This window comes from Euleptes europaea, chromosome 2 (assembly GCF_029931775.1).
Source record: "Euleptes europaea isolate rEulEur1 chromosome 2, rEulEur1.hap1, whole genome shotgun sequence".
Lineage (NCBI taxonomy): Eukaryota > Metazoa > Chordata > Lepidosauria > Squamata > Sphaerodactylidae > Euleptes > Euleptes europaea.
In genome coordinates this window covers 26,219,974-26,290,757 of record NC_079313.1, presented here as the reverse complement: position 1 = coordinate 26,290,757, position 70,784 = coordinate 26,219,974, and the positions used below count along the sequence as shown (strand labels likewise).

Here is a 70,784-nt window from a genome sequence, read left to right as displayed (position 1 = left end):
CTAGAAACATTCCTGGAGGATAAACCCATCAATGGTTATTAACAATGTTGGCTTAAATGTAACATCAATGTTAGTTCACCTCTGAATGCCTGTTACTCCACAGCAGCACCAGGGGAAGGCTTCAGAAACTCGGTGCCTTGCTTTGTGGGGGCTTCTACGTAGCCATTATGGAAAGCATGATGGAGGATTAGATGAACTGTTAAGTCAGACTCAGGAGGACTCTTCTTGCATTCGCATGCATTTCAAACATTAGAAAAGTGCTGTTCGAATTCTAAGTAGTATTATTTCACTCTAAGCGAGGGGAAAGTGGACCAAGGATATTGCTAAGGCCAAATTTAAGAGTTCAATTTCCGGGATAATTTGGGACCCAGTCCTGCAAGTGCCTCACGCAACTGACATGAACACAGGCCCATAATGTTGACGCTGTAATAGCCCAGGTTTCACACGTCTGGGTCCACCCCCCAGTGAATGGGAGCTGTTCTGGAATACGAAACACAAACTCAGCATGCTGTGGTGGTTTGTGACACCCTAGGGATCTGGGAGACCCAGATTTGAATCTCCACTCTGCCATGGAAGCCCAGTAACTCTCTCTCAAGCAAAAGATACCTCACAGGGTAGTTGTTGTGAGGATAAAATGGAAGAGGGGAGAACAGTGTTGTAAGGTCCCCATTGGGGAGAACAGTGGGGAATAAATTTCTCAATAAAGTGCCTCTCTCCTAAGCATTTCTGACTGCTGGGTATTTCCCCGACAAATCACACCCATCCCAAAGCTGAAGAGCAGGGAGAGTATTAGCGTGCCCCCTGTAACAAAGGATGATCAGGTATCACCCTCCTCTATACATTGTAACCCCAGGCCCTTCCAGTAGCTCCCTAACCAAACATATACTACGCACGTAATTGCCTAGATAATACTCTCCATATGTAGTAAACGTGAACTACACTTTGAACAGAAGTTTTCAGAGCTATCCACAAGAATTCCAAATACTCATCAATAATTTATTGACAGACCAGCAAGCCTCACTTCCCCAAGGTACTTCCAGGATTTGGTTGCCAGGAACAATGAAGCTGTGAGTGTCCACGTCCGCACCCACCCACAGCTTGCTACGTGCATTCTTGTATATCTTTCAGCCTTCGACTTGATATCAGACTTTTTTACTACCAATTTTTTTGGTAATTGCTCTTTCATAAATAAGACTCAGTGTGTATAAAAATGACTGTCCACGTGTATATCTTCCTCTTATCCCCACCCCAAAAGAAGAGAGGTTACTTCAACTGCATCCCTATCAGTTCTTGCCGCAAAGGTATAACTTACCAGACATCACCTACCAAAGGGAAGCGAGGGGCAAGGCCATGGGAGAAAAGTCTCAGTGGTAGAGTTCATGCTTACTGAATGCTGTCAGTCCCAGGATAGGTAGATTGGTTCATGTAGGCGGCAGCCCATCTTAAAGGAGACACCATTCAAGGGGAAATACTGCAGCTGATTTTATTCGCCTCAGACAGGATCACGATGAATCAAGCTCTACATCCAGAGTAAAAACTAGTGGAGTGGAAAGTGCAGTCAAGTTGCAGTGGCCCCATAGGGTTTTGAAGGTTTGCCATTGCTGGCCTCTGCATAGCAACTCTGGACTTCCTCAATCCCATCCAAGTACTAACCAGGGCTGACCCTGTTTAGCGTCCAAAATCCATGAGATTAGGCTAGCCTGGGCCATCCAGGTCAGGGCAAAAGCTATCCATCCCCCCAAATTAGAACCATCTCGAGATATTGCCAAAGGTTCTTCTAGAACCCAGCGGTCATGACCTTCAAGGGGCTAATCTGCTTCGTTGCACACTCCCAACACAGCTGTTATTTTTGTTGCTTTTTGGAAGGCCCTCTGTGCATACACAGAGAGCAAAGGTGTCATATCTCCAGCTTCTCTCTGCATCCATGCTGAGAAGTGAAGCAGGATAGCAAGATATGGTCACTCAGCAGTGGAGGGGATTCCTTTTTAGCACAGGCAGGTTCAGAGACTTTGGCTCCTCTGATTCTCATCACATTACAATTATGTCATGTGGCTTCCTTACCACATGCTTGCAGTTACCACCTGGGAGAGGCTGAAGAACGCTGCTCTAAACGCGATGCAAAAGGAAAGAACTCTTCAAGTTTATTGCCTTGCAAAATATGAGGACAAACCCCCTCATCCTCTGGGCTTGTGTGCATGCGCAGAGAAGATTACCGAAGAGATTTCAGACATTGACAGTTTTCAGAGAGGGAAACTCCCACAGGCTGACGCTTGAACTAGTACCCAACTTATGTAGCTTTTCATAATTTTTCACATTTGCTCAAAGGAACGGGCACTTTTTGGCTGTATCAGCCATTGCTTGTTTCCTAAGGATTATCTATCATTTTTTAAAAAATCACAACATTCCATTCATGGTTATTGTTTCCCGTTTAGAGAATCCTTAAGAGGCCCTTAAGGAAATTATTAACTTACTCTCCTTCAGAATTCACTTTTATTTAAAAAAAAAATCAGAAAGGGGTCCTGAAGTACCCAGATTACCAAAAGAAAAGCTACTTGGAAGTAAATACCACTTTAAAAAGATTTTGTTCTGAGTAAACAGAAAATTGGTCACACAGTGTTGACCCCGATGCCATGCTCTTTGTCCTCATTTACTTGGGGCAGTTCCGGTTTTATAGTCTTCATTCTTGCTAAAATCCTGTCCTGATTCTGTCCCTGTTTGGGTTTTATCTTGTAAAAATGTTGATGGGAGTTGTTAGAAGCATATTTCTCCAGAATACAGCTCCCTCCCTACAATTTTTAAGAATTCGATTTCTGAGTGAGAATGGGAGCAACCTTGCTTCTAGCACACATGTATGTAAATGCTTGCACATCAACACCAATGTACCATGCAGCGCACAGCCTGTTATTTATACACTGCAGCTTCTGAACTACATTGAGAAGCTGTGCATCTCCATCACATTGCAATGGTCAGCCTGAGACCTGTTGAACTGGCTGGAGTGTCTTCTGACATGATGACCACTTGCCAGCAGGTAACTACAGCTGGCTTGCGAGCAGTGGCTTTTACAGAAGGAGAAGGGCTACTGGGTCAATTTACTGTGGGGGAGACAAAGAAACCAGAATTAATCTGTTCCTTGCACATGGAGTTCCAGAGGGAAGCTGGGAGGAATGGGAGAAAGAGGCAGTAGATACAGAGCACTAAAAAAGATGCAGAACGGACAATGCAAATGATCAAGATATCAGAGCACTTTCCCTACAATTAAAAAGGATTTGGGGCTTTACGGAAACTATGACCAAGAGAGATTTATAATAAGTATGGCATGGTGGCGTTTCTTAGAATTATTTACAGTATGGAGGAAGCAGACACATTTTTCTCCCTTTCCAATAATACCCAATTAAGAAGATAGGCAGTAGATTCAGTACAGATAAAATACAAGATATGGAATTTACTACAACAAGATGCAATTATGCCTAGAGAGATGCCTTTAAAAGGGAATCAAATAAATGCACAGAGGATGCCAAACTAGCTACCGGTACATTAGCTCGGTTTAAAAGGCTCCCCATTCATCTACAAAGGCACACAGAGAGCGTCATGGTTAAGAGCAAGTCCCACAGCAACTCCAATATTCACTCCCTACCCCATCTGAAGTGGTATCATTTAGCCACTGCCTAACATGGGTGGCTGTTAATCATCTGTCTTTGCCTCTGAGGTTTCCTTAACGTATCAAGATCAAGGAACCTGGATGATACCACTCTTAGTTGATCAAAGAGACATCTAGAGCCTTTTATGCATGGCTGTTTTTTTCGCTGTCACCCCTACAGCAACTTTGGATCTTTGTTTTGATTATGCATGCTGTTTCTGACTGTTAGAGGTTACCTCCCTCTCCCTCTGAATTTTCAGGGACCTGCTTTATCTTAAATTTGAAAACACGGACAGAACGCAGGGAGACGCAGGGGGAGAGTGAGGTGACCTCTGATGGTCAGAAATGGCATGCATAATAATAATTAAAAACAAAAACCAAAGTCGTTGGAAGAGTGACCATGCCATCTACTATGATTTGGAGAAATAGTATCATTTTACAGTAATGGCGAAGAAGTGACAGGATTGACACATGGATACAGAGGCTGAAGGAAGAAACTTGAAATCACCGACCGCCCGACAAAAAGAGGGCAAGCTGCTCAGAGATAGGAGAACATTCTCTCCAGCAGGAGCCAAGATCCTTCTACAAGTGAAACAAGAGAAGTAAATGCTGACAGAGAGGCATGGGGTGGCAAGAGGACAGGGGTGGAAAAATAGATTAAGTCATCATCAGCATAAGGGTAGTAGTAACTAGCAAGGGCCAAGATGAGACAGATCATATAGAGGCAAAGAGCAGAATGTTCAATCGAGGCCTACAAGGAGCAAAAGAGACCAAAAGTCCCAAAGGTGTCAAATAAATTAGAGTTAGAAGCTGAGATGCCATGTTTGATGGCATCCAAAGCAGAAGACGGTAAAGTAGGATGTGCACTCTCACATAGTTCACCCTCCCACATTGCCTTCTCAACAAAAACAAATATATTGTATATTGTAAACATATTGTTCAAGGTCATGAAGAACAAGGAAAATACGCAGAATGTAGTATTTCTTCATGAGACTCAGCGTGGTGTAGTGGTTAAGAGCTGCAGACTGTAATCTGGAGTACTCAAAGAACTTGCAGATGTAATTTCTGAGCCTCTGTCCATTATTTTTGGAAGGTCTTAGAGAAAGGTGAGGTGCCAGAAGACTGGAGGTGAACAAATATTGTCCCCATCTTCAACAAGAAGAAAAAGGAGGATCCGGGTTACTACGGACCCATCAGCTTGACTTCTATACTAGGAAAAGTTTTTGAACAAATCATCAGTCAGTCCTTGAGCATTTAGAAAGGATGGATCTGATCACTAAGAGCAAGCCTAGGGTTTCTCAAGAGCAAGACATGACTAATCTTATCTCCTTTTTTGAGAAAGTTACTACCTTGCTGGATCAGGGGAATGCTGTAGACATAGTTTATCTTGATTTCAGTAAGGTTTTTGATAAGGTTCCACATAGTATTCTAGTTGACAAATTGGGAAAATGGGGTTTAGATCCTATTACTGTTAGGTGGATCTGTAACTGGTTGACAGATCACACCTAAAGAGTGCTTGTTAATGGTTCCTCATCCACTTGGAGAAAAGTGACTAGTGGAGTGCCTCAGGGATCTATCCTGGGCCCTGTGTTGTTCAACATCTTTATAAATGATTTGCAGATGATACTAAATTGGGAGGGGTAGTAAATACGGTAGAAGACAGAGCCAAGATACAGGATGATCTTGACAAGCTGGAGAATTGGGCTAAAACTTATAAAATGCACTTCAACAAAGACAAATGTAAAGTTGTGCATTTAGGTAAGAAAAATCAAATGTGTAATTATAGGATGGGGGAGATTTGTCTGAGCAGTAGTGTGTGCGAAAAGGATCTTGGGGTCTTAGTAGACCAAACACTGAACATGAGTCAGCAGTGTGATGCAGTAGCTAAAAAGGCAAATGCGATCTTGGGCTGCATCAACCCAAGCATAATGTCCAGATCACGCGAAGTAATGGTATCGCTTTACTCTGCTCTGGTTAGACCTCACCTAGAGTACTGTGTTCAGTTTTGGGCACCACAATTTAAGGATGTAGACAAGCTGGAACGTGTCCAGAGGAGGGCAACAAAGATGGTGAGGGGTCTGGAGACCAAGTCCTATGAGGAAAGGTTGAAGGAGCTGGGTATGTTTAGTCTGAAGAGGAGAAGACTGAGAGGGGATATGATAACTATCTTCAAGTACTTGAAGGGCTGTCATATAGAAGATGATGCCGAGTTGTTTTCTGTTGCCCCAAAAAGTTGGACCAGAACCAACGGGTTGAAATTAAATCAAAAGTGTTTCTGTCTAGACTAGAGGTGGGGAACGTCAGGCCCGGGGGCCGCTTAAGGCCCGCAAAATCATTTGGTCTGGCCCTTCGTGGGTCCTGGCAGATCTCTAGCTCAGAAGGATCTAAGACTGGTGATCTGCCCCCTCCCGCGGACAGGAATAGCCTCTATTCAAGGCAGATGTGAGTTTGTTTTGCTGAGAAAAAGAACCTTCCCCCCCCTTGCAGAAGAGTTGTTAGCTATGGAGCTGCTAGGACCACCCAAGAAACTGTGTTAACTCTTTCCCACCCAGGCCATGGAGAAACGTATTCCCTCTGTAGTACAACAAGGCTGGGGACGGAAGTGGCGACAATGGAGGGATTAAAGGGGCAGGACCAGAATACGCGGGAGGGGGAGTTCTTAGCCAGTGTGTCCTCATTTCATCCCTGCAGGTGGAGGTAGCAGGAGCCGGCTGTAGAATCCGGCCCCAACCGTGCAGAGCAGGAGCAACTCCGGCGTGCGGCTGGACGGCTATGCCTGGCTGATGCAACAGACCATTCTGTGCCACCAGGTGGGCGAGTGAGCCACCGGTTGGATGCCTGCCTCCTTGCCGAGCAGCGGGGGGGGGGGGGAGAGATCATCTGGGGCAGCTGCCTGCTTGGGGTTGGTTGGCTAATTTTTAAGTTGATAATTTTGTATGGCCCGCAAATAATGTTATAAATATCCAAATTGCCCTTAGCAGAAAAAAGGTTCCCCACCCCTGCCCTACAGGGTTGCCGTAAGTCAGCTATGACTTGACGGCACACACACACAGTATTACTTCAACAGTAGCAAGCCAACTGTTCTTATCACACAGCCTTAGTAAGATCAAGGTATTATCCTGGTATCTTGTTCCTGCTACCTTTTTTTTTTTAAATTATTTTTATTATTTTCTACAATTCAACTAAAATAAACATATCTCAACAATATATTCAGTTGTAACTGCTTGTAACAAAAAAAGTTCATTGCTATTACTGAGAATATGTTATCTATAATATTCTATGCTATCTACTATATGTGACTTCCCCGCATCTTCTTCAGTCACTAATTCTACTGGTTAACACTTTTGCATTTCAAATTAATTTCTAATCCTTATTTTCTCTCATACAGACTTGCTTTAAGCTATCTATACTACTTCTATAAGCAATTTCAAGTCCTACCTAGTTATAATATTATCATCATTGTCTCTATATAACATTCTATTATTCTAAATTAAAGGGATTAGATCAATACATAAACAAATTTTCCCATTAAAAATTCATCAAAGTAAATCCACCGTGGCTCCCTTACACCCCAAAAATAAGCATCATTTTAGCCATTATCTTGTTTTGGGAGGGGATCTGCCAGTCCTTCTTTATTTCCCAATCCCCACCCCCCGTTTTTCAATATAGTAGATGCAATTCTGGCCTCTGAAGATGTAAAAGAAGATCCCGGTGATTGTATCCATTGGCTTCTTGTTAAAATTTCCAGCATCTTCTTGGTAAAATCCTTCATCATGTCTCCCTCCATCGCTGGCTGCCAGGAAGTGTTTTCTTGGGATAATAATGCTCCTCCTGTCAGCAGTGACTCAGACAAGTAAATTGTAGAGGTATTGAGTTCTTTCATGTTGCTCTCTCTCCTTGCCAGCTGGTCACTTGCAGCTACCTCTTTAAAATCTTGGGTCTTCATATTGTGGATCTCCTCAATAATTGTGTCCAGTTTTCCATTAATTGATTTAAATAGGATATTCATCACCTCAGCTAGTTGAAATGCTTGATGTGAGAGCGCTTGTTGTTTTTCGAAGACTAAATCTTGTTGCACTGCAAACATGTCCATTTGTTTGAGTAACATCTCTTCCAACCTCTTGTTTGACATATCTGCTTGTATTCTCATATAGAAGCAGGCTTTGTAATTTTCAAGATATCCTCAATTATGCTTCAAAGCAGCACAGATAAAGAAAAGAAAGTAGACAGGAAACTGCAGTATCATAGACCCTGCGTCGTCTCCTCTCGGTGGTTAAGTAGTAGGAACGATTTGATGGTTACACCGGGGAGATTCACTTCAAGTCTTCCAATCTGCCCTGTCTTTTCGATGGTAACAAAGCCCTTCTTGTTATCTTCCGGTCTTAAGAGGCGACGTGGCTGGACATTGAATCAAAGAAGCCGGAAGTGGGGGGGGAAGGTTCTCGTCTCCCTCCCTCCCCTCAAAGCATTTAATTGGTAGTTGTAAAGTCATTCAGAAGTCCCTTTTATTGCGTCTACTCACTGATCAAGTTGATAAGGTCTTAGTCAGTTCATTTAATGGCATTTGTTTGTTTTAAAAGTCTCGTTACGCTGGGCAGGGAGTCGCCGGTTTTCGTAGGTGTTTTTATCGTCATTCAGGTCTTCTCAATCAAGATAAAGGCAAAAAGTGTCTTTTTACTCACTCTGACTTCCAAAGGTGAGGCTTCTTGTTCTTTTCATAGATTATTTGATGTTAATGTATAGAGGAGGTCAAAGCCTATAATCCAAAGAGTCGTCCGTGGCAATGGTAGCCCCTATGCCGGCGGGGACAACTTCCAACTCAACGGGAGGCGTAAAAAAGCTCTCTCGGAGAATATGGGAGTCCAAACCGCTCTTGAAGGCTGCAGGGGAATTTCCTGCTTCCCGATCCACTATTTAGGACCGAGTTGGAGTGCTTTTTGCACTCCAAATCTAAACGACTCTTGGTGTTTCCTGGGAGCCCCCAGGAAACAATGGCGCTCGGACCAAACGCTCTACAGGAAGTCTTGTTCCTGCTACCTTGAACACAGTTCAGGAGTGCTAGTTGGTGCCATCTTGGTTCCACAAAATAAGTAACAAGGGCTTGTACAAACTCCCCAGATGCTAGTGTAGGTGGATGCAATCTTTAGAGTTACACAAAGTTCTCTAGGTTCCAATCTCTGCCCTGTTTTGTACAAACAAAACCATGTCCAGATAGTAAAAGTATTTTCCATTGTTGCTCCATTGCTATCAAACTCTCTCCTTCCAGAAAGGTCCTCCAAAGTATGAAGGCTTGGCACTGCTTTTGCTAGACAGATGTTAAGATATCAGACTTGGAACTGCCTAGCCAGAGCAAAAACTGATAGTGGGGTTTAAGTACTTTTGATGCTTCAATCTAATTTTTAGCTTACACCCCCCCCAAAGTTTTTCCGTGGATTTGTACACATGGAATGCAACTTTCTTGTCTTCCCCCTCCCACAGCAGCCTGAAATGTCTCCCAAGATCCACCACACCCAGGAACAAGTTTTTTTTTGGGGGGGGGGAGGGTAGGAGGGGCATTTCAGAATGCTGCAGGAGAGAGAGAAAATTATCCTCTGCAAGCACAAATCCCTTCACCCTCAAAAAATCTGAGGGATTTAATATATGAATGTTTTAGTATTAGGCCAGGCATTCGTGATCAGGTGTAGGTTTTGCAGCCAAGACGTGGACCTCCCTATACTGTCTTCTGAATACACAATCAGACTAATGACAGCACAGCTAGAACAGTAATCTTCAGTCAAAGATGAGGGCCCTTTGGTGTACGGCTTTCAGGAAACACTTGTGACTAGTGTGCAAGTTCAGAGAGCAAGGGTGCAACATGGTTCATGTGCATGCACCAAGGAGGAGGAGCAGGACAGTAAGGCAAAACCATTCAGCAGGATTCCTTTTTAAATACAGGTGGGTCCAGCAACTCTGGCTCCTCCTCTTCCTGTCAAAAAACTGATAAGTGATTTTCTGCCAGATGGTTTAATCTCAGTGGGTCCCTCAATTGCTTAGAGTTAAAGGTGTGTGGGGGGGTTAATTGTGGAAAGGGCTGATCTGCTATTTTAATAATGGGAGGCTTGCATGCTCCACACCCATGTCCAGTATAAATATGCACCACCTTTGCACATGTTTTTAAATTCCAACAGTGCATTCACTTTCTGCCTCTTCGTGATTTGGCAACAAAACACCCCTAATACTGTTCTGGATTCAGCTGTGCTGGCCAAAAGCTGTTGCTTCAGATGCTCCAATCATCGATCAGGAATAATACACTTACAGTCAAAAATAGGTTTTTACTGGAATGCTTTTCAGGTCACATTCATAAGCAGTAATACCAAGAACATGTAGCTTTTGGATCCCTTATAACAAGTACAGAAAATCTGCTTGCAAAATCAAGTTGGTTTTAAAACGGACATGTGAGGGGAAAGTGACATCCTTGCAGTCATTCTCTGAACAGTTAGGTTTTCTTAGAACAGCGGCATCGACATTATATTTTTCATCCCACCCCGTACTCCTCCACCCCTGAACTCTGCCAGCAGTGGTCAGAAATTGTTTTAAATTATAAATAACATTATTAGCAGGTAGCAATATATACAATGTAAAAAAAAAAGAGAGAGAGAGTGAAATACACCAGCAAGTTTCTGGTTCCAAACGGGGCTCCCTTCAGCAGACGGATGGCGAGGTGTTGGATTCAAAGTTGACACTAACGTGAAATTTTGGCTGGAGAAAGAGGATGATTTGTCAGGTCCTCCAAACGCCCTCATCAGAATGGGTCACTTGCCTCCGAGGAAAGAAACACTTCAAAGCTATATACATGTTATGTTCCACTGAAAGCACGCAGCCGCTTGCTTTGCTGTCATCCCAAAGCCACGTCCACAGCAAACTCCATCAGCAAGTCAGGTGTGGTACTTGAGGATGATGGGAACTGCACAAGACAGAGAAGGAAGCATCCTGAAACATACATGAGCTGCCAACTGACCAATTTCACCCTCTGTTTTTAAGACTCTTCTTCTCTATCTCTGCAGAGCTCTCTCCAAGGTCGACCCAGAGCACATTCTTAAGCATACTGTTTGATCACCATGGTTAAAGCAGTAGAGCAGCATACACTATAGCTGTTCTGGGCTTTTTGAGGTTTGGCACAGCCAGAGCATTCTCTCAAATGTTTCTTCGACTTGGCCAAACATTAACAGAGCAATTTCACGCAGAGCTACACTCCTTGAAGTCCACTGAAGCAGATGGGCTTGGTTGTCCCCCTCCCCAATGGAGCTGGCTACTGGGATACCAACAAAGGGGAGATCTTCTCACGTGATTGACCCCCCCCACACACACAAACCCTAATTGTGGCCAGTCTCTCCAGGACCATCTACCTGAAAGCCAGGCTACAGATGCAACCCTGTCCAGAGAACTTCTAAAAAATTATGCAGTCTATTTACTGCACCTGACAGAGCATCCATCAGTCACATCTGAGCTGTGGGCTCATTCTACCCTGGTACAGTAAACAGACCTAGTTATGATCCCCAAAATAAATCTGCACTCTAAATGGAGAACCAAGAGAAAAGATTATAGACTCAGCTCATGAATGCCTGAGTTCTGTGGGGATACCCACTCCCTCCTTTACAACATTCACTGGCATTCCTTTCTTACACACCTCTACCTTGCCCCTCATTTAGCCTGTCCATCTGCCACATATAATATATAATTATATATTTGAGTGCTAAATAGAGTGGAATTTGACACCCAGTAAGAAACACCTCAAGTAAAATGTCTCAGACACAGCTGATATCTATTTCTAGACTTGTGCCTTCTCTGCATTTTAACACAAACCAGTCCTGCACCAACGGAACCCAAATTCTGTTCCAGACATGACTACATTCCGCAACCTATATAAATTATGCAAATTAAGGCTGAAATCCAATATTTAAGAAGTACATCACACTGAGCTCATTGGGCCTCATTTGCACAAATGTACATGGGATTGTGGGACGGAAGGAAGCGTGGTATAGGCTGATCTTGTCAGATCTCGGAAGCTAAGCAGGGTCAGCCCTGGTTAGTATTTGGTTGGGAGACCACCAAGGAATGCCAGGGTTGCTATGCAGGGGAAGGCACTGGCAAACCACTTCTGTTGCTCTTTTGCCTTGAAAACCCCATAAGGGGTTGCCATAAATCAGCGCTTTATACACACACACAGGATTGTAATGTAAGAAGAACTGCATATTTGGCCAGTTTTGTATAATTTGGCTTTTGCTGATCATAGCAAAAATTACGTCACCGCTGAAAAATTACAGTGGGCCTTAAAAGTAATTCTAGTTAGCTCATGTACGTTGAACTGAAATAGGTCTCAATTCAAATCCACAACCCTTTAAGACTACAAGGATACCACAGGCTAAAGGAGACCCCTTTGGCAGACCTAAACTAGCAAACATGCAAAAGATGGGGGAAGGCATATGATGCAGCAACTTCACTGAAGCTAAGGGAGGTTTGGGTGAGAGATCTCTTGGCAAGCTGCCTATTCTTGCATTGAGCAGGAAGGGGGTTTGACTAGATTGCCTCTGATGTCGCCCATGACTCTATGGACTCTCGACTGCCCAGTGGTAAAGCAACCAATGGTGCCAAAGAGCAAGAATGAAAGGACTTTACAGGATTTCTTCAAGGTAGCAAAATCAAGGAAGTCAACTTGAGCAGGCTGAGGCTGTTCGAGATCTGGCCTCTTCAAAGAAGCAATCCAACACCACAGAGAGCACAGCACCCTCTGTATGTACTCACCAATAATCACTAGGAGAACGGCAACAGCAACCAGTGCCACAATGGCCTTCATCTGCAGAAAGAAGCACAGAGCAATAATAGTAACACCATTCATACGGTGCTCTCAGCATTTACTGAGCAAAATAACCCTTATAGAGCTCTGTGAGGCCAATATTATTTCCCTATTAATGCAGACAGGGAATGAGATTTTAAATGACCATCTCCTACATGGCTCTTTTTGGGCCACACTAGATTATACGTGCAACACAACCTACTTGCAGACACACATGACATCAGCAAACGAACGTTTCCAAGCATGCCCAGGCCCAAGTCGCCTCATGAGCACAGACCAGGGGAAGGTTTCAGCCTTCCCTCCTGTGCTGTTTACCGGAGCGGAAAGGACCACGGAGCGGAAAGGACCACGGAGCTGTATGTGTACTCGCTGCTGAATGTACAGCCCCACAGCAGAGCAAACAAGCCCCCTCCCCAGCCATTTCTGCTTTGGAAAAACGCACAGGAGGGAACCTCCCCCCCATCAGGCTCTGGCCCACTTGGGAATGTTACTTTCTCAATGCCCCGTGTGTCTGCAAGTCAGATCAGGGCACCAACCTGACTTGTGCCACGAGTATCATCTAGTTTAGTCCTTAATCACTCTGCAAGACCAGTAGCCAGGCTACTGCTTCCCGATTACAAGTAGAGATACACTGTTACACTTGGAAAAATGAAACCTAACTCCTTGCATCACAATTGTAACGGTAAAAGCTCACAGAACCAGCCAAATAACTCCAAACAGATGATGTGTAGTTGCAAAGTAAGAGTACATTGGTGTGCAGTGCAGTAGGATGAGTTCAAATCCGCAGTCAGCTATGATGCTCCAAACATACGCCAGCTATGAAGGTGGTGGAGCACGTCTTTAAGGCAATGACCAAATGAGCACGTAAAAGAGCCTGCTTGGATTCAACTGCGTTGCAAAGAGCAGAGCCTGGTCTCCAGGGGAAAAATTCGGCCCATTCTAAGTGCAGGGCACGCAGAGGGGCACAACAGTTTAACTCCTGAATGAGCAGTAGTATGCTCCAAGTTCACCCATGGTAACGCTGCCTTCAGCGACACAGAAAGAACTCCTCTCTCCGCGCCTCACCTTGCAGCCACGCCACCACATCTGTCTTCGGAGCTGTTTAGATCGGTTGCTGAAAGCTGTTGCGTTGTCCGATAAGCTCTCTGAATCAGAAAAAGCACAAATCAGAGAGAGACAGACAGTTAACATTCTGCAAATCCAGAAGCTTTCTGCGACTCTTCTTTTGAATTTTTGTTAAAAGCAAAAGCGAATCATAATTGTTCTTGTAGGTTATCCGGGCTGTGTAACCGTGGTCTTGGTATTTTCTTTCCTGACGTTTCGCCAGCAGCTGTGGCAGGCATCTTCAGAGGAGTAACACTGAAGGACAGTGTTACTCCTCTGAAGGACACTGAGAGACACTGTCCTTCAGTGTTACTCCTCTGAAGATGCCTGCCACAGCTGCTGGCGAAACATCAAGAAAGAAAATACCAAGACCACGGTTACACAGCCCGGATAACCTACAAGAACCAATGAACTCTGACTGTGAAAGCCTTCGACAATATTGCGAATCATAATGTTTACTTATAGAACTGTGGTGAATTTCAGATGATCTACTTCCCTAAGGAGGAACACAGCCAGATCCTGCGGTTACCTAAATGATCAAGAGATGACATCTCAAGAATGTCCTAGCGCAATTAAACTTCTAGTGTACTGCTGCACCAGTGTAACCTTGGCACTGGCATACACTGGCAGAGGGGCCAAAACAGGATGGCACCAGGGGCATGCTGGAATGAGCAGAACTTAGTTGCTACTCTTTTGAAACGCTGTTCTTCATACTCCTTTTCCCTATACCTTCCCTCGTTTAATGAAACTCTAAAATCTGATGGAGCACTGTATGACAAATCACTGCCAACCTCCCACAACAGTGGGCAGCTTCGGCCTTACACTACTAGAATAGAAATGGAAGAGAAGTAGGAGGCAGCTTGTCTCAAAAGGTGTGCTAAGATCCCCCTTGGGGGAAGCACTCTTACATATACTTCAACCTCTGGTAGTGGTAGGGATTAGAGGTGGAAGTAGCCTCCTACCGCAGGTCCAAATCCATCTGATTTGTTACCTGTTGGCAAACAGCTACATGGCCTATAAACATTGAAAACCACATATCATAAATAAAGAGGTACCATCAGGGAGTGTACTCTAACTGGCAACCAAAATTCAATGCTAGAAATACAATTAAATGGACCACGTAAAATTGATCTATTTCCTCATTTTGTGCAACACATACCTTGCCTAGGATGAAAGCCTTTGAAATGTTTTTGGCAAGGATACATTGCACCATCAAAGCTGGAAAAACATTAAAATTCCTGGACTTTAGTAGGAAATGTTAAGCATCAGCATCAGGTTTAAGCTCCATCCCAATGCATGCTTTGGGGGGGATAAGAAGATACCACAGAGGGCTCATTCCATGCTGATGCCATGTTCCTCGGAATCCTGTCCCAAGACCAGAAGAGAGAAGCCCAAGAGTATCAACCGGTGAACGCTAAACATCCCTACCTGATTTATCCTGCAAGTCGTCCAGCCGCTCTCCCCTTTCTATCACCTTCGTAATGTTTTCTTGCATGACATCAATGACCTCGTCAACTTGGTTTTGGACACTGGTTGAAACAAAAAACATCACAAGTTACCTGTCCCAAAAATGTATCATCAATGGTAGCAAGCACTACAAGCAATTAAAACCAGTTCAAAACATTTCAGAAGCAGGGTGGGACACAGACGTTCTACAGTACAATGGCCTCCAACCCAAAGGTTAAGAACTTCAATTGAGATCACAGAGCCCCATCTCCTGGGTTACAAACCCTTTAAAGCCCCTATTTTTGCTGTCTATTGGAAGGCCTTGCTTCTAGTGCCCATGTGTAGAGAACAAGGGTGTCATGTCTCCTCCTTCTCTTTGGATGGATGCCGAGAAGAGTGGCAGGACAGCAAGGTAAGGTCACTACGTGGAGGAAAGGATTCCTCCATGACTCCAATCCTTGGTTCGTTCTCTACTACGGTACACCTGTTCATTTTGTGTTTCCTGTCCCTGGATCTCTTGGTCTGCTTGTCATGGTCCCGGCCTTGAAGCCAGTGAGGCCATAATTCTATCTTGCTCTCTTCGTGTCAGGTGGCTCTGATGTCCTTCTGGCTGGTCTTGGTGGATCTCATGGCCAGGGAATCTTGAAAGGTTGAAGATTCGGTTCCAGTGAGACATTCCCATGACCAAAGTGTTGCATGGCAATAATACATACAACTGGCAGACCCACCTCGGCAATCTCACAAAACATATCCAACTCCAAGGAGTAATCGTTCCTTTGGGATGCTCGCAGACATGAGAGTAACATTCCTCTGGTTTGAAATTGCAACACAAGAAAAGCCCGAATTTAAGTACACTGGCTACTTTTACCTTGACAATATTACAGGTGATTTCTTTAACTTTTATAAATCGGGACAGGAATTACTCTCCCAAAGTCACACAGGAACTCTACTTCTAAGAGGGGGAATATAAAACTGTTGCTCTACACATATTGCACCCGCATTACAAAATAGTGCAAATTCTATGCACAGCCTAAGCCAAGGCCCAACAACTGGACTCAGAATGGAGCAATTATGCATAAGATTGCATTGTAAGGCTACAAAAGTCATCCACAGAGATGTATTAACAGGCCAAAAATCAGGGCAGCCAGGAGGTCAGCCCTAATGGGAATCTCACTCTTCCATATCACACCCCTTTACACAGCATATAATGATCAGAGAGAAGGCATATTATACTTTTCTTACACGGTTATTTTCCTGGGTTCAGGCTTCATTTGGATGCACAAAATAATCAGTTCTCTTTTTTCTTTAGAATTTGCTCACGGAGGAGAACTGAGAATGTGATACAGAAATGGCAATGGAAACACAAGGAAAGAAAATGTGATTCCTGAGTACATGTATTTTACCTTCTGATCTCTAGAAGTCACTGGCAAGCCCCCTTCCTAGCTTCTGACCTATGGGGGAGCGAGATAAAAACTTAAAGCCTAGTATGATGCCAATAACTGGAGATGAGAACACTAAAGACTTACAGGGAGTGGCACGAATGCAAGGAAACATTAGCTCACAAGTAAGCCCAGAAACAAAACCCTCCGTGCACATAAACCATGGATTCCAAAGACTCTACACTAATGTGGAGAGTATGGGAAACAAGCAGGAGGAATCTGAAGTCCTAATATAGGAAGGGGACTAAGATCCCTTTTTACTGAAACTTGGTGGGATAAGAGTCACAATTGGAATATTAAGATTGAGAGGTACGACTTGTTTAAAAGGGATAGACAAATAAGGAAGGGGGGAGGAGTAGCATTATATGACAAGGATGAGTATACTTGTGAGGAAATACATGAATCTGAGCATGGAAGTTCAGTCGAGAGTCTCTGGATAAAAATAAAAGAAGAAATAATAGTGATGTTATGGTGTGTGTCTCCTATAGACCACCAAACCAGGCAGAGGATTTGGATGAGACACTCATAGACTAGATTACAAAGTTCTCAAAGAGACAGGACACAGTGGTCAAGGGAGATTCCAATTACTCAGATATCTGTTGGAAGTCTGCTAAAAGTGAAAGGTCAAATAAATTCCTGACTTGTCTTGCGGATAACTTCATTGTCCAGAAAGTGGAGAGGGAAACAAGGGGGTCTGCTATCTTGAACTTGGTTCTTACCAACAGGGAAGAACTGGTTAGCAAGGTGAGAGTAGTGGGCACCCTGGATAGTAGTGACCATGTAACTTTGGAATATACAATCTTGGGTGAGGGAAAAGCTGTACGTAGTCAGGCATACAGATTGGACTTTAGGGGAAAAAATTTTAACGAACATAATGTTATGCTGGATATAATCCCATGGTCAGAAATCCTTAAGAGAAGGGATTCAAGATGGATGGGAGTTTCTTAAAAGTGAAATATTGAAGGCACAATCACAAAAGATTCCTATGAGAAGGGGAAATGGGAGGATCAGGGGAATGCTATGGACATAGTTTATCTTGATTTCAGTACGGCTTTTGATAAGGTTCCACATAATATTCTTGTTGACAAATTGGTAAAATTTGGTTTAGATCCTGTTACTGTTAGGTGGATCTGTAACTGGTTGAAAGATCGCATTCAAAAGTGCTTGTTAATGGTTCCTCATCCACTTGGAGAGATGTGACAAGTGGAGCGCCTCAGGGATCTGAACTGGGCCCTGTGTTGTTCAACATCTTTATAAATACCTTGGGCCTCAAGGATGGGAATTTACAGTAAGAAAAGGTAAAGGTAGTCCCCTGTGCAAGCACCAGGTCATTCCTGACCTATTCCTGATCCCGATGTTTACTAGGCAGACTTTGTTTCTGGGGTGGTTTGCCGTTGCCTTCCCCAGTCATCTACGCTTTACCCCCAGTAAGCTGGGTACTCATTTTACTGACCTCGGAAGGATGGAAAGCTGAGTCAACCTTGAGCTGGCTACCTGAACCCAACTTCCGTTGGGATCGAACTCAGGTCATGAGCAGAGCATTTGACTGCAGTACTGCAGCTTACCACTCTGTGACATGGGGCTCTGAATCTACAGTAGCGGGCGATAATAACCATGACCTACCCTACATGGATGTTGTGTGGATTACTGAGATGTAGTGGCACATGAAATGCTCTGAAGTTTTTAGCATGTGGCGCCGAGTGTAAGCTGCAGTACTGCAGTCAAAGATCTGTTCACTACCTGAGTTTAATCCCGATGGAAGTCGGTTTCAGGTAGCCGACTCAAGGTTGACTCAGCCTTCCATGCTGATAAAATGAGGACCCAGCTTGCTGAGGATAAAGTGTAGACGACTGGGGAAGGCAATGGCAAACCACCCCGTAAACGTCGGGATGTGACGTCACCCCATGGGTCAGTAATGACCTGGTGCTTGCAGGGTCTCATCCCAACCTTTACCTTTAGTTCCCACTATTGTGGTAAACCTGAATTTGGGCTGCAGACTGCAGATGGGGCTGATAGAACTAAAACAAGAAAATGCATGCACATAGGAACAGATTCTAGCTAGCCTTCTCTGAGATGGTGGACGTTTATGTGCAGGGAACATTTTTGCAGAATTGGTACAGTGCAGACACCGATTTCCCCACCTCAGTGAGAATTAGGTTGAAACAACATGTCTATTGAGGCCTTCCCCTCCCAGCATCAAGTTTATTCCACTACTTTTGGTGGAACTGAGAGCAGACAAGAGAGATGGCAACTTATTCCCAACTTGCACAGATACTTCAAAATCTCTAAAACCCAACTCAATATTCATTATTCTGAAAGTTTAAAGGGTTGAGTAAATCAACTTCCTCCCATTTTAAAAGAAATCCCAGTTACAATATTTAAAGCAGGAATCAAATCAGTGGTAAGAGGGTTTAACAAAGGGTAGGAGTCTAACAAAGAAAAAGGTGACAACACACCATACCCATTAGCCACACAATTAGGACTGAAATTAATTCTCAGTGCCCAAATGACAGGAAGCTCTTCTGGTATTTAGGGTGCCTTCTTCCTGTTACTGTTCATCTTGGAATGCCCTCTCTCCCTACTGAGGACAATTCAGTTCAAAGAAGGATGTGGGGAGGAGGGATAAGCAAATCAGAAAGGAAAGTTCTGGCCCTCAAAGCACATCCACCCCCACACTCCAAGTAACCTTCCAGGAGCTTTATATGCAGAAAAGCTGTCAAGGCTGGGTCCATCCAATGCTCACTTACTCCCATTAAAACGGATTCCAAAGGTGCATTTTTGGCTGCATCCAAGCTCTCTTATATAAGCCAGTAGGGATATGCAGGAGGAACATAAATATTCACCCTTCTAGAGCATGAAAGTGAATGCAGAGGCAGCCAGCACTGGCGCATTACCCATGATTAGCATTACTGATTTTTTCCCCTCAAGTGAAAATGCGCCAGCCGAAATAAACTTGCATTTGACAGCTGAAGTAATAGATCAGAACACAGTTATGAGCTTTTGGGTAAGAATCGCTCCATATGGAGCCATCAATGTCTGTACAAATACCTAACAAAATATTAAGGTACAACCACAATGAAGAATGTGCAAGCAAGTCCTATCCCCCCTTCAAATACATGACAAATGGCTCAACAGTTTCCCCCACTACTGCATTTGCACACAATGTCACAATTTGTGTCACTACTATCTGCTTCAGCCTGAGCACATCTCATCATTAAAAACATGCACATTAAAATTTTGTTTTCCAAAACAAGAGTCTTTACTGGGAGTCACCAAAAGGCTGTTGCACTGTTTTACTTCTGGCTCTCAGCTGTCAGATTTCCAAGTTAATTTCACGCAGGAATGCAAGTAAATATAAGCCAAGAATCTTTCATCTGCCACTCTGCTCGCTCCCTTTGAGATCCTTGTCTCTCAACTTGTTTTGATGAGGATGGACAAGAAGACACTGGCAATGAAGTCAGTGACACTTAATTAGGTGCATTCCCTTGGGTGTTGCCCTTTGTTTGGATGAAACACAACCAGGTAAATATCTTCCTGCCAGGCTGAGCACTGCACTGCCAATTTCAAAAGGCCATCTCTGACCTATGCAAACTGCACCCTCTTTGCATCAGCGTAAGGATACCCAATTCTTCATAAGCTACTTCACTTCCATCTCCCTCCACAATCCGTCCCAATTCAGCCTTTGGAAACTTAGCACTCCAGAGACTGCACAATCCAGATGACCACCAGGGATCCTCTCATCCCAGCACAGCAGAAAGGAGGGAGAGGGAAGGACATCTCTCTCTATTACAGGCACGAGATACCAGGCTTCTTCCCTGTCATCTGCTGCAAACAAAAGTCTCAGCTCAGATACCTATTTTACATGGGGAAAGGCAAAGATAACCAACTACTAGTAAGCAACTTCTCAACACCCATGTGAAAAACATGCTGTTATGTAGATACTCAACAAAGTAATGAACGCATGGACACATGAAGCTGCCTTATACTGAATCAGACCCTTGGTCCATCAAGGTCAGTATTGTCTACTCAGACTGGCAGCAGCTTTCCAGAGTCTCAGGCAGAGGTCTTTCACATCACCTACTCGCCTAGTCCCTTTAACTGGAGATGCCAGGGACTGAACCTGGGACCTTCTGCATGCCAAGCAGATGCTCTACAAAACGAGCCACAGCCCCTCCCCATGTAATGCTGTACAGCAGCAGAAATAAGTTACATCACACAGTCACATAATTACACACACTAAGAAAAGGGTTGCCCTGACCTGGATGGCCCAGGCTAGCCTGATCTCATCAGATCTCAGAAGCTAAGCAGGGTAAGCCCTGGTTAGTATTTGGATGGGAGACCACCAAGGAATACCAGGGATGCTGTGCAGAGGAAGGCATCGGCAAACCACCTCTGTTAGTCTCTTGCCTTGAAAACCCCATAAGGGGTCGCCATAAGTTGGCTGCAACTTGACGGCACTTCTCTCTCTCACACACACAAGAAAAGGGTTGAAGACCACTAGCTGAGAAGAATTTAGAACAGGATTAGACAGAAATTCACACAGGATGGTCCTTATCAACAGTATTAGCAGAGGCATTATATACACCCAAGCATCAGTGGTACTCCACCACAGCCGGTTTTCAGGCTTCCATAGGCATCTGCTGTTGGAAACAGAATCTGACCCAATAAGGTAGAGCTCTTACAAGGAGAATCTGACATGCTCTCGGGTGTCGAAAACTTTTGAAACCCTAAAAGCATCTCCAGCATGAGCAGCAGAACAACCATGCTCTTTGTATCCCAGTACGTTTCAAGCAAGAGATTAGCAGGAAAAGATAAACGCACTCACTTTGGTATGAACCATGTTGTTCACCTGTGTGTGTGTCAGAGAAAGGGGAATGCCATGCATGGATCACAGAGCTATCCCCCCTCCAAAATCACTCCTACAGCCTCCCGCAGCCAGAGCTGATAGAGCCTAAGGAAGACTCCATTTTGTTCATCCACTGCCTTGGCGTAACAGACAATTACAAGAACTTGCCCTCTGTGGCATACCTAAAGCAAAACTCCATTCATGGCTTCAACAATCCCAAATATTCTGATGTACCATGGAATGAGAGCTTGAATCTAATTTTCAGATACTGCTTTATTGGTAGCTTCTTTCTCACTTGCTTTTCATCTTTCATCCAACCACACATTAAAGGTAGACTATCCCCAACCAACAGATGATATCTACTAATCGGTTCTAAAGGGTGCAAAACTAGAAAGTAAGTCATTTCTTTTTGCTACCAAAAAAGCAGTAGGAAGCACTACTCACAGCCACCACTAAGTCTGAGCTCTTTTAAAGGACAGTTTGTAATGAAAATGTGGAGCTGTTATTTGTGGTGTGGGATTCCCCAAACAAATGCTTCAGTGTGTGTGCGGGGATACTACATTGTCCCAATGCTCAAGCTACAATATAATTGGGAAAAATATTCTTTCTAAGCTTGTGGAGCCATCACAGCACAGCCTTGAGCAGGTGTCAGTAGGTTGTCAGCACCCATTGAGAAGTGAAGTCAACACTACTTGCAACAAGGAATACAAACCCTAACTCCACAGATAAAATGTCTACATTAGGCTTTATACCGCAGGTACTAACCCACATGGGCTATGATCTGGCTAAGGCAACAATTAAACAATGTATAATCGACACAGAGCGTCAAACAGATCTTGCCATACCACCAAACTTCATTATTAGTGAACCCTGCAGATACCTTACTACTCCCATGGAGTATCTAAGCAGACTTGAAATTCCAAAACATCGAAGAGCTTTCACCCTGGCCAGATGCCAAGCCCTCCCGTCAGCCATCCAGGAAGGCCACTACAGAAAGATGCCATATGAGGAGAGAAAATGCCCCTGTGGTTCTGGATATATAGAAACCCTTGAACATGTTCTTTTTCATTGTCAATATTATACAGCTATCAGAGAAAGGTTCATCTCACCACTAATTCATAAATCTTCCAGCCAGTATGGACAGTTCAATACGTCATCCCTGCTACAAGATGTCAACTCAAATATAACGTATTCAGTTGCTAGATTCTGTGCCGCTGCAATTGATATATGACGGAGAGGCTGTGCTAACCAGCAGTTTTGAAAATGAAGGCAAACAGTTATATTATATGTGCTCTCCTTTTCTTACCAAGTGGTTCATTCATTATACTAACTAATGAACCAGCATGTTTTATTCAGATGTTTTTTTAGACGACTGTAAACTGGTAACTTACCTGTTTTACTTGTGCTGGTCATTGACTGTAATAAAATTTCTATTCTATTCTAAAAAAACCTAACTCCGGTTTGTGGCCTTAACATTAGTCCTTAGCCCGAAGAGGGGAGAAACCCCCACCCACGACTTGCATGAAATAACTGAAGCTAACTTTTAACAAAAGGTTAGCGAAACATCTGTCCATTTTGCACAACGCATAGCACACAACGCATCATAGTCAAGACTTTACCGTGAGATTTTAGTTGGTTATGCCATTGAGATGAAACTGAATGGAGCATCTCCCAGCTTATATTCCAGTTCTCTTCCTACCCAAGTTCCTTCATTGCAGGCTGAGTGTCTCACTTTTTCTGTGCAAGAGCAACTCTCATCCAAGACCCAAGAAACAAAGGGGGGGGGGAGAGCTAGGCCAACTACTTGCCCATTTCTCCTGTAGGAAGAACACCCCCCATCTATCCAATTCTTGCTTTTGAGTAGGAGTGTGAGGCCCCTTTTCCACTCACACAGAGAACCTACCACCCTCCACAACCTCTTTCTCAAGTTCAGGGTTACAAGTACACCCCTGTAACACTCCTGGTACACCCCCCGAAGAGCATTACGCTCTATTGATAAAAATCTGTTGGTGGTCCCCAGCCCGAGAAATGTGCGGCTGTCCTCGACCAGGGCCTTTTCGGTCCTGGCCCCGGCTTGGTGGAATGCTCTGCTGGATAACATCAGGGCCCTGCGGGGCCTGAAGGAGTTCCGCAGGGCCTGTAAGACAGAGCTATTCTGCCTATGGTTGAGGACGGCCGCAGGTGAGATTAAGTAAGATCTGTGTTGGCCTCCCTACTCACCACCCTCTGTTTTTGATCTACTTGAGGGTGGACAGCCGAACCGATGATATACTATGGTTGGCCTTACCTGCTGCCGTATGCACTTAAATACGGCGGCCATCTTTTTAATTAGTCGGGTTGTTTTGTGGTTTTATAGTTATATATTTTATTCTTACTGTTATATTGGAATTTTTATTGTTGTTTGCCGGGGGAGGGCGGGCTAGAAATGTGAAAAATAAAATAAAATAAAGTAGGTCAGGCCATCACATGTCGCTACCCTTCTTTAAAATCACCATTGAGCCATGACCATTTCACATCTCAAGTCCTCTCTCTCAGAGACATCAGCAGACAGGGTAGCCCAGCCCCCTTTAATAATCAAACACTTTACTGGGGTTGGGGGCTCATACACTGTTCCATCCACACACTGCGGCCATTGTTCATATCCTAAAACATATACAGACAGAGATCTTTGCTTGTGTGTGTGTGCTTCTTTCCCGGAGACACACAGCTCCCAGGGTTAAACAAACAAGGAGTTGACTTTTATTTATGGTTTGAACATGACACTGAAGAAAGTAAGATAAAGGTTACAAACTTTCTTTTCCATTGAACTTTTAAACTGCGTCCTTATTGCAGTATTTGGGAACTTTTGTAACAAATTGACTTTTCGGTCCAGTTAACTTCAAGCTGTTCTTCACCTCAGCTTCACTCAGTCAGACATACCCTTGAATTCCCCAGCTGCCAACAAACCAACGGCTGGTTTTCAACTGTCTCTCACTAACATCCCATCAGCTCTTAAGGAGAGGCAGAATCTAACCTGTCCATCCCAAGGGGATATACCACAAAGACTGAAACGTAATAGAGGCATGCTTTGACCTAATTCCCCAAGCATTGCAGCATACAAACCACAAACAACTGGGTTAAGTACTGACAATAATTTATAAACTTTATTTATACCCTGCCTTTCTCCACAACAGGGACCCAAAGCAGCTTACATCCTCATCCTCTCCTCCATTTTACCCTCACAACCCGGTAAGATAGGTTAGGCTGAAAGTGTGTGACTGGCCCAAGGTCACCCACTGAGCTTCCGTGGAAGGGCGGAGATTTGAACCTGGCCTCCCAGACCCTAGTCCGACACTCGTAACAGCTACACCAAACTCACTCTCTGTTTCCAATAATGAAAACTGCAGGCCTCCAGTTTGCCCCTCTTGATATTCCTGAGGGTCTCTGTTTCACTGAGAGATGCATTTTATGGAGATGAGTGTGTTGCAGCAGGAGAGGGGAGGCAGGGTAGTATCTTCCATTAGCAGGTATTATGTCGGGATCCAACCTAGTAGTTTCAGGGCACTGACACTTCAAGTTCCACAACAGATTCACAAATGTGAGGAAGAACACATGACTTATTTTGGTGAGAGACAGAGAGGAAAGAAAAAGTATACATGGGATGTGGGTGAGGATTATGGCCACTGACAATAAGTTTACTGTGGTACTGACCCCTCAGAGGTACATCACAAGAACCCACCTCCAAAGTTCTAGCCCAAAAAAGGTTGCACATGGGAGAAGCACCACCCAAGAAAGGTGATCTATTTCTTCAGGACCTATAGCCCTGTATTGTGAGAGAGAGCCATCAAATCACCATTGGTTTTAAGCAACCAAACTGAACTGGTCTGTGACAGTGGGGGGGAGGTGTCTTTCCCTCCTTTTTGAAGGAACTTGTTGCTGAGGATTTCACCAAGTACTCGACCTTAAGCCTGTTAGCAGCAATTATTCCTAGAGTTGTTTTGACTTCTTCCCTACTGTTTTTGGTACAGCTGCTAACTACTAGCTACATTTTAATTGCTTCCAATTTGTCAGCTGCCTTGAACCTATTATGGGTATTCAGAAGGGTCCCAAGAACCTGTGTCAGATGGGTGAAAGGGGCATCTAGCACCCAATAACAATAGGCCTTTTTATACCTTTTATTCTGTATATGTGATGGATATTTTACTGGTCATGGACTGTTCCCATAAACTGTATACTGTAATAGGCCTTTTGAATACTGGCATGGATACAGCACAAGGCCCCAGCAAGGTCCACACAAGGACTGCTGAACTTTCTAGCTTTCCTCTCCATCATAGCCCTTCATTGCCCTCAAGACAGTTTACTTCCAAGGTCACAGGACCCATGTGGGGTAATAGTCACATGAGTCTGGCGGTTGCCATGGGGAAGGGGAAAAATGGCTTCCTCTTATTTTTTCCATCATGCAAGAGGAACAGTTGGTCCTGCGACTGGAAAAGGCTGATGGGGCGAGGGTACAGCCACAGACATCAGCAACTGTCAAAGCCTTGACACATCACAGGATCCAAGCTATTAAGAATACATACTTGGCCCTTCTATGGTATACAGAGCCAGCCAGCATGATGTAGTGGTTAAGAGTGGTAGACTCTCATCTGGAAAACTGGGTTTGATTCCCCACTCCTCCATATGAAGCCAGCTGGGTGAACTTGGGCCAGTCACAGTTCTCTCAGAACTCTCAGCCTCACCTACCTCACAAGGTGTCTGTTGTGGGGAGAAGGAAAGGCGATTGCAAGCTGGTTTGATTCTCCTTAAAAGGTAGAGAAAATCGGCATATAAAAACCAACTCTTCTTCTTCTACAGTGCTCACTTTTTTGAAAATAGGATCAGATCTCTCAAGTCTTGGAAACTGTGCATTTTTAGATTTCCCACCAATGCTGTGTGAAACTAGAAGTCTGCGGTGGTTTCATACAAACTGGAAATATGACAAGAGACCCAGTTCAAAATGCAATAAGATACTTACTGCCTGATCTTGTCATTCTTGGGTCCAAACCTTGGACCCGATGGACCTCTCCTGCAAAGAGATGACACAGGATATAGGACTCATCATCAGATTAAACTCAGGAGCATTTCTTATCTATTTTAATGGAAACTGTGTGGCTGATTCAGAGATGAAACCTGAACTTTGAAAATTCTGTACAAAGTAAGAATAGCACAAAGTGAGCCGGTGGGAACAGCATTTATTCCATCTGTCTGCTGCCTCAGGTTCCTTAATTTTGAATTGAAAGGTTCACAGTTCCTGCTGCTGGCAGTGAATTATGCACAAACTCCACTGAATGTTGGAAACAAGCGCCTGATGCTGTTTAGTGGGCAAGGTCAATAAGAGATCTGCAAAAGATTTGGTACCAGGGACTGAAGGATAGATCTGTAGTGATCCATCCCACTGAATGACTTAGTTTTTGCTCCAGTCTCGGATATACTTACAAGAAAAAGTCCTCCTCTTCATCTGAATCTTCCTCCAGGAGGTTTCTCTGCAAATACAAAAAATCCATATATCTCAAACAACAAAACACCTCATGACATTTCCCTGTCACCGCTGCTTGCATAAATCTACCCCAAGACAAGAAGAAGAGTTGAGTTTTATATTCCTATTTTCTCTACCTTTTAAGGAGAATCAAACCGGCTTAAACTCTTCCCTTCCTCTCCCCACAACAGACACCTTGTGAGGTAAGTGAGGCTGAGAGAATTCGAAGAGAACTGTGACTAGCCCAAGGTCACCCAGCTGACTTCATGTGGAGGAGTGGAGAATCGAACCCGGTTCTCCAGATTAGAGTCCACCGCTCCTAACCACTACATCATGAAAGTGTTTTACCTGGGTCACAATCACCCTTGGGTCACATTATATGAAAAAGGAAGGTAACATGCTCCATGAGAAAGGATGACACACACACAAGCACTTACATTACACAAACTGGGAGAGAGAAATACTAAAGATTGTGCTGGAGGTAGGGTCAGATAAAAGCTGAGATTTCTTGGAGATGATCCTCCTCGCACTCAGAAAAGTACATCCTTAGAACTGCACTACTGAAACAGGGCAGGGGAAGAAGCATAATTGTGGAACCTCAGTTTGCACTTCATAGGCATGTGGCTCAAAAGCATGGAGAATGAAGAAATATATGGACATATCCTAGGGCTGGTTTCAGTACTTCGTAATCCACTACTTCAAATTGTCTTATCGTTCCTTCCACATCAGCCATTTAGTCAAGAATTGCCATTACTTGTTCAGGCACCTTTAATGGAGCATCCAGATTAGGTTGCTAGTAACCGCTTGCATTCCAGTGTTTCCTCCATCTTTCTTCAGACCTGATATATGGATTTTTAAAAAAAACTTAAAATGCAAGTGCAGTATCAAGTTGTCCAGTATGGAGAACATGACTGCTACTGAAGTTTCTCAGGGATACTACCCCTTTAAATTTTCTTCCTTCTATTCCAGTTTAAGTAATTACCTCCTTTTTCTTTTTGCACGCAGACCTGAGAGAAGTTCCAGTTTCTCATGTTGAATAAAGAACATAAGAAAAGCCCTGCTGGATCAGACCAAGGTCCCTCAAGTCCAGAGGTCCATTCACACAGTGGCCAACCAGGTGCCTCTAGGAAGCCCCCAAACAAGACGACTGCGGCAGCACCATCCTGCCTGTGTTCCACAGCACCTAAGATAATAGGCATGCTCCTCTGATCCAGGAGAGAATAGGTATGCATCATGACTGGTATCCATTTTAACTAGTAGCCATGAATACCCCTTTCCTCTATGAATATGTCCACTCCCCTCTTAAAGCCTTCCAAGTTGGCAGCCATCACCACATTTTGGGGCAGGGAGTTCCACAATTTAACCATGCGTTGTGTGAAAAAATACTTCCTTTTATCTGTTTTGAATCTCTCACCCTCCAGCTTTAGCAGATGATCCCGCGTTCTAGTATCATGGGAGAGGGAGAAAAGCTTCTCCCTGTACACTCTCTCCAAACCATGCATAATTTTATAGACCTCTATCATGTCTCCCCTCAGCCGCCTTCTTTCCAAGCTAAACAGCCCTAATCGTTTTAACTGCTCCTCATAGGGCAGTTAAAGCATGGGTCTCAACCTAATACTAACACAGGATAACATACTCAGTTAAACCTATTTTTCTTTTTCTGGTTCGGAACAACAGTGTCCTGTAGACAAGTGCTGGACTTAGGAGACATATAACTAATTACACTTTAGTCACAAGCTCACTTCTGTGGGCAAAACTCCTCTCAATTCCCCATTTGTAAAACTAATGTGACATTGATCAAAGGCTTCTTATGATGGTGAATAGAGTGTTTCCCCACTCTAAGCGCTAAGGATAGGATAAAAATATTAAGAAAATTAAAAGTGCCAATCTCAGGCACTCTTATTTTGAGGATTAAGGAAGTTTCTTACTAGCATATCCACAATTAAGGCTGTTTCTTAAAGGGAATTTAGGTGAGACACAAAATCCTGGCATTATCCCCTACCCTGTGATCCTTCATGTGCAAGATCCAGCTAAAAACTAGTTATAATTTTTAGTCTCCCTGAAGCATGTTGTGGCTCAGTGGTACAGCATCTACTTGGCATGCAGAAGGTCTCAGGTTCAATCCCTGGAATTTCCAGTTAAAAGATTCAAGCACTGAGTGAGGGGAAAACCTACATGACACCCTGGAGAGCTGCTGTCAGATACAGTACTGATCGAGAAAGACCAATGGACTCAGTATGAAGGCAGCTTTATGTGCATATTCTAATAAGTATTGAAAGGATTATCTCTCAGTTCCCCACTAGTTTTAGCAGTTCAGACCATGTGTAGAAAGAACCTTTCCCTTTAACAATCCAGGCCACACAATGCTAACCACCCCTTCAGTGTAGTTATACAGAATGTATTGGCGAGGAAATTTCCATTAATTATACTTGGTTTGATTTTTGATAAACAAAGACCACAAATTGCCTTTGGGTGATTTCAGATTTAAAGCAGAAGTGAGGCTGTGTAATGATTTCTAGACCAACTCTGAAAGCAGAAGCGCACTCAGCCACTTGCCTGGGCCAAAAGAACGGCCATTTCAGACAACTAACCAAACGACACCACCCCCTCCTTCCCTCTTAGTCCTTTCGGTGCTCTTCCCTAGGGAAGAGTGCATGTTACCCAACTACTGTGCTGGTTTCTCTGGCCAGGCCAAGGAGCGGGGCATCAAGAGCTGGAAAATACAGCCCTGGCAGTTCTGTGGCATTCCTTCCCACATGGGGAAAAGCTTTATTGGTGTATTGCGACTGCACTGTTCTTCCACCCCTCTTCCTGCAGCAGTCTCATACTTGTATATTATCTAAAAGCAGAAGGGAAAGCATGTCTCTTGTTAAACCACCTTGCTTCATGCCTGCTCGATAATACTGAATTCTAGCCTGCCTTCCAAAGTTGTTAGGAAACAACAAGCAGGAAGTACTTTGAACACTTATAGAAACAAACACGTTATTGAACAATAGATTCTGGGACGCAAGAATGAACAGTAGTGCCAGAAACACTTAGGTTTTCCCAGGGAATACATACTCCTTTCAGGCTTTCCAAGCACAAAGGCATCCGTCAGTCAAGCTTCACTTACATCCTGCTCATTCCCTAGGAAGTTCAAAGCAACTTACATGGGACTACCATGCAACTTCCCAAGACTTGAGCAGCTTTACCAACATGCTGGTATTGACCTTTAAAACCCTGTATAGCCTGGGACCAACATACCTTAAGGCGGCATAAAAATGTTTTAAATAAATAAAACAAAAACAAAATACATACTCCGAGACCAGCAAAATGTTCTCTGCTGGAGAAGCTGGCATACTTAAACCAGGCAAAGCAAGCTTCTAGCACTCACCCTCTCACTTTTCACTGACCCAGTAACATCATCATCATTGAGGTGGCGCTTGAATTTTGGAGGCATATTTTCACACAGTCGTTGCTTTTGCTGTTTCAGTGAGAAGAGGAAGGCAGAAGTCAATGCCTAGGAGGAGAAAAGGGGAAGAGATGCGGCTTTAAAAAAAGAACACACCCCATTTTGCTGGCTATCAGCCACAGTGTAAAGACTAAATGCCCCAAGACTGGTTGCACTCTAGTTGTGATGTTTTGGTCTGGTTGACATCTAGAGAATATAAATACACAAGACCCTCTGATACTTTTAAACAGCAGCAGTATCTCTCCTTATATTATTCTATAATCAGTTTCTTATCACAAACGACGCCCAAAATAGCATTTTGATTGCACTTTTAAAACATCTCCCCTCTTCTAGCCAGAGTATTAGCATAGGTTTAAACAGGCAAACAAAAAAATATTCCCCAGCTCTTCAAAAGCCCTCAGTGTAGGCAGATAAACCTTTAAAAAGCCAAAATAGCTTTTAAAAATGTCATCTTTGTTATCAGAGAGTATTATATGACTGGGAGGGAGAATCTTAAGTAATCCCACAAGGTAAGGAGCAGCATTTTTATATTTAGATATTTATACCCACTTTTCTCCCCAATGGCGACCCAAAATGTTTTATAACATCATTCTCCTCCATTTTTATCCTCAAAATAACCCTGTGAGTTAGGTTAGGCTGAGAGAAACAGTGACTGTCCCAAGATCACCCAATAAACACTTCCATGGCAGCATGGATTTAAACCTGGGTCTCCAGGTCTTAGCCCAGCACTCTAATCACTACAATACGCTGGTGCTCCTTTCCAAAAGAATAGCAGGGGGGAAATCTGAAATCTGTTTCTATAGCCTGAAAAATCAAGAACTGATTCAGTGCAACCCAAATTCTGTGTCAAGATGAGCACTTTAGGTAAGAACTGCACTTACTGGATTTTGTTAATGACACTTCTGAGACCTTGACATTTCTGAAAATAATTCCAGAAAGATATATAAGTTACAGGTGGTATCTTTTGCTGAACTACCTAAATTGTTTTTTGTTAAAGTCTATTGACCTACATTGGCTTGGCACAGTGACCTGAGATCAAATTCAGAGTTCAGTCTGTAGTGTTACACTCAGCCTCCCATCATCCTCTGGCTTCCATTCCCAATAGAAAACAATGCAATCTTACTGGTTTAATAGGCACATCAGATTTCTTTGGAACAACCCTAGCATTATCTCAGGTAAGAGAGCAAAGACACCATCATATTGCAGAAACAGCTTTTCTAGAGATCTCAGACATTAGACGCATCTCTCTTCTAAGATCACAAGCCCTGGGCCCAAGACCACATACAATTCCCAGAGCTACCAACATACTCCCATCTTCAGTATCTGGAGTCTTTCTAAATGCAACTAAGGAACCAACTTCAGCCGCATGAATCTTTCCTCACACCATATCATGACTTTCCTCCTCATCCCACAACTTCCACAAAGCTTTACCCCCCCTTCACCACACCCCCATCCCAACTCCTCCTGAAGACATCTAGAACATATTTATCCCCCATAACCCCCTCCTCCCCACAGTCCTCCCCACGAACCCAACCCCCTGCTTCCCTTCCCCCAAAGCCTTGCCCTTCCCTTTCTTCTCGCCCCTTCCTTTCGGCAACCCCTCAGCCCCCTCCTGGCATTTCAACGCCTTCTTCCTTGACCCCATCATTCGCACATCCGACCCTTAACTGCCTCGAAACGACCCCTTCCCCGCTCCGATCAGGATCGAGGCGCTGTTTAAAGAGGACCTGCGGTGAGAAATCTTTAGTATTAAAACATATCTTTTGTGTTAAGAAAGAACCATTTATAGGCCTTAACATAGTTTAGAAAGCACATTAAGGTCTGACTATGACTGTAGCTTTCAGCTGCTTCTAGTCTGACCCCATCTTCAGATTAGGGTCTGTGATCTTGGAGAAACTTACATTACTAGGAGATAGGTGCTTGCAATTTCTTTCCGGGACATAAAAAGCCTTTGAACCAGCAACAAAATTACCCGCTAGAATGAGGGAATTTACTTAGGCACACAGGCTTCACAGGCAGACAATTGTCAGGGACTCTTTCAACTAAGTCATATATTAAGAACAGAGAGTTTCAAAGCAAGATACAGCTCCAATTCATGAACAGGCCCAGCTCCAGAGAGCTTGCGAAAAGGGCTGTTGTAGATTCTCTTTCTCAGTGGGTTCTAGATCAAATCAGGCCTGAACTGACCCTAGAAGCTAAAATGACTAAACTGAGGCTGTCGTATTTTGGTCACATCATGAGACAACAAGAGTCACTGGAAAAGACAGTCATGCTAGGAAAAGTTGAGGGCAGCAGGAGAAGAGGAAGGCCCAACAAGAGATGGATGGACTCAATAAAGGAAGCCACAGCCTTCAATTTGCAAGATCTGAACAAGGCTGTCAAAGATAGGACATTTTGGAGGACTTTCATTCATAGGGTCGCCATGAGTCGGAAGCGACTTGACGGCACTTAACACACACACAGATTCTCTTTCCCATGGTTTGGCGTATAAAGAGTCTCAGGATCGAGGCCTTGTTTCAAGAGGGCCCACCTGAGCTGTAGGTGGGTTCTGTAGGTGGCGCCAGGCCTCCTGGCCCTGCCTGCCTCGCACAATGGGGTAGGACTGGGCCCAAGGGACCTTCCCATCCCCCACCCTTCCCTCTTACCCAGGGGGCTTTCAGCATCCCCTTTCCCCAATCCCCATCCTCCCCCAAAGCATCCCCCACCCAGGGCCCGGCCTCCTCCCCACAGGGCAGCCTCTCCATCCCCTCTCTCCACGTCCCTTCCACAGCGCACGCCCCCCCCTTCCTAGTCTAGGGCCTCCCGCTTCACAAGGCGCCGACGTTTCTGCCTCGCTGGCTCACTCTTCCCGCGGAAAGCCCTCCTCACCTAATCCCCCGTGCAGACCCGGCACGGAAATGGCCGGTGCACCGAGAAGGAGTCGCCGTCGTCGTCGTCGTCAGCTGCCGCTCCATCGATCGCTCGTCGCTCCTGACGAGGGAGGGAAGCCGAGCGCCCGACACATCGATGACGAGCTCAAGCGCCGCTACGGAAAACACCCTATTGGACCCTTTCGGATTCCGTCACTATCCTCGCTCCCCCCGCCCGCCCCCGAGCCGGTCGGTGTAGCGGCAGTGGGCGGGGCGATGAGCCGAGGATTGACAGGGGAAAGGGGCGGGGCTGACTTCCGCCGGCGAGGCTACGTAGAGCTGCAGGAGGGATGCGGAAGAGAGCTTCCCCCGCCTTTCCCCTCCCTTTGAAAAAAGAGTCTGAGGAAGAGATCTGGACAACTCAAAAGCACGCACATTTATTTAATTTTTTGTTTATTTGTTTTTTTAAAAATTAATGTTGCCTTTCCACCTGATCAGGGTCCCAAAGGTGGCGCGCGTTAAAACATTTGAGCACGTAAGGGTGGAGAGAAAAGTTATGGACGTATATGCGGATGGCCAAAATCACAGATTCCTTACAGGGTAAAGATATGGAGGAATTTAAATCTATATGGTCAAAGGCCACCGCATATTGGGATAAATTGGCAAAAACGGATTTTAAAGGTATAGTTAACGAATTATAGTTCAGTGTGATTTTTAATTAATGATTATAATAATAGATTTTTATATCCTGTCATAACACTTCGCCGGAGGTCCAAGGGTGAAGGGCACAGTGGCGGGTGTGGGATTAGGGCACTATAGGTTTTTATAAAGTGAAAAGAAATAATGTATTAGTAGTGTATTAGTGCTCTGGATATGGTTTTTTGTATTTTATGTTTTTAATTTTTGTTGTATTATGATTTTATTATTGTTATTATTATTATTATTGTATGTCTTATTATAAAAAAGCAATAAATTTTAAAAAAAAAACATTTGAGCACATAAAAACATGCCAAATTATAAAACAATTTAATAAAAACACATGAGCAAGCAATACCAGAACCAGGCAGGAGAGCCAATGACTGTTATTAGGGGTATGCCAAGCAAAACAGCTGGTGAAAGACACTGATAGAGGGAGACAGATAAATCTCCTTGGGGTGAGAGTTCAAAAGTATTTGGTGCCACAGCCAAGAAGGCCCTTTCTCAGGTTGCCACCGGTCTCGCCTCATGGTGGCTACCAAAATAGGGCCTCCAAAGACGACCATAGTGAACAGGTAGGTTCATATGGGAGAAGGCAGTCTTTAAGGTGTGATGGTGTTGTGCCTAAAAAAAGGTATCCCAGATAGGTCAGATCAAAGGATAACGCACTGGAGATCAGGAATTATTTTAACAGCTTTGTCATTTAATGGTACCAATTTAAACAATACAAGCTGGGATCAAATCTCTCCAGCTGAAAAGCAAAAGAAAGCATCACACTGCTGTTCTCCAAGCATCAAGCGTTATAGATTTCTAACAATGGATTTCAAGACGATACAATTCTGCTGTTCCCATGCTTTCATCCTTCACAAGCAATTCTGCATTAAGGCAGTTCTTTTACTGAAACATGAAGTGCTCGTTACCAAGATAATGCACTAGCGAAGCAATGTTGCACACTCAGGAATGTTTATGCTTATGCAGGCTGAGTTGAAAAGCAAGAGAAGATAGAGAGGAAGGGGGGTGATTCTTGACACGCTTTTATCTACACGGGTGTTCTGTCTAAAAGGAGGATTCCTGCACCTGTTTATGCACACAGGCAGTTAATAGTGCCACAGGTAAAATACCTTTATTGTGGGCACTTCAATGGTCCCAAGCGAGGCTGTACAGGGCTTTAAAGGTCCATACCGCCTTGAATTGAGCCTGGAAGTAAATTGGTAGGCAGTGTAGGTGGAACAAGATGGGAGTGATGCGGTGCCTGTGACTCACTCCAGCCAGCACTCTGGCCACAACATTCTCTACCAACTGCATCTTCCGGACATTGTGTTGTTTTGGTTGATCTTAAAGATATTACACAGGTTTTGTGCAAGTGCTTTGGAACTGAAAATTGCACTGTTTTGGTTAGTCTTAATAAAAAGTATTGTATGGCTCTCTCCCCGCCCCCAGAGTCCTAGGCTGCAATTCTGAACCTTCAGATCCAGCCTTGGGACCCATATATGTGTTGGTCTTCCCATTTCACTCAGCGGGAAGCTTCACAACTGACATGTGCTTTCTGCATTTGGAAAAATTATTTTCTGTGCTTGTTAGTGTTTGCTTTCTTGACCCCAGAGGTCCTGGTGCTTATGTCTTCCCTGGTCTTTATTGTTTCAAATAATTAAATATGCATTTTCCATTTAGTTGGAGTTGAGTTTTCTTTTGTGTTTACTTAGCTTCATCTGGTACTTTCCCAGGCTTTTAATTACCATTCACCTGTCAGTGGAAACCTGCTTGCTTGCCAGTGTTTTGCAAAAGCTAGTGATGTCACAATAATTGGATTAAAATTACTTCATTATTACTTTTTCCAGTACATAGTCTGATGTATTTAGCAAAAAAAGTATTTGTTTTTGTGGTTTATCTATGTTAGAAGTATAGGTCCACACATCCTGAGCCTTTGAGATAATATTGGAGATTTTGGTCTTTTATGCATGGCTGTTTCACTCGCCGTCACCCCTCTGCCAACCTCAGGTCTTTGTGTTGATGATGTATGCCGTTTCCAACTATCAGAGGTTGCCTCACTCTCCCCCTGCCTTTCCCTGCATTTTGTCCATGTTTTCAAGTGCAAGGTAAAACATGTCTCTGAAAACGCGGGCAAAACATGGGAAACCACAGGGGGAGAACGAGGCGGCCTCTGACAGTCGGAAACGGCATGTATAATCATCACAAAGACCCAAAGTCTTCGGAGGGATGACGGCAAGTGAAACAGCCATGCATAAAAGACCTATATATGAAACCCCAAGCTGGACATCGTATTTAAGATGTGGTTTTGCTAGTTCCTAAGCAGAATGTTAGCCATCCTGATATTGTTTCTGTTAATACAACTTGTTTTTTCCTATTATTAACAATTCTGTTACAATAATAATACATTTCTAATGGCCAGATTATCATATTTTAATGTGTGGCATAGATTATTTATAGCTTCTTGCTTATACGGTCAGCAACATCACAGTTCAGTGTGCGCATACCTAGCAAATTGCATGCCGTTTGTAACAGGCTCCCCAGATATTTATAACCATTTATAACAAGTGCATATTTATAACCATTTATAACAAGTGCAAATGCCCAACAGGATTGCACTGTGAGTGTACTAGAGCACTTTCCTGGGAGCAAGCCCCATTGTATAGACTTGAGTAGGAATTGAAGTAAACCTGTTGAAGATAGGATGGCTCTTTTGGTTGCCCTGCATGGCCTTAATTACTTTTTAGCGAGTATTAAATAACCAATTTGTAACTCATCTGGGACTCAGAGGATTTATATTTTGTAGCTGGAAAATGCATTAAGATCTAAACTGGTTGATAGTATCTGATCCATTTATTCTGTGTGCATCTATTTATAGCAGAATAATTTACACGCCTTTACCCAGCAAACTGCAACAGAGCCTTTGTTTTTCTCCAAACGAATGCACAAATGGGATCAGATTGTATTTTGACATACCTCACTGCTAACTCTATGGATTTGAGTAATAACACCCCAGTTTAACCAACTGCTAGAAGCTGTTAGGATCCTTCTCAGGGCAGGGACCCCTCTCATTTATTCATCTCAGATAATATATATACTGCTTTCATGGTCAAAGACCTTCTCAAAGTGGCAAACAAATGATTTAAAAGTTGCAATAAATATTACCAGTGCCATTCTAAACAGAGTTACACCCTTCTAAGTCCATTGAAATCAATGGGTTTAGGAGGGTTTAACTCTGTTTAGGATGGCACTGTATATTGTGCATTCAGCGATTCCTTTTCTTTCTGAGGAGAGGCAGATTGGCAAGAGCGTGGGCTGCAGCTGGATCTTACTCACCCCTTGACAGCAGCTGATCTTTTCTTCCTCTTGTTTCTAACTGTGCTGCTATAATTTGAAATGATAATAATCTGCATTGCTGTTCTTTCACGGAGAGGTTTCACACAGAAGTATTTATTTTCTCACAAATTCCAGTCCTCTTTGAGAAATCAGTTTGCTCTAACTTGTGGAAATCCCAAGAGAATATCGTATGCAGTTGTGGTTGCTGTATCTCAAAAGGATATTGCAGAGCTAGAAAAAGCACAGAAGGGGGCAGCAAACAAGATGAGTAAGGGGTTGGAGCACCTTGCCTATGAGAAAAGGCTAAAGAGTCAGACTTCAGTTTTGAAAAAGGACCACTAAAGGGGACATGATAGAGGTTTATAAAACTATGCATGAGGCAGAGAAAGGGGATATAGGACACTTGTTGTCTCTCTCCTATAATACAAGAACTTGGAGACACCCAGTAAAGTTGATGGGAAATGGACTCAGGATGAACTTCTGTATTTATGGAGTAAAATTGTGAAATTCACTGCCAGTAAATGGCCATAAAAGGGGATGAGACAGATGCATGTAGGAGGAGAGGCCTATCAGCGGCTACTAACCATGAGAACAAAAGGGAACCTCCACATCCAAAGTCAGTAAATCTGAATACCAGTTCTAGGAGGTAACTTACTCCCTGTTTGTTGGCCCTCCAGGGCAACTGGGTGGGCCATTGTGTGAAACAGGATGCTGGACCAGATGGATCTAGCAGGGCCTTCTTATGTTAAGTACTACATCGGAGGAAGCTGTGCAGTATATGAGCATTGTTAGTTATGTACATAAAAGTGATGATCAAGTAGTGGTTTCTTCGTATCTGAAAGACCAGTTGAGTTGAACACAAGAAGGTAACAGCTTCCTATCAGTTAAACCTCTACTTCTTTGCTGTCTGTAACATCAAACACTGAATGGCCCCAAATCCTAATGAAGCACAAAGATTCTGCTCCAGGCCTGTCAGCTAATGTGTGTTAATGGGCTCCTGCTGCTCTGGGTGGTTTCTTTTAGAGCAGAGAGTGCGCCTATGAAAGAGCAAGGCAGGAGAGGGCTGAATTCCTGATTGTTTTGAACTAACCAACCAACTCTTTTGCTGCAAATCTCTGTTTAGATTTTCTTGAGGCTTTTAAGGTGTTTCCATTCCCATAGAGTTAGTGACCTACTACTTAACCTTTGGAAAATTCCTGGAGATTTGGCAGCAGTGCATAGGAAGGAGCTCAGTGGGGAAGTGCTGCCAAAGAGCACACACTCCAAAGTTGCCGTTTTCTCCAGGGGGGCTGATCTCTGTGGTCTGGAGGTCAGTTGTAATTCTGGGAGAACTCCAAGCCCCACCTGGAAGCTGGCAAGCCTACTCAGTGGCTATTCCCTGGAATAAAATAATTATGCTCACATGGTGCCAAACAACAGATGAAGATTACAAAGCAGGCAGTAGGGTAAAGAATTCAGTAATCACTATATACTTAAAATGAGAATTGACTTGTGAAGTGCCTTATTGTCTATAGAGTCCAATAATCAGACAATGAGGAGGAGGTTAGAATTAAAGCAGTCAGTTCTTTATTTAGCTAAATACAGAGCCGGGTGGGCTAACTGCCAATACAAGAGTGGAGAGTCACCACGAGAGAACAATGTAGGGGAAGGATCCTTTATGCCTTAGGATCGGGGCAGGTACATCGTTTTACAAGGAAACAGTTCATATAACAAAAAGACAAGACAGCCAATACACAATTAGATACCTGAATACATTAATTAGCATAGCTTATAATGTAGCCCGAAGGCGTTCTTAGAAAGCGCTTGCGTTTGTAAGCGGGAAACAGAAACTACATTCCTAACTTCAGATAAGAGAATTTATTCGCTAATCCAAGGCCGGCTATGCTTAATAGGTGAGGGGCCCTACCAGACAGGATAGGTGTTGTGGCTTATAGTCTCTTGATGCCAACTTCCCCAAACATCCATGGCGTATGTGTGTGCGTGCTGTATTAGCCCTTACGTGTGGGCACAACATGCTCATACTGAAAGAGTGGTATGAAGGTCCAGAGATAGACCCTCTACAGGGTCCGTCTCCTTCTAAAGAGAGCACTGCAGATTTATGATAGCCCGGGTAATATGTTTATTTAACCAAACTGGTCAATGCAACACAAATAAAGCCTATTTTGGCTTTACTGCTGCTTTATATTTTAGTCAACGGGCACTAGATTTCCTCCCTAGGGGCTGCAGAAGTTAAATCAATTTTACTTTTTACTTCATTTATGTCTCACCTTTCCACCTAACGGGGACCCAAAATGGCTTACAGTGGTCTAATCTTTTCCATTTTATCCTTACAACAACCCTGTGAGGTAGCTTAGGCTTTGTGTTACTGGCCAAGGTCACTCAGCAAGTTTCCATGGCAGAGTGAGGATTTGAACCTGGATCTCCCAGATCCTAGTCCAACACTAACCACTACACCACAGTGGTAATAGAACAGTCTTGTTCTATCTAGACCAGAGGTGTCAACTGACTATTTGAAGCCCACTCAGAATGTTTAATTTCTAAGTTCTGATTGGGAAAATCTTTCTCCTTTAGTTGTGTGATGGTGGCTGGTTGTAGCAGCTAGTTGCATAATGTTCCTTGAAGAGCTAGAGAGCATGTGGTTGCATACTTCAGAACCCAGATTCAAAGGGGAATGGGGGAGAATCCAGGGTAGCACACTGGGAAAAATCACAACAGACAACCCTTGGCTAATGGACCAATGGCCCCACATTATAAGGTAGCTTCATATGTTCAGTGTAAGGTATAAGAAAGGCTATTTTTGTGCGTGTTCCAAAAGTGCACCCCAACATTGAAAATATCTTCTAAACCTTGAACAGATAGTTTCAGAGAACAGTTTGAAAACAATGAAGGCTAGAAACCTGCTATTTAAAAAAAAATGCTCAGGCTTTCAGGGCACTTAACCTATTAAAAGTAGCAGATGTTTGTGCTTGCAAGTGAAAACAAAGATATGTTATATATGTTAAAATTGAGAATTGGTGTTTGGAGCAGTCTGGCCAGACTTCTTATCACCATACCCCTATTTATTTTTAAGTCTGTTCCTCATCTTTTCATCACTCTTAATGCACACTATGAAATATTGCTAAAAACATCATCTTGAAGGTTTATCAAGTTGGAAAGTCACTGGCTATGTGTCAGAGAGGGGGACATACAGTTCTTTAACCCACGGCAGCAAAGTAACGATAGTTGGCACTTGTATATGGTCCCAGTGTTTTCAGTTTTAAAAAAATCAGAGGGGATTGCTTTTAAGTGGAATTGGGTCCAACGTGCTAGGGTTTAAGGGTTGAGCTCAATTGCAAACTTAACATTAGTTTAAAAAACAGGTACTAGGAAAGAAGAAACTGCTTCCAGGCATAAGGCATATCTAAACCAAAATACCAACTAATGTGTGACATGGAAGATACTGTTTCCAGGGTCATATCTTGGTTTCCAAAATACAAAAGAGAGCAATGGACAGGGCAGGGGCTGCCATTAGGGAGGGTTGGCCCATGACCCACTCGCAGAGGCTTTGCGGCCCACTTCTGGGTCCTAACCCACAGGTTGGGAAACACCGTATCTAGAGCATCTTCAATTCCAGTGGCGCCCCCTGGTGTAAGCCTCCACTGTTCATGTTTGATAAGCTTCATGTTCGATATACCATTTCTGCACGTCCTTTTTCAGCAACAGCAAAGCCAGACATGTGTCATCTTTAAAGAAAGCAGCTTTATTAGACGTGGATGTGTACAGACAGCCAAATGCCAACCTCACATTTCACACATATCTTTCTGTACAAAAAACACAGCCCCCCCCCCCGCCACAAAAGCAGGCTATCTGGGATCAGGTGTGGCCTCTTTGTGCTGCTGAATAAAATAGGCTGAAAGTTTATTCAGGGCTTTGTAACGGTGAGAGATGGAGTTCTTCACAGGCTTGGGCAGCTCGGCATACCTGTGAAGGGCCAGAAAGGAACACTAAGTGAAGCTGGAATCTCTTGAAAGCTCCCTGGCTCATTCACAGTGTTAAATATAATAAATACATAATTTTACATGGCACCGCTCAGCCTAAACCTAGACCTCCAAGCTAATAACAATTCTGTTATGCATCCTGCATTTCCCTTCAGAATCTCAGAACAGAACAGCTCTGTGCCGCCAACAGTGTAATCCTAAACCAAGACATACCCTTCTAAGCCCAATGAACTTCATTGGGCTTAGAAGGGTGCAATTCTGCTTAGGGCTGCTTTGCAAGTGTTAACAGTTATTTAGTTATTTAATTTCTGCCCTCCATCCCCAGCCAAAGCCGGGATCAGGGCGGCAAACAACAATAAAATATAACCTTTATATCAACAACAAAACCATACATCATAAACTAATCATTAAAACACTTCCGTAAACAGCAATTCTAAAAAAAAATTGCAATAAATAAAGCAAGTGGCACCCTGTAGAGAGCAGTAGCCAGAGCAGCTCAGAACCACAGTCAGCATCCCCCAGGTAATATCATAGTGCTCGGCGGAGGGGGGAAGGATAGGGTTGCCAGGTCCCTACTCACTTTCGGCGGGAGATCTTGTGTTTGTGCGTGTGCTGATGCGGCACTTCTGGTTTACAGTGCCACCTCGCAAGGAGCCTTAGACCACTCAAACTGAGTGGTAAAGGGCCGCAGCGACCCTTTACCACTCAAACTAAGAGCACGTGCCAGATTGCCTGCCGGCCCTCAGCTGGTCGTCGGGCAGAAGGGCACATTACCGGGGGTTTGCCCGCCACTAGCGGGCACCTGGCAACCCTAGATAGGAAGGCCAGATCTGATAGAACTTTTGCTGCCCTCAACTATAGGCCTGGTGGAATATCTCTATTTTACAGGCCCCATGGAATTCTCTGAGATCCCGCAGGGCCCTGGTCTCATTGGAAAGAGAATTCCACCAGGCCGGAGCCAGGGCTGAAAAAGCCCTGGCTCTAGTTGAGGACAGCCAGATAATCTTATCACAGACTCAACTGCCATTCAATTAAGGCAACAGAATCTAGGATCTCCATTACAAAATAAGCATATTCAGAGGGCAGAATTGGCATTTCCCCGGAACAGAGTTTGCATCTTCCCGGAGGAAGTGGCCTGGGTTATCCCTTGTAAGCAGCCGCGATGGTTTAAAACTGCCAAACAAACAAGCAGCCACTTACGTCTGCTCATATCCTTCCGGCTGGAAGCACGGATCCCATCCGAAGTCTCTGGGTCCCCTTGGATCAACTATCTGTCCCTGTAAGTGGATGCATAAAGGGAATGATCTTGAGAGCCAGGTTATGCTTTTGGTCATCACTTCAAAGAGCGATGTCAGCTAATCTGTGATGGCTAAGAATTCTGAAGCCTCCTCCAACCCTCAGAAACCCTCTGAGAAAGGTGTAGATAGCGGGCAAATTCATAAGGAAGCAAGAAATACTGGCTCCTTCATTCATCTATTTCCTCTTCAGTCCTTGCTCCTTTACCCCTCATCCCCTAGGGAAAATCATCTGCTACAGAAAAATACAGGTTATTTCCCTGTGCATTGACTTCCTCCAGTTCATCATCTAGTCTCCCAGCCACAAATTCAGAATGCTAACCAGCAATCGCCTAGTTTACGTGTGGCTACTGCAAACCAACTCTTGGGTATAATAGGGAACGAAGTTCTGAAGTCTAGCTTTGGACCCAAGGCAGAGTCTTCCACTGGCCTCCTGCAGATATGTAATCCAGAGCAGCAAATACTACAAGAACAAAGCAGGCACAGAGGGACAGTAAAGTTCTGAAACAGCGAGAGAGAGAGACCAAGCAGCAGGCTACAGAAAGGCACGGGGCATTGCCCTCCCCATCAGGAGCAACACAAACAGACCAGGCTAAGTTATGCCAGAGCTCACTGAAACCATCACTTCTGAGAGGTGTTCAGAAATGCAGCCCTAAATGTATCTTCTGGGTTTGATGCATCTGCCTGTTTGGATGCATAAGATGCCCTGGACCTCACTGGGCCTCCCTCCGGCCTTCTCCTTCCTCCCACTCTGACCCTTCTTGTACTGGAACTGCTGCAATCCCAAAGCATTCAGCTTCTTTCTTCATCTCTGGAGAAATCAAGTGTGGCTACAGTTATCAAGCAGCTATACTAAACTCCGCTCCCCAACCTGGAAGAGGCTCTTCCCCCCCCACCCGACAATTCGTGCAGCTGCTTGTAGGGGGCTGCGGCAGCACAGCAGCTGAGCTGGGGGACCGAAGTCCAGCACAGCAGCTAAGAGACTGAACCAGGAAGTCCTTGAGTGACATCTCACTTTTGCTATGAATTCATTAGGTGGTCTTTCAAACCTCAATTCCCCCATCTGAAAAATGGGTATAATAACTCTGGCCTCCTTTACAGGGTTGTTGAAAGGATTACTAAAACCACTTAACTAAAGAACTATAAAAATGCACAGGCACCTGGTACTCACATGAGTCTGACCTTTGAATAACTTCACTGGGTCCTCTGGATTCCCAGTGCTGAAGGCAAAAGTGCAGAGGGCATAAGCAGACTTGTCTTCAAATCCTGCCAACAGTTTGTAGAGACCTAATGCCACAGGAAGAGGGGTATCAGAAGACTTCTTCTGGAGAAACAGTTACACTAAAACCAAGGAGAGAAGTAGGCACATTTGGGCACCTAGGTAGGATTCCCACATTTCCCAAGGTAACACAAGCCAAAGAACACTACATGATTAGGAAGATTCCTTCTGTGGGACCCTGAGCTTCCCCGTAACTGCAGGCCATATTTCTCCTTGGTATTCCATTGTTTCCATTAGGGGAGGGGCTGTGGCTCAGTGGTAGAGCATCTGCTTGATATGCAGAAGGTCTCAGGTTCAATTCCTGGCATCTCCAGTTAAAGGGACTAGGCAAGTTGGTGATGTGAAAGACCCCTGCCTGAGACCCTGGAGAGCCGCTGCCAGTCTGAGTAGACAATACTGACTTTGATGGATGGTCTGATTCAGTATAAGGCAGCTTCACGTGTTCATGTGTGTGTACATCCATCCCAGCATACATTGCTGCCAGAGGGAACTTTTGTTTAGTTTTGACAAGGGGTTCAACTCAATGCATGGTTAGATCTAATGGTTGAACGGGACTGAGACATATTTCTCAAAAAGAAAACCAGGGCCGTTTTTGCCAGTATGGTATTTTAGCACTGAAACAGACGCAGACCTGGAGCAGATATACACGTCTTTCCAGAACTGTATTAAAAAGTGACAAAGCTAAAATACAGGGAAAGCAAATGAGTCCCACTAAGGAAGAAGCATATGTTTACAGCTGATTGGGGGGGGGTCAGGAAGGGGGACAGTACCAAGTCTGCTAAATGGAAAATTTCAGAGCGCTACACCAGGATAAAAATCAATTGAAGGGGTGCCCAATGTTGCTGAGTCTGTGGGCCCTGTTGGATTCTTGTAAATAGGGAGCGGGTACCACAAAATGGCTGCCATGGGGGAGGGACTCAGCCAATCACAAAACATCAGGAAGTTGTATGCCATGAATCTTCCTAAAAGCGAATCAGCTGTGTCTAACTGGGAGCTCTCTGCAGGTGCAAAGGGGATGCATCCTGGCCTCTGCTGAAGCACCTCTTACTCCAGTGAGCTGGAGAAAAGCTAAGAATAGCTATTTACTTTGGGAAAGAGGCTTATGAGGTCAGGAAACCCATCAGCGGGCATCATGGAGCCCATGGCTACCATGTTGGAAATCACTGGTTTCTTGGAAAAGAAAAACATGACAGCTTAGAATTAAAGATAGGGAGGAAATGAAAAGCAGGAAGGTAATGGGGTTGGTGGCACAACTAGAACTTCTGTGGATACGGAGTTGGCTTTCCAGCAGGAAGTCTGGGTACAGCAGCATATGATTAGACACTTCAAGAACAACCAAGCAGTACTAGAGAGAATCCTTACTGCAGCAGCAAGAGGGTTGAATTACCTTCAGGTTTCAGCTTCTCCAGAAACCATTTGCTGAAACAAAAAGACGCAGATCATTTTCTTCATTCCCTCCAATATCATTCCAATAGCAAGAAAGCGAAGCAATTCCTGTCCACCTGCCAGGAAGGACTCTTGGGAAATCCCATTCGGGGTCTCCTTGCTCTTGTTCATTTCAGAGAGGCAGGTTCAAGAGATCATCCTTGCCAGCTGTGCCACAGAAACACCAAGAAGCCCACTGGAATGCCAATACAGCCACAGAGGTTAGAGACACTGTCCACCCCCTTGCTATTATCAGTTCTGCCTCCATTCTACCTCATTCTGCCTTTCCCCCTATGATGCTGGAGTAAAAACAAAGCCAGGTGGGCTACTGGGGTTCCAGGTGCTTGGATCTGCAGTCTTCAGGCAGCAAAACTAAACTGAATTTAAATTGACTTGGTGAATTTTGCATAGTCTACTCTAGTGCAACCAGTATCAGTGGAATGCTTGGTTTTTGCCTTAGCCGCTCCCTGCTTTGAAAGGCATCCAGAAATCGGATAAGTCAAGATGGAGGTGTGCCTAATGAGGATTAAGTTACCTTGGGATTCTTTCTCCACTCTGCCCCCAAATTAAAACATGAACCCAAAGCCAAGTCTGAGCAGGGCACTTCCTGAAATCACCCAGTGGAGTGTTCAAATGTCAGGGGCCCCCCCTTCCCCAGCAGTCTAGAATTATACAATCTAGAGGCAGGCCAACCGCTTCTGTGCAAATTAGCATTATCATCCATTGCTGGAAACCTTAAAAAATTTTTAAAGGAAGAACTATGCATGATGCAAACTAAGGAGCAGACACTTCAGCCTAGACACTGCTGTTAGTGGGCAATACCCAACCATCTGTGCACAGAGGTTTTCCTGCATTCCTCTCTATTCCTGAAGCCCCTTCTGACCCCCAGAAAGATCATTCCTCAAGTCGCAGGATCCACACAGAGAAACAACCATGTGGGGTGGTGTGATGGGAGTGAGGAGGGTTGAGAGGATGAAACCAATCCCTTTCCTCAGCAGAACTGCAGCACCCCCAACCCATATACCTATTCCTCTACAGTGTCCCACAGCCCTGGGAATGATCTTTTTCAGGGCTGCAGGAGGACAGAGGAATGCAGGACAATGCTGCTTTTCATGCATAGGGTGGTATGATACTGCCCAATGTTTTTAAGGACAGCTATACACTTCCAGTTTGCTTTAAGAATGACTGCTACCAGCAGCAAATCCTGCCCCAGGTTATTCTTGAAGTGACAGAACAGCAAACATTGGGAAGGTCATACCAACAGAATTCAAACAGCCCTATTAAGTGCTATGCTCTAAGCAAGTGCTTCAACTCCTACTTACATATATGGCCCTGGGAGTCCTCCAAGGGCGTTGAAACACAAACAGGTGTCTTCTACTATAACTGGTCCCTGGACCTGTTAAGCAGAATACAGGGAATAAAGTACCACCAGCAAACTGAGACGGAGAGCTCCTAGAGTAGATTACAGACTTCCTTAGGCTCTCTAACAATGCCTAGTAGGTTATGAAAGACAAGACCAGAAAAAGGCACCTGCTTAGCTGCTTCTTGGCACTTCTGGACAGAAATATCATCAGGCTCCCCTTGGTACTCAGGCACTGCAAAAAAAAAAAAAAAAAAAAAAAAGGGCTGAGGTTAATAGAGAGCAGCAGCAGCCAGCCAAGAACAGACCGTGAAGGCAGAAACACTCACAATCTATTTTCTTTGCAACCAGTCTGTATGGAAAGGAGTCCCCTAGGATCTGAATCACCTGCAAGAGAGGAGAGAAAGAGGCTGCCAGGCTCCAAGACTGATAAGAAATCCACTAAGAAGCAGAACAGAAGCAGAACCTGGATGGATCTTCCCTGCCATGAACAGCAGCACCCATCACCACTAGCTGGGCCTACCAATCTCTACACAAGGCTGCAGCATGCATTTTTGGCCCAAACACAAACAAGGGACTCCCATCCGCTGGAAACTAGAGGTCTCCACAATCACAAATGTGAGACAGTACAAGAAAGAGCCTTAGTCAATGTATTCTTACACACCAAAAGGTAAAGAGGTAAACAGTCTGTGGTCCTGAATAAGAAAACATGCGCCTGAATTCTACCTCTTAACTCTCAGAGATGGTAGCTTTGGGTATATCTGTGGTATAGGCTGTCAGTGACATTTTGCTCTCTTCCTGATCTATTGCTGGCCCTTATAGTTCCTGAGTTTGCTTTCTTTCACACTTGCAATATCTGTGCATAAAGCACAAAAGAACAAAAAAAAAAGAGAAAATCTGTGGCTCTGTAAATAATTAGTGACAGCACAATTTAAGTTCTGTATTTTTACCTATACAGCATGCTTTTTAACCCAACATAAAAAATACTGATCACATCTGGGTTGATCTGATATTAGGTGATACGAAAGGGCAGTTTAACACTTTGTTTTTTTTTATTTACTTATTTAATGTATACACTGCCAAGGTCACTTCCATCCTTCTCCATTTTATCCTCACAACAACCCTGGGAGGTAGCTTAGGCTGACAGCATATTACTGGACCAAGGTTACCCAGCAAGCTTCCATGGCAAGCGTGGGGATTCGAGTCGGAGTTTCCCAGATAAGTACGACACTCTTAACCACTAATTACCACTGTATATTGCAATTATAAGTGCTTGTTCTAAATGAACACAAATATAGCTCTGCATTGCAACTGGAAGTTATTTTATATAAGAACAGAACCGAAATTATAAATTTATAGTGTAATTACAACTTCGTTTATAGATTAATGCAGATATCATTATTCGGCCCTAAAAGCATCCCTTCCATTTAAAGCGATACGGAGCCTCAGAGGAGTCAATCCCACCACTCTTTTCCCCACCTCCTCCAGCTTCTTCGCGTTGCCGGTGACAAACACCACGCTTCTCCCCGCAGCCGACATCCTCACTACGGCGGCTCTGCGCAGCTGCAAACGCTCAGCCAATCACAAAAAGGAGCTTCCCTCCCCGGCTTTTTTCTCGCCAATGACAGCACGTAGGGTTTTTTCCCCCCTTGACTACGACTGGGCTCTGAGGCTGCCATTCACGGGCGAGCTCGAGTCCATTGGGCGCGGCACGTTAAAGGCGGGACGTAAAGTGAGCCAACGACCTTCGAGGATAGGAGGCGAGTGGCCAATAGCGCGGCGGGGAAGGCGGGGGAGGAAGAGAGCAGTCCCGGCATATTCCTCTCTGGCGGAAGCCGCGCGCCTGGCGCCAATCGCGATGGAGGGGTTGCGGCTGCTGCCGAGGCGCGCGCCGGACTTTGGCTCGGCCGGCTACTGGGAGCGCTTCTTCCGCGAGCGGGGCGAGCGCGCTTTCGAGTGGTACGGCGAGTGGGAGGAGCTTCGCGAGCCGTTGGGGCGGTACCTGCGGCCGCGGGACCCGGTGAGGCGTGAGGCGAGGCGGTGAGGCGAGGCGAACCTCCTCACGTGCAACGGGGTTGTTCTCGAAGTGGCGCAGGATTTACAATTTAAAACAGAAACACAAGCGCCAAAGAAAAACGCCCCACTTCAAAAGCAATTCATGGGGTGTTTTTTTTAATAATAATAATTTTTTTATTTTTCTTCATTTAATATATCCATAAAAAACAATATAGTAATGATAATAAAGGAAAAAAACCCTAATATTATTCTAATTTAACAATCAAATGACTTCCCCCTCTCCCGTCTAAAATAAATTGTATAATCCTTTGCTAACAGGACTAATCCCAATATTATTTTAATTTGTCTATTCTTATCATATCCAACATTATGAAATCAATACCTAATATAATCTTTTGCTAACAGGACTAATCCCAATATTATTTTAATTTATCTATTCTTATCATATCCAACATTATGAAATCAATACCTAATGTAATCTTTTGCTAACAGGACTAATCCCAGTATTATTTTAATTTATCTATTCTTGTCATATCCAACATTATGAAATCAATACCTAATGTAATCTTTTGCGAACAGGACTAATCCCAATATTATTTTAATTTATCTATTCTTATCATATCCAACATTATGAAATCAATACCTAATGTAATCTTTTGCTAACAGGACTAACCCCAATATTATTTTAATTTATCTATTTCTTTTCATATCCAACGTTATGAAATCAATACCTAATATAAAAGTTAACGCAAAATATGAATAAGGGATTGGATCAATGAGTATCCTTTAAATAGTCCCATTAAAAAGTAATTTTCACAACACATTCTCCAAGCCTCCCATTCCCCCCAAAATTGTTCATTATCATTCTGGTTTATCAAAGCTGTAAGTGTCGCCATCTCAGTCAAGTCCAGCATCTTTTTTATCCAGTCTTTTTTATCTGGTATCTCAACTGTCTTCCATTTAGCTACATATATCAATCGAGCAGCCATGGTGGCATAAATCAAGAAAGTTCTATGAGTAAAAATAGTGTCCGGTATCATACTCAATAGCATCATTTCAGGTGTTTTAGGAATATTTTGTTGTAGGATCAACCTTATTTCATTATATATCATCTCCCAAATTTTTTTAGCTTTAATTCATGGGGTGTTGTTTACCAGGGGATGTCATCTAGCTCTATGCCATAAAAAGCTTTAACTGCCCACTTCCACATTTTTAAACTCTATGGAATGGGGCATTTTTTTCCCTTCAGGCCTATTGGCAACCTGGCTTTGTTTATGGCCGCTTATGCATGGGGAGGTTCTGCCTTGGATTTGCCATTCTCTAGATGCACATTTTCCCCATCCAAATTCTCAAAACTCTGCATGGGGGCTTATTTTTGAGAATTTGGCTGGGGGAAATGTGCATTTCGAGAGCGGTGAAACCTTCTATGCGTTTTCGCCCACAAGTCTTCTGGTTCCAAGGGTAAAAATAATCAGGAGCCTAGTAGAACCTGTGAAGGCTGATGCTAGAATAAAAACTTTAGACTTTTAAGTTACCGCAAGACCTCTGTTTGTCTCTATCAAGGTTTTGTGACTTCCTTTCCGCATTTCTTGCACTACTGTGGTGGAGAGGACTGTACCACTTCTGACTACAGGGTGAAGTTCCCCCATTCATTCATTCATTCATTCATTCATTATCTACTTTTCTCCCCAATGTTCACCCAAAGCACAGCATCGTTCTCCCCTCCTTTTTAGTCTCACAACAGCAATCCTGTGAGATACAGGTTAGGTTGAGTGAGAAAGTGTGTGACTGGTCCAGGGCCACCCAGAGATAGGGATGCTGGTTGGCCTCCAGGTGGGACCTGGGGATTTCCTGGAATTACAGCTCATCTCCAGACTACAGAGATCCATTCCCCCTAGAGAAATGCATGCTTGGGTGGGTGGACTGTATGGCATTGTACCCCTCTGAGGTCCCTGTCCTCCCTAAGCTCCATCCCCAAATCTCCAAGAGTTTCCCAGTCTGGCTCTGGCAATCCTACTCCTCATCCTCCACCGGTGGCCAGGGGGGACCTGACAACCCCACCCATAGAGCTTCTATGGCAGAGTGAGGATTTGCTGCAAAGGCTTGAGAAGCAAAAGCGAGAGTATGAAAGCCGCTCCAGTATGATGGTTAGAGTGCTGGGCTAGTGTTTGGGACTCTAGATTCAAATCCCCATTCCACCAGGAAGGCTGTTGGGTGACAATTTGTTAGTCAAGTAGCCACAAAAGCCCTGTAGTCCTGTTTTTTAAAGACCAGTTAATGTTTGTTAAAGACTTCTTCATGTTTCCAGTTCTTACACCAGTTTGGTCTCTCAGTCTCACTTACCTATAGAGTTGTGAGGAAAGGGAGTGCCTTCCTAAACTCCTTGGAGGACTGTGTGTTGTAAAAATGCTGTAGGTAAAAGTCTCCTCCCTGCCCCCCCATGGCCTGTATATTTAGTATTCCCCCACCTGTACATGTAGCTGGTTGTGTGACTTTGGCATGGACCAGGTGAAGGGCTTAAATTTGGACCGATTAGGTGGAAAATCCAAATCCCCTCCTCCAAATATAGGGGGTTACCGCACTTGTATTCCCACCGATGTATTAAGAGTTTGAAAACGTTATAAAAAATACTGTTCGCACTTTGTTTGGCCCCTTTAGCTGTGAAGACGTCTTCCAACCATTTATAAGCTGTGGCATCCAAAAACCCTTTTAAAGCAATGTTTTTTACAACATTTTCAAACTCTTAATACATCGCTGGGAGTACAAAGTGCTGTAACCCTCATATGCATTGTTATCAGTTAGCATCTTCTTTCACAAACCTTTTGAAATGAGATGTTGTATGTGTGCACAGCTCATGTTCATGTCGATGGGCTTTGTGTGAAAGATCTGAGTGCACGTTCTTGCTGATCTACTTAACATCAACACCTGTTTTAACACAGCAGTGTGAGTTTTCTTTGATACCCTTTCTCATACTCCATTCTTTCTTTGATCAGGTGCTGGAACATTGTCCTTGCATTGTTAATGTTAAAACATTATTTTCTGGCTCACTGTCCTTACTTTCCCCCCCGCTAGATCCTTGTTGTTGGGTGTGGCAACTCAGAACTGAGTGAGCAACTCTATGATGAGGGGTACCAGAGTATCGTCAACGTGGACATTAGCGAAATGGTCATCAAGCAGATGGGGGAGCGCAGTGCTCACCTACGGCCCAAGATGAGCTACCTGGTCATGGATGTGCTGCAGATGGATTTCCCTGATGGGCGCTTCCAGGTGGTGCTAGACAAAGGCACTCTGGATGCCCTCCTGACTGATGGAGAAGGGGCCACAGTGGCCAGGGCAGAGAGAATGTTTGCCGAAATTGGCCGTGTCCTCCAGTTTGGAGGGCGTTACCTGTGTGTTTCCTTAGCCCAAGCGCACGTCTTGAAGACAGCTGTGAAATATTTCTCCAAGGAAGGATGGATGATTCGAATACACCAAGCCTCCGGGAAGGAAGCTGCTGCTTCTGAGGGCGAATTTGCCCTGCCTGTGTTTGTCTACGTTATGACGAAGATGAAGCAAGTGCCAGGCTCAACTTTCCCCATCCTGGAACTGTGTGTGGAAAAACACGACAAGCCCATCCGGTTTTCAGCTTTGGAGCCTCTGATTGAGGCGGTGAAAGAGAGGCAGCAGTACGCCCTGCTACGCAGCCAGCTCAGTAAGAGCCCTGGCATGGGGAATGTCTCTCTGGATCTTTGCAGCAAGAACAGTGGCCAAGCCCGCTACACCTTGCACGTGGTGCACTGCCCGACTGTGAAAGTGTCTCGGGACAATCGCTTTGCTATCTTCATCAGTGAGTTTATTTCCTCCTTGTTGGCTGCTTGGCAGTCCAGGTTGGGGAGCTCGGCCAGTAATTTCTCAGCAGGGGGGATGTTTGCCTTTTCCTGGTTTACTGCAGTATTGAGTATATGGAAACAGAGTACCATGTAAAGCAGCAATAGCAAATGATAGGAACGGTCAGAGCTTACCTTCAAACCATTATTTTTTCTTAAGGGTTCTGGAAAATGCACAGGTACTACTTGCAAGTTTGTTTGTTTGTTTGTTCCAAAACTTCAACTTCTTTCTTCCAGAAAAGAGCAGCGAACCTGGAGTAGTTCCTTTTACCATGCTGAAAAGAGGGAAGGGTTTTGACAATGAGTGAATGCATGCGCATGAAGCTGCCTTATATAGAGTCAGACTCTTGCTTTACCAAGTTTGCAGTTGTCTACACTGACTCTGCCTTACCCATAGGTAGAGGAACTTAATTAAAATATTCCCAAACTGGGTCTCTTTTACAGCCTGCTGCTATTAAAGGTTTTCTCCTCGAGGGAGAGAATAATATGATAAACCTCAGGCTATACACACAAAGATCCCAAGACTTGCGGAGAATTCTGCTCAAAAGGTTTCCCCATCATTTTTACTTCTTGCCCCTCCCTATGGGTAAGACAAGCGTGTGAAAATGTGAAGCCTAGTGGCCCGAATGAAACAACATCATGAGAAGTGCTGTTTATGTAGAAAACCATGATTATGTAGAAAACCACAAATATACAGAATAGTGATTTAAATCAAATCACCCTGTGCAAGGATAAAACAGAGGAGAATGGTGTAAGCCATTTGGGTGCCCACGGGAGAAAAGAGAGGATTATAAGTGAAGTAAATAATAAAGAAACTATACTTCTACTTGGAGGTGCTGGGGATTGATCCTGGGTCTTTCTGCATGCAGAACAGATGCTCTATCGCTGAGCCAGAGGCCCTCCCCGAATGAGAACTTTGAGCTGTGACTTTGTTTCCAAGCTTCAATTTTACCTGTTTCCTGTCCTCGGAATTGCTGTGTGGAGCGGTGCTGTCCAAGTTGTGATTTGCTGTTACAAATGATTCAAGATGCCATCCACGTGCTAAACTTGCTGGACTGAGATCTGCTGCTGAGAAGTGACAGTGGCTCGTTCCTTCAAAGCCAGCAAAGGGTTGCCTTGCTGAGGTACAGGGGCGGAGGGTTCCTTCAGTCTGTGACCGGCTGTCTCGTCTCTCCCTTCCGCCCAGTTCCACAGGGCAGAGAAACCGAGTGGCTTTTTGGGACTGAGGAAGGACGGAAGCAATTGGCTGCCAGCGCCGGGTTCCGACGCCTGATCACTGTAGCCTTGCACCGGGACCAGCACTATGAAGACATGGAAGCCATCCAGGCAGAGCTGTCGGGAAAGGTGATGGAGCTGGCCCCGCCGGGACTCCAAGCCCAGCAGAAGGTAAGCTGCTTGTGAGCGGCCGTTGAAAAATCCGTATATGAAACGCAAGTGAAATCGATTGCTCTCTGCCTTGCAGAGAAAAGGTTCTTTCATGACCCGCTGCTTCAGTCCCAAGCCTTTATGTGCTTTTCAAGACAGGCAACTGTCTGAGGCTGGCTTTGGCCGGGGAGGGTGGGCTATAAACCAAATAAATAAAAAAATAAATAAACTGTCTTAAGATTTGTTTGACTTGCAGGCAGATTTTGACCTCTTTGCCGCCAAGTCGTTTTTGGAATAAGATGAGCTGCTTGAAAAATACTAATAGATGATTTCAGACATCCCCCCCCCTCTCCTGGATCTGGAATCTGGCATTGTTTTTGCATTCAGCCCCTTGGTCTGTAGCGCAAGCTAACATGTCAGCCTTCTACCACAAGGAATGAGTTTTCACCTTGTGACTGGGGCTTGCTCGTGAAGGAGGCACTACATGTGCTTTTGGAAGATCAGATGGATTAAAATTTCTATTGCCTTCTGTTTGTAGAACCGCCGTATTGCTCAGAGAGAGGTTTTGGCACACATGAGGTCCCCTGTTCAATTCCCATCTCCAAGGATCCCAGCTAGCAGGCGTTATAAATTCTTGAGACCCCGGAGAACAGCTTTGGAACACGCTTGGTGGTCTGTGACAGAAATAGAGCTTCATAGGTCCCTGCGTTTAACCTTGCTGTTTCAATGTGTTTTGCTAAACCAGAAGTTGAGCTTTTTCAGTGGTGGGGATTCATCTTTGGAAGGGCCTGCCTTAGGTTTTGGCCTAACACCTAAAAGAAATTGTCTTCTTACCCAGGCTTTTAACTGAGGGGTTCCATCGTTTTTAGCTGTTTTATGGTCTGTTTCTAGGCTGGGAACTGTTTTATAAATGTCCTTTTAGGCTGTTCAGTTTTTGTGCCCTGGCTTAATGTTTGTTTTATTGGTTTACCATAACCTCCCCCCCCCCCCCCGGCAGGTCTCTGGAGAGGTGGCAAAGATATTTTCTATAACAATACAACCTCCTTTATTGGCATAAAATCGAAACATGGGGTGTCTACACAGTAACATAGAATTGTTGCAGTTTGTCAGCCCTTGGCCCACAGAACCAGAAATCACCACAAAGTCATATAGAGTCCAAACAGATGGCTTTTACTGATCAAATAGGCATACAGTGCAAACGAATAAAATGACAGCTATGAAAGGCTCACTAGCTGGGAGATATTATAAGGCAGGAAAGGCGGGAGATTACACGCAGGAATACAGTTTCCCAGGAGCTGAGTTCTCAGGCTCAGGCATGCGACCTTGGGGAGCAGACAATACAGTACAGAGACAGAGGCAATAACGAAACCGAGATAGCAGCCTGACATTCTGCTCCCCTCAAGGCCCCCTCCCAGTTCGCAAGGGGGCTGGCCTGTCCGGGTAAGCAACGTGAAAGGCGTCGACGAGGTCGGGGGCGGAGACATCCCGTGCGCGCACCCATTCGTCATAGGCAGGGGGGAAATGTTTCCAACGAACTAGATATTGGAGAGTGCCATGGTGAATACGGGAGTCAAGGATCTTGGAGACTTCGAAGTGTTCTTCCCCCCCCACCATGACGGGTTGCGCAGGCGGTGGGTCCGGATGCCACCGTGGAGAAGCAACATGGGGTTTGAGGAGGCTTATGTGGAAAACAGGATGCACACGCCTCAAGGATTTGGGGAGAGCCAGTTCCACTGTGACAGGGTTTATGACCCGAGTAATGGGGAAAGGGCCAATGAATTTGGCGCTGAGTTTATGGCACGGTTGGGTGGAACGGAGGTTTTTGGTGGAAAGGTAAACCAAAGCACCCACTTGCAGATCACCCCCGGGGGAGCGATGTTTGTCAGCTTGCGCTTTGTATTTACGTTTGGCCCGGTCAAGGTTGCTAACGAGCCAGGGCCAAGTGGTACGGAGGGCGTGTGCCCAGGAGGCAATGTCGGGGTTCCCCTCCCCCTCTACATCATCTGTAGGAACGATGGGACTGAAATCTTGTCCATACACAGCAAAAAACGGGCTAAAACCTGTGGATTGATGCATGGCATTATTGTAGGCATATTCTGCTAAAGGTAACAGTTCCACCCAGTTATCCTGGTGGTAGTTAACATAACAACGCAAATAACATTCAAGTACAGCATTGACACGTTCAGTTTGACCATCAGTTTGAGGATGGTATGCACTAGACAATCCCTGTTCCACCCCCACCAACTTGAGAAAAGCTTTCCAAAACTTAGAAACGAAACCACTTCCGCGGTCACAAATTATTTTACGTGGAAACGAATGTAAACGAAATATATGCGTCACGAAGAGGCGGGCCAGTTTCTGAGCAGAGGGGATCCCTGCACATGGAATTAAATGTATTTGCTTAGAAAACAAATCAGTAACAACCCACAACACAGTTTTACCCCCACTGAGAGGGAGATCAGTCATGAAGTCCATAGCAATCACTTCCCAAGGTTTGCTGGGCGTTTCAAGAGGTTGTAGCAATCCCGGGGGTTTGCCCTGCGATCGTTTCGCAGCGGCACAAACGGGACAGCTGCGGATGAAGGAGTCAATGTCGGAACGCATTCCCCCCCACCAGAACTGTCTGCGCAATAAGTGAAGGGTCTTCAGAAACCCAAAGTGCCCAGCTGTTTTGGCTCCATGAGCTAAATGTAAAACGTCCTTCCGGAGAGCTTTGGGTACATACAATTTTGAGTCTTTGTACCAGGACCCCCCTTGTTCCAAAACACCAGGAGGTAGGGTATGAGCGGAACGTTCTAAAAGGCACTGGTCCCGAAGGACAGTTAAAAAGGATTCGGAGATGGGGATTTTGGAGGGAGCCCCCCCGTCGGCCCTGGAGATCTGAGAAATAGTTATAGGGCTAGTGCTTACGTGCGGCGGCGCGCAGACTGCAGGCGGCTGAGCGGTCGGAGGGGTAGGAGGGGCGGGAACTCCGGTCTGTTGCGGTGGCGGCTGGGCAGCCGGTTGGGCTGGCGGAGCTTGCGAGTTAGGGAAGGTGTGTTGATGCTGGGATCGGGTTTGCACAGCCAGCATAGGTAGGGCCCCACGTTGCATAGGGGTGAACAGAGAGTTGGTGGGTCTTTCGAGTTTTACCGGATATTGTGGTAAACGGGAGAGGGCATCCGCGAGAACGTTCTGCTTCCCAGGGACGTGCTTCAGGGTGAAACGGAACTGAGCAAAGAACTCCGCCCACCGTTGTTGTTTCGCCGATAGCTTATGGGACCCTGTGAGGGCAGCTAGATTTTTGTGATCGGTCCAAACTTCAAAGGGTACTTTAGACCCTTCCAAGAATTGCCGCCATAAAGTCAGTGCATGATGAACTGCAGAGGCCTCTTTCTCCCAGATGGGCCAGTTTAATTGAGCGTGCGCAAATTTTTTTGAAAAGTAAGCGCAAGGGTGAAGAAGACCGTCCGGTCCTTGCTGGAGGAGAGCCCCTCCCATGGCTACATCGGAAGCATCGACTTGCACAATGAACATTTGATTTGGGTCTGGGTGCCGTAGCACCGGCTCCGAAGTGAAGAGGCGTTTGAGGGCCAGAAAGGCGGCTTGGCATTGCTCAGTCCAAAGGATTTTTGCGGAGGGCAAGGCAGCCGAGCTTACTTTTCCCTTAGTTTTCAGCAGGTCCGTAATGGGTAGAGCCACTTGGGCGAAGTTAGGGATGAATCCCCGATAGAAGTTTGCAAATCCCAGAAATTGCTGTACTTGCTTACGGTTGGTGGGGGGAGTCCAATCGAGGACGGCTTGGACTTTGGCGGGGTCCATGCGAAGACCTTGGTGGGAGATGATGTATCCCAAAAACGTGAGTTTGCTTTGGTGAAATTCACACTTAGCTAGTTTAGCGAAGAGTTGATGGTTACGCAGGCGTTGTAGAACTTCCCTGACCAGAGTCACATGCTCGTCCATAGTTTTCGAATAAATGAGAATGTCATCTAAGTAGACCACCACCCCACGATATAGAAGGTCATGTAGGATTTCATTGATGAGTTGCATGAAGACCCCCGGGGCCCCTTTTAATCCGAACGGCATTACAAGGAATTCATACATTCCGAAACAGCTAGAGAAGGCAGTGAGGTGTTCATCTCCTTCGCGGATACGGACTCGGTAGTAGGCTTCCACCAAGTCTAATTTAGAGAACACACGGCCTTCCTGTAATTGTCCCAAAATATCCGATATTAATGGGATAGGATAGGCGTTGGTCTGGGTAACCGCATTGAGCTTTCTGAAGTCAATGCACAGGCGAAGGTCGCCTTCTTTTTTCCGGACGAAAAACGCGGGGGCCGAGTTTGGGGCATTCGAAGGGCGAATGAACCCTCTGGCGAGGTTTTTGTCCAAAAAGTCCCGGAGGACAGTGCGCTCGGAAGCTCTCATAGGGTAAATCTTACTTTTGGTTAATGTGCAGTCCTTTACTACTTCAATCGCACAGTCTGAGGCCCGGTGGGGGGGTAAGGCATCACATTCCCTAAGGTCGAAGACATCTTCAAAGTCCCGGTATACAGCGGGTAGAGCCGGTGGTACTGGGGCAGTAGAGGTTAACGCTGGAACGGGCGGAAATGGCAGAGCGAAGTTTTGCCGATGTTGGTCGCAGGTGGGACTAGCGAAAGAGATAGTGTTTGTTTCCCAATCAATACTGGGACTATGTCCTTTAATCCAGTTAATTCCCAAGACCACTTCAAATCGGATAGGGGCTATAGTGAAGTCTATTTGTTCCCAGTGGGAACCAATTCCCATTGCCACCCCTATGGTGCGATGATCAACTGGACCCCCCTGGAATTGGCTCCCGTCCATTTGAGCAAATTGGACGGGGACGGGTAAAGCCTCTGAGTCGGCTCTGAGTGCAGCAAACGTGGCTTCGCTTATGAGAGTGCGACAGCAACCGGAGTCAATTAGTGCTTTGACGGGGATTTGTGGACCTCCGTTAAGTTGTTGTAAAACTGCATCTACGTAAACGGTGGAGTCCACTTCTTTGATTTTGGTAGGAGCATTCGGTTTGATAGGAAGATCCTGAGAGGTCTGTGGAGATGCTCCATTCACCACAGACCGGAGCCGTTTTTTGACAAGTCGAGGGGAGATTCCAGGTTTAAGGCTGGAGAAATCCAAGGGTTTTCCTCATCCGAAGAGGGAAAGCTGTCCCCCAATGGGGCACTTGTAATCCGAGACCCGGCGGGGTCGTTGGAAGCAGGCAGGGAGGCTGGGTCCCCGGCATGGAGTGCAGAGGGTGTGGGCCTTCCCGGAGCTGCGCTGCGGGTGGCCGCGGTGCCTCTGCGTGGTGGACGACCTCGGGCGCGGGTTGTCGTGCTGGGACGAAATAATTCCTGGCGGCGTGGGCAAACGGCTGCAAAGTGGCCCATTTCTCCGCATGTAAGACAGGCACCCCTCTGAAATCGGGCTTCACGTTCCTGGAGCGGACGTGGGGGATTTCGTGGGACGAGTAGTGGTGCCTTGGGTTGAGGCTTTTGGGTGCCTTTCTCCTTGTGCTTTTGACGGACGAGAGAAATAAAGCGGCGGCGGCTTTCCACTTCCTCGGCTAATAGGATCCAGCCTTCGAGGGTATCGGGATCGCCCCGCATGTAAGACCAGTTCAGAATGTCAGGATGCAAGGCTTCCCTGAAGTGATGGATTAGGGTGGTCTCGGGCCAACCTACAATTTTACTTGCCAGTCGCTGAAATTCATCGGCAAATTCCCGAACAGTAGCAGAGCCTTGTTTTAATTGTAAGAGTTCCGTTTTGGCTCTTTCTCCCAGGAAGGGGTCCTCAAACCTCCTTCTCAGGGCAGTCATGAAGTTGTTGAGGGAACGAATCGCACGAGAGCGGGTGTCAAACTGGAGGACCATCCAGTCAGCCGCTTTGCCTGTCAGGAGGGAAGCTACGTACCGCACCCGGCTATCTTCCGTGGGGAAAAGTTGACCTTGTTCTCGCATATAACTGTCCACTTGATGCAAGAAACAAGGCAAAGTCTCAAGAGATCCGTCATACATAGTCCTCAATTTGAGTTGCTTCCAAGGGCCGGGCGCGGGCTGACCCGGTTGCACGGGTGGTCCGGGCGGAGGAGCAACAGGAGCTCCAGGAGGCCAGGGTGGAGCAGGCACATTAGCAGGTGGTTGCACGGGTGGTCCGGGCGGAGGAGCAACAGGAGCTCCAGGAGGTAAGGGTGGAGCAGGCACATTAGCGGGTGGTTGTACGGGTACCCCCTGACCCGGTATCGGAACGGGCTGTCTCTGAGCTATCAGGGTTTGTTGTAATTGCCTGTTCTCGTGAAGCATAAGTTCCATTACTTCTTGGAGTTGATCAACACGGTCGGAGAGCTCCCGATTCTGGGCTCGTAAAAGATGAACCTCCTCACTTGGGCCACCAGTAAGATGAGGCTTACTGGTTCGGAAGCTCGTGGCCCATTGAGAGCTATCCCCATATAAATCCTCGTCTTCAGACTCATCTGAGTCTCGACGTCGGTCTGCCAAACGGCGTGCGCGTTGGGTCGCACGCGACGGGACAAACGCCGGGGAAAAAGTTAGACCTGATAGTCCCAGTACATAGTCCTTGGGGCGCGTGTCCACGTTCGCCTGATTCCTTGCTGCAGCCGCCCTGGCTGCTTCCGCCGCCTCTCTCTCTCTTGCGACCCTAGCCGCTTCGGCAGCTTGCTGATCCGCAAGAACTTTGGCGTTCTCAAGTCTTAGGGCAGCCTCTGCCGTAATGCGCGGCAAAAGTTCTGTCTCGAGGAGTAAGAGTATGGGGTCAGGTTCCCCGCCCAGCAGAGGTTGTACTCGAACCGCCAGTGCGGATGCCTCGGCTCCAAACGTCGGGGTCAAAACTTGAGCCAAGGTGGCTACCGGGGTGTCCTTTGTACATTCCACAAGGAGAAGAGCGGTGCTAATAGCGACTCGCTTGGCCTCAGCCTGACAGCTGGCCGCATCCGGAATCAGGGAAAAACCCTCCGGCGGGGCTCCCGCCATGGTAGAAAGAGTTTGTCGAGAAATAAGATTGTCCAAAAGTCCAGTTAATATTTGTAAATCCTCAGTCGCCAATCGGGCATCGTCCAGTAATTGATCCAAGTCCTGAAGATCTAAACGAGCATCAGTATCCTCCGATGTTAACATCCAGAGACGTCCTGTAAGAGATTGCCACTGCGCGTGTACCAGTCCCCTCAAGCGGCAAACCTCTCTATTCGTCCGGAAAAGTTCAGCGATTAAGTCCTGTAACAGAGTAGGGTCCTCTGAGAAGGGCTCCAGGGTAGTAGATCACCTGGAGAGCTGCACAGCTCCCATCCAAGTGGCAGGCGAACCCCCTTGGGCTCCAGCCTGGCTAGGAGAACGGTGAAGATGAGAGATAGCTGTCATAATGTCAGCCCTTGGCCCACAGAACCAGAAATCACCACAAAGTCATATAGAGTCCAAACAGATGGCTTTTACTGATCAAATAGGCATACAGTGCAAACGAATAAAATGACAGCTATGAAAGGCTCACTAGCTGGGAGATATTATAAGGCAGGAAAGGCGGGAGATTACACGCAGGAATACAGTTTCCCAGGAGCTGAGTTCTCAGGCTCAGGCATGCGACCTTGGGGAGCAGACAATACAGTACAGAGACAGAGGCAATAACGAAACCGAGATAGCAGCCTGACACAGTTGAGCATTTCTGACAAGGTATTTTCTAAATAAATTGCCTGAGGCAATTTCCTGTCCTTTTCTCCGCTTCCAGGTTCCATTTCTGTCAGTGGGAGGAGACATTGGGATCCGCACTGTTCAGCATCGTGGTACGAGCTCCCTCAGTGGAGAGTACGTCATTGAGGATGTGAAAGGTGACGACTCCCGCTACTTCCGCCGCCTCGTCTTCCTCAGCAACAGGAATGTGGTGCAGTCAGAGGCCCGACTCTCATCCAGAGCACCTTGCAAAGGTGAGAAGCGGGGCATGAGTCTGGACAGCCTCTCAGTGAGAGAGACTGCCTTCCCAAAACAAGCGCAGGCTTCTGTTCTATAGTATGAGGATTTGTGGGCAGGGCTGAACGACACGGACTGGGTGCATAGAGAAACCGTTAGGGGTTGAAGTTGTGGCCAGCTTGAGCCAGCGTGGTGTAGTGGTTAAGAGCGGTGGTTTGGAGCGGTGAACTCTAACCTGGAGAACCGGGTTTGATTCCCCACTCCTCCACATGAGCGGCGGGGGCTAATCTGGTGAACTAGATTTGTTTCCCCACTCCTACACACAAAGCCAGCTGGGTTACCTTGGGCTAGTCACACTCTCTCAGCCCCACCTACCTCACAGGTTGTCTGTTGTGGGGAGGGGAAGGGAAGGTGACAGTAAGCTGGTTTGGTTCTTCCTTAAGTGGTAGAGAAAGTCGGCATATAAAAACCAACTCTTCTTCAAAAGCCCAGAATAAGGTGGTCTTAGCAGAAACCAGAAATCTTGGCTTTAACTAAGGTAACTACTAGTCTAGATGGCTTTGGAGAGAACTAAAATATGAGTCGTCTCAGTGCACGTCTGGTCTGGTGGTCCAGAGCAGGAACTGTTCTGGCTTACGAAACAGGAGCCAGACTGCAGGGTTGACTTGCCTGAAAGGCTGCTGCCTGCTTTTGCAGTCCGAGTCGCTCAGCTCTAAAAGACCCCCTATAAACTTAGACCCCGCCGGGGCTCTTCGGCTGGCTTGGTGTTTGCTGGTACAATATACAGAAATAACTTGCTCAGTTTTGGAGCGGGCATACAGGCTGGCTCTTTTGAGGGCAAGAGTTTACTGAGAAGCTTTGGTGGGGCAGCAGAGCATTGATGCTGCCTTGGTGTTAAGCCTGACCCCCAATTGGGGGGAGACTGGCCACTGGAAACAGATGCCTCATGCTGCGCGCAACATCCACGTGTGCACTCCTGCCCCACCCCTTCTACCTTAGTGATCTGTTTTTCCCTCTCAGTTTTTCCCCTCTTCACTTTTTTAAACCTTGCATTGGTCAGGAAATAAGAAGCCCAGAAAGAAGAAGAAAGCTTCCAGTGATCCCGTGAAGCCTGCTGTGGTGCTCACCAGTCTGCCCATTGACAAGAGCTACCTGTGTTGCGCTCACCACCGAGCCATGGTTGCAGGCCTGTGCCTGCTGAAGAATCCTGAATGCCTCCCAGGTAAGCTCTGTTTCACCCTGGTGCATCTGTAGGGCTATGTTTGCTTGGCCTTGTTCCAAATTCAAACCTAGGGCTTGTTCAAAGAAGCAGAGACTGTCCTGATGCTGCTGTCCAGCAAGGTGTTTTGCAAATCGCTAGTAATTCTGCCAGTTTCTTTTCCATCCTCAAGGTTCATTTGCATGCTAAAACAATCTTAAAAGGAAAAGGTAAAGGTCCCCTGTGCAAGCAACCAGGTCATTCCTGACCCATGGGGTGATGTCATATCCCGACGTTTTCTAGACAGACTTTTGTTTGCGGTGTGGTTTGCCAGTGCCTTCCCCAGTCATTTTCCCTTTACCCCCAGCAAGCTGGGTACTCATTTTACCGACCTCAGAAGGATGGAAGGCTGAGTCAATTTAAAGCCAGCTACCTGAAAACAACTTCCGTTTGGACTGCAGCACTGCAGCTTACCACTCTGCTCCACGGGGCTCTTAAAACAATCTTATGGCACCATTAAAAATCAACACATTTTGGCCTGCAGTTTCATTGGCTAGAAATACATTTTGTTCAGTTGGAGGGGCTATCCCAAGTTGGCCTTAGGGCATGGCTAAAGACTTCTAAGGGCTGGGACCAAGGGACCCATAAAGGGGCTGTAGTAGGTGTGTTGAGTTTTCCTTGCAAAAACCATAGTGGGTACTTCAGAGGTGGATGTTGGTCCCACTCACCTTGGGGTGGAACTGTGGCTCAGTAGTGGAGCATCTGCTTGGCATGCAGAAGGTTCCTGGTTCAATCCCCGGCGTCTCCTGTTAAAAGGGTAAGGTGGTAGGTGAAACAGAAGATCTCCATTGGAGACTGTGGAGCAGCTGCTGCAAGTCACAGGAGACACTGAGAGACTAAGGATCTGTCTCAGTATTTATTTTAGAACATTTTTATGCCGCTTCTCTAGAAACCTGCCTGAGGCAGCTTACAAACCAAAAATAATAATATCAAAACATTAAAAGATATCAGTCAAAATCCGATATTTTAAAAATCTGAGCGTAAAAAACATAGATCATAAAAACTGACCACAGACATCTTAAAAAAGCCTGGGTGAACAGGAATGTTTTGGCCTGGTGCCTAAAAGACAGCAACATAGGCACCAGGTCAGGGGTCGGCAAACTCATTAGTCAAAAGAGCCAAATATCAACAGTACAACGACTGAGATTTCTTTTGAGAGCCAAATTTCTTAAACTTAAACTATATAGGTAGGTACACTGTTTATTAACTTAATAAACTTTAATTAAAGTTTTAAGTCTTAATTAAACTATAGGTACACTGAATAAAACTTGATACCATACTTAATAGTGATCTTATTTATTGATAAAAATTAAATTGTAAGTCCCTGCCATTTCCCCCTCCCAGTCCGGAGTCCTCGTCTGGAGGCCTGGTCTACTGCCATAAAAGCCTATTGGTAGACCTGGCCTCCGGCTGAGTCCCATTGGGAGGCCAGGACTACCCATTGGATTTCTTGGCAGTAGACCTGGCCTCCGGAGGCCCATAGAAGCCAGTTGGTAGACCTGGCCTCTGAAGGGGGACTTTCCCCTCCTCGGAGTCCAGGTCTACTGCCAAGAAAGCCAGTGGGTAGACATGGCCTCCCAATGGGACTCAGCCGGAGGCCAGGTCTACCAAAGGAAGACTGCCCCGCCCAACAGCTGATAGGCTGGGGGGGCAGGAACTGCCCAGCCGCCCGTCCAGCAATTGCGCGGCTAGAGGGGAGGGGAGGCTTTAGCCTCCCAACCATTGAGGGCAAGGGAAAGGGGGACCCGGCCATTCTCCACGGTGTGTGGGGGGGAAAGAAAGCGTGCCCGCTCTCTCTCTCTCTCTCAGGTGCACCGGCTCCGCAGCCCGGCTTCCGGCGCGAGCGGGAGCAAGAGCAGGGGCTCTGAACCAAGTTCGGAGAGCCACACTCAACGGGCCAAAGAGCCGCATGCAGCTCTGGAGCCACAGTTTTGAGACCCCTGCACCAGGTGAGCCTCAAGGGGAAGGGCATTCCACAAGCAAGGTGCCATCACTGAAAAAGCCCTGCAGTTGCCACCCACCTCACCTCCGAAGGCGGGGGCAGTGCATTATGATGCAGATCTCAACTAGCGGGTTGGACAGTATAGGATATTGGGTATGAGACAGATTCATATGCACCTTTTCTTTGGAGTTCTGCTCAGAGTTCAGGAGTTGTCTTATATTCTGGCCCAAGCAAACATTGGATCTGTACTTGCATTTTCCAGGAGGCAACCTGATCAAAGTACCCTTAAGGCCTCCTTGCCAGCCTGGGTTAAAATCCTAGGTTTGACTTCAAACCTTGCTAATATGGCCTGATACAGAAAGTGCATATTGTGCTTGCAAGCAGCCTTGGCCTGGGGCATGTTTCTCTGCTCGGGGATTTTTCTGGGGTTCTACAAGAGGATACATGCCAGCCCTGGGGAATAAGAGGTAAGGTAATAGATTGCAACCTACACCTCTTTGGACCCTTCTTTGCCAGCTCTGCCTCCTTCAGAAGGGGTGCTTTGTGTGTCGTTGTGTTCAGAATGGAGCAATGGCTAGTGGGCGAACAGAACTTCCATTCTCTTGATTCTCTTTCAGTAGCAATATCAGGTGCTCTCTGGAAGTCATTCCAGCAGCTGGTTCCCTCAGGGCATTTACAACAAATCCCCACGGGTGGTGGCATTGCGCTAGCTATGCCTGCTGGTTCCTGACTGCTCTGTGTCCTGATTGCAGAGGTCCCGATCCGTGTGCTGGTGATTGGCCTGGGCGGCGGCAGCCTGCCCCTCTTCATCCATGACTACTTCTTGCAGTGCACCGTCGATGTGGTGGAGATTGACCCAGCCATTTTGGAAGTGGCCACGCGCTGGTTTGGCTTCTCTCTGGGAGACAGGCTGAAGGTTCACATTGCAGATGGCTTAGCCTATGTCTCCAGCCAAGCAGCCGAAGGTAACTACTTCTCAGTGGGCCCTTCTAATGCAGCCAGGCTGAGGGCATATGGGTTGTGGTTTTGTACCCTTATCTGTTGCAAAAGCTTCTTTGGGGAACCGTGAAGACCAGGAGTTCTTTGGGGAACCATGAAGACCAGGGGTTCTTTGGGGAACCGTGACCAGTGGTTCTGTTGGTTCTTTCTACCCAAAGAGCAAGCATTTCCACCTTCTCATGTGGAAACCTGCTGCTTTTAATGTGAGAGGGAAGAGGGCTAGGCCTCCTTAACACTGTCACATACCATTGCGAGTGGTGTTGGTTGGAGTTCGGTGTGACCGGACAATTGCAACAGAAAAGCTTCTCTGTAAGAAAGCTTACATGACTACTTCCTGCCACTAGAGGGCGGGTTAGTTTTGTTGTTTCCATCAAGCTGTAAAGTGGAAATAATATCCTTTGCCTGGTAATGAAAATAAATGCCCTTAGATTTTGTTAAAACTGGCAATGTGTAGATGACTGTGTTTGGTGTGTGTTAAGTGCCATCAAGTTGCTTCCGACCCATGGCAACCATATGAATCAATATCCTCCAAAATGTCCTATCTAACAGCCCTGCTCAGGTCTTGCAAATTGAGGGCCGTTGCTTCCTTTATAGAATCAATCCATCTCTTGTTGGGTCTTCCTCTTTTCTTGCTTCCTTCAACTTTTCCTAGCATGATTGTCTTTTCCAGTGACTCTTGTCTTCTCATAAAGTGACCAAAATACGATAGCCTCAGTTTAGTCATTTTAGCTTCTAGGGTCAGTTCAGGCTTGATTTGATCTAGAACCCACTGATTTGTTTTTTGGCAGTCCATGGTATCCGTAACACTCTCCTCCAACACCACATTTCAGAGGAATCTACTTTCTTCCTATCAGCTTTCTTCATTGTCCAGCTTTCACACCCATACATAGTAATGGGGAATACGATTGCATGAAATAACTTGATCTTGGTTGCCAGTGACACATCCTTACACTTCTCTGTTTGGTAGGGTGACCCTTTGCCTTACACCAGCATCATTTAGCACAATCCTGTATCCAACCACACTGTTTCCAAGAATAACTGCCTTCAGGACTTCAGAAAAGGGAGCTGACATTTCAGCTGATTCCTTCCTCTGGCTGCAGACCCCCCCCCCTTTGTCCCGGATGCTGTTTCTGAGGGCCTGCTGACCCCCAGGAACAAAACTTGGAAGGGCTCAGTGAATTGCAGCAGAAAGGGGCAAGTGTGGAATTCCATCCACCAAAGTCCATGGATGTCTACATACATCCCAGAGTTATTTATGAACCCTTCCTGATAACGCCCTTAACAAGGAGGGAATAAGAATGGCTACACTTCTGTAAATATGGGTTTCCTAGTGGCCTTCATCTCTAGATCTATCTAGCTGAGGATGGAGGAAAGGGGATCAGCCAGAGAAAATTCCACACCTTAAGTAACTGAGTTGCTCCAGTCTAAGCCCATTGAAGACAAAAGTAATGACCACAGGAGAGTTACTCAACTTTAAGGTTGACAATGAGGAAATTGAAATTGTTCAAGACTTTCTGTTCCTTGGCTCCATCATGAACCAAAAGGGAGACTGCAGCCAAGAAATCAGAAGGAGATTAAGACTGGGGAGGGCAGCCATGAAGGAGCTAGAAAAGATTCTGAAGTGTAAGGATGTGTCAATGGCCACCAAAATTAAGTTAATTCATGCCACCGTATTCCCTATTACTATGGGTGTGAAAGCTGGACAATGAAGAAAGCTGATAGGAAGAAAGTAGATTCCTTTGAAATGTGGTGTTGGAGGACAGTGTTACGGATACCGTGGACTGCCAAAAAACAACAACAACGAATCAGTGAGTTATAGATCAAATCAAGCCTGAACTGATCCTAGAAGCTAAAATGACTAAACTGAGGCTATCGTACTTTGGTCACATTATGAGAAGACAAGAGTCACTGGAAAAGGCAGTCGTGCTAGGAAAAGTTGAAGGCAGCAGGAAAAGAGGAAGACCCAACAAGAGATGGATTGACTCTAAAGGAAGCCACAGCCCTCAATTTGGAAGACCTGAGCAAAGCTGTTAAAGATAGGACATTGATTCATAGGGTTGCCACGAGTCGGAAGCAACTTGACGGCACTTAACTCACACACACAAGCCTGTTGAAATGAATTGGCTTAGACTTGGAGTAACTCTCCTCAGGATTGCACAGTAAGTTACTCTTGAGTGTCTAGGGTCAACCCTGGTCATCAAAATGATGGATTATAGCAATAGATGGCTGATTCAGCCCTCTTGGGTGGACGGTGATTCTTTTCAAATAGCCAGCCATGCCCTTTTCAATACAGGAGAAATAAAGTAGGTGGCCATATTGTTTGACCTCTGTAGGGAAAGCCCCAGAATGAGACTGCACTGTCCTATCGTGGGTCAGGATCAGGGCACTTGCAGCCCCTCCCGTTTGTATAGCCACACTCTGTATAGTTAGTCTCTCAGAAACATGTTGCTGTGTTTTCTCTCCCCCCCTCCTCCCCCAGCACCATCCTCTTACGACGCCATCATGTTTGATGTAGACAGCAAGGACCTTGCCTTGGGAATGAGCTGCCCACCCCCGGCCTTTGTGGAGGAGCCTTTTCTGCAAGAAGTGAGGGCCCTGCTGAAAACGGAAGGTGAGGAGGGGCCGTTGGCCTCCTGCAACTCCTGTGCCGTCCTTGGCACAGGTTTCTCTTTTGAGGGCTTGATTTCAGCTGCAGGAATGTATGCAGCGGCTCCCCCAAAGGCAGATGGTTTGCCAGCCCCTCATGGTTGTAGAAACATGCTTACCAAGGTGAGGGCATAGGGATGCCAGCCTCCAGGTGGGACCTGGGGATCCGCTGGAATTACAGCTCATTTCCAGACTACATAGATCAGTTCCTCTGGATAAAATGGGTGCTTTGGAGGGTGGACTCTATGGCATTGTGCCACACTGAGGTCCCTGTCCTCCCTAGGCTACACACCCAATCTCCATGAGTTTCCCAACCTCGATCTGCCCCCCATCCCCTGCCAGTGGCCAGGGGAGACCTGGCAACCCTATGAGGGCAGCTTTACGCAAGATGATTTTTGAGGGTGATCTTTGAGGGACTTCTGGTGATCAGGATAGGTGATTTTTGGGTGGACTTGGCTACCAATTGAATAAAGGTTCCTATTTTTGCATTCTGTAGGTATCTTCATTCTCAACTTGGTGTGCCGAGACGCCAAGCTCAAAGACACTGTTTTGGCTGCCCTTAAAGAGGCGTTCCCTTTGCTCTACACCCGGCGGATCGAGGGGGAAGTAAACGAGATCCTCTTCTGCCAGCAGCTGTCCAGACACAAAATGCCTCCTGCGGAGCTCCTGGAGTCGGCCCAGGTTCTGGAGAAAGCCCTACGGCAACCTGGCTGCGCTTGGGACAGCACTTATGTCCTGGCGGACATGCTGGAGGCAGTGCAGCTGGCGTGAGGGAAAGAAAGGCCTCTCCCATCTTGCACGGCACCTGGCCTGCAGAGAGAAGCAGGAGTCCTTGGTGGAGTGAGGCTAGGTACTCTCTCACTGTCCTTGTGCTGTGCTGCAATGAGAGGGATGGGGAAAAGCCCTTCCTTGGAGGCGGCACAGGAAGGAGGTTGCCACTCAAAGAGATGATGAAGCGCTTCTCAGGAGCGGCTTCTTGCGATGCCCTTGCCTGGAGATCGCAGGGGATATCTGACAGGTCTCCGCCTCTCTGTGTGCTCTTTGGTGGGGAACCGAGAAAGGTAGTACCAGCTACAGAGAAACCATTCCCCCCTTGCATTTGAAATAAACGCTCTTTGGTCCATTTTGTGGTGGATGGTGGGGGAGATGCAGTGTGAACCTGTCACTTCAGCTAAAGTTTAATAGACTATTGAACGTGTGAAGGAGGACCGTTGCTGCTGTGTAATGAAACAAGTGGACTGTGAGGTAGGGCAAGCCCTGGCAAGTGCCATGATCCAAGGACTCCAGTATTTTTTAAGAATGCATAAGGGGTTGTGGGGTGGAGGCTGGAATTTGCCTTCTTTCCATGCACCACAAACTCTGGTGTGGTCTCGGGTTTGTTTGTTTGTTTTTCTGGAGCTCTCCTGGGCTGCTGTCCGTGCTCCTTCAGGAAGCAGAGAGCTCCAGACTTGCTGTGCTTTTTCATTCTGCCTCGCTCTGAATCATCCCAATCCAGACACAAATTTCCCCTGGGCTGATAGTAGGTCTCCAGCCACATTGCCTCTTGCGTAAGGCCTGCAGCTAAGCCTGACTCATAAAAACACGTAGGCAAGGAGGGGAAAGGAATCCCTGAAAGGTGGCCAAAAAGAATGTAAGACAAAGTTAAGTGCCTTAGTTTGTGGCGAGTTGTCTGTGTTCATTCATGCACACACACAAAAAAGCATAAGGCAGTCCAGTACGATTTAACTGAGGCATTTTAAAAACATTGTGCAAAATCAGTGGTATGAACATACCTTCTACTGCTGCTGTACACTGGGTCAGACCAGTGGTCTACCCAGCCCGATATTGTCTGATGTGTCTGACAGAGGTCCTTTTTTAAAGCCAAAGATCATCTTCTTAGCCCTGCTACTTGGATCCTTGTTATAGTTCCCATGTGAAAATCTATGCAGTCCATCTCCTAAGGAGCTAACATTCATATAAAGTTAATTTACTTAACATTTCTCTAATCAGAATTAGAATTAGTGTTGGTGTCAGCCTTCAGAACGGCCAATTTATATGCTACTCTAGTTCTAATCCTCCTCTTGGTATGTTAGCTGTGTGCTCGTAAACACAGTTACACCCTTGTAAGCATATTGACTTTACTGGGTTTAGAAGGGTGTAACTCTGCTTAGATGGCACTGTAGATATAGGAGCCTGCATATAGGCAAAGATGCTGAATGCAACTGGAATCATTTTGTAACGGGGGAAATACAAGTACTATGCTGACACCCTCAAATCTAGATCATATTGAAAATGCCTTTGACCAGCATCCTGCCTGTTTCATTACTGACATGCTGTCTAGTGTCGTC

At 45.6% G+C, this 70,784-nt stretch overlaps 3 protein-coding genes and 1 non-coding gene across 4 annotated transcripts; 2 read left to right on the top strand and 2 right to left on the bottom strand.

Annotated features, from left to right (window-relative positions):
• Positions 1-10,387: 10,387 nt before the first annotated feature.
• VAMP4 (vesicle associated membrane protein 4) lies at positions 10,388-30,258 on the bottom strand. The gene is made up of 7 exons (XM_056845467.1): positions 30,173-30,258; positions 26,760-26,806; positions 26,299-26,349; positions 15,003-15,103; positions 13,536-13,615; positions 12,419-12,470; positions 10,388-10,580 (listed from the first exon to the last, which is right to left on the bottom strand). Exons 1-7 carry the CDS (start codon positions 30,236-30,238, stop codon positions 10,552-10,554), a joined length of 426 nt encoding a protein of 141 aa, XP_056701445.1. The 5' UTR covers positions 30,239-30,258; the 3' UTR covers positions 10,388-10,551.
• A 10,703-nt stretch (positions 30,259-40,961) lies between these two features.
• Positions 40,962-48,011, bottom strand: ITPA (inosine triphosphatase). Its single transcript, XM_056844653.1, has 8 exons — positions 47,935-48,011; positions 46,785-46,842; positions 46,626-46,690; positions 46,418-46,491; positions 45,058-45,089; positions 43,563-43,678; positions 42,297-42,373; positions 40,962-41,079 (listed from the first exon to the last, which is right to left on the bottom strand). The coding sequence occupies exons 1-8, from the start codon at positions 47,992-47,994 to the stop codon at positions 40,962-40,964; spliced, it is 600 nt and encodes a 199-aa protein (XP_056700631.1). The 5' UTR covers positions 47,995-48,011.
• Positions 43,912-43,983, top strand: TRNAI-GAU (transfer RNA isoleucine (anticodon GAU)). Its single transcript has one exon. It is a non-coding gene; the product is annotated as a tRNA-Ile (tRNA).
• Positions 48,012-48,324: 313 nt separating the features above from the next.
• Positions 48,325-69,228, top strand: METTL13 (methyltransferase 13, eEF1A N-terminus and K55). The gene is made up of 8 exons (XM_056844712.1): positions 48,325-48,475; positions 51,544-52,297; positions 53,524-53,723; positions 61,434-61,629; positions 62,673-62,834; positions 65,565-65,777; positions 68,291-68,422; positions 68,954-69,228. Exons 2-8 carry the CDS (start codon positions 51,634-51,636, stop codon positions 69,226-69,228), a joined length of 1,842 nt encoding a protein of 613 aa, XP_056700690.1. The 5' UTR covers positions 48,325-48,475; positions 51,544-51,633.
• Positions 69,229-70,784: the final 1,556 nt, after the last annotated feature.

Bases quoted from the DNA above. Each gene is read 5' to 3' on its own strand.
- VAMP4 (XM_056845467.1), bottom strand. From the start codon at position 30,238: ATGCCTCCAAAATTCAAGCGCCACCTCAATGATGATGATGTTACTGGG. The intron at 26,807-30,172 runs GTGAGTGCTAGA...TTGTATTTGCAG, and splicing joins GGTCAGTGAAAAGTGAGAGG to AGAAACCTCCTGGAGGAAGA. The intron at 15,104-26,298 runs GTAAGTATCTTA...TGTTTCAACCAG, and splicing joins AAGAATGACAAGATCAGGCA to TGTCCAAAACCAAGTTGACG.
- ITPA (XM_056844653.1), bottom strand. From the start codon at position 47,994: ATGTCGGCTGCGGGGAGAAGCGTGGTGTTTGTCACCGGCAACGCGAAG. The intron at 46,843-47,934 runs GTGGGGAAAAGA...CCTCTCTTGCAG, and splicing joins ACGCGAAGAAGCTGGAGGAG to GTGATTCAGATCCTAGGGGA. The intron at 46,691-46,784 runs GTGAGTGTTTCT...TTTTTTTTGCAG, and splicing joins GGTTGCAAAGAAAATAGATT to TGCCTGAGTACCAAGGGGAG.
- METTL13 (XM_056844712.1), top strand. From the start codon at position 51,634: ATGGTCATCAAGCAGATGGGGGAGCGCAGTGCTCACCTACGGCCCAAG. The intron at 52,298-53,523 runs GTGAGTTTATTT...CCTTCCGCCCAG, and splicing joins TCGCTTTGCTATCTTCATCA to TTCCACAGGGCAGAGAAACC. The intron at 53,724-61,433 runs GTAAGCTGCTTG...CTCCGCTTCCAG, and splicing joins GACTCCAAGCCCAGCAGAAG to GTTCCATTTCTGTCAGTGGG.